The sequence below is a fragment of the Drosophila yakuba genome, chromosome 2L (genome assembly GCF_016746365.2).
Source record: "Drosophila yakuba strain Tai18E2 chromosome 2L, Prin_Dyak_Tai18E2_2.1, whole genome shotgun sequence".
In the NCBI taxonomy this organism is placed as follows: Eukaryota; Metazoa; Arthropoda; class Insecta; order Diptera; family Drosophilidae; genus Drosophila; species Drosophila yakuba.
Window position 1 is genome coordinate 15,065,239 of NC_052527.2, and position 71,115 is coordinate 15,136,353.

The 71,115-nt window shown below is 40.5% G+C and overlaps 5 protein-coding genes across 9 annotated transcripts; 1 reads left to right on the forward strand and 4 right to left on the reverse strand.

Moving 5' to 3' along the window:
* The first annotated feature begins 13,191 nt into the window (after positions 1-13,191).
* Positions 13,192-14,186, forward strand: LOC26536281. Its single transcript, XM_015199232.2, has 2 exons — positions 13,192-13,311; positions 13,557-14,186. Exons 1-2 carry the CDS (start codon positions 13,236-13,238, stop codon positions 14,129-14,131), a joined length of 651 nt encoding a protein of 216 aa, XP_015054718.2. The 5' UTR covers positions 13,192-13,235; the 3' UTR covers positions 14,132-14,186.
* Positions 14,187-15,990: 1,804 nt separating this feature from the next.
* Positions 15,991-22,857, reverse strand: LOC6528270 (sodium-dependent nutrient amino acid transporter 1). 3 transcript variants are annotated; one of them, XM_002089287.3, is made up of 7 exons: positions 22,394-22,857; positions 20,045-20,143; positions 19,680-19,983; positions 17,817-18,084; positions 16,760-17,501; positions 16,424-16,700; positions 15,991-16,357 (listed from the first exon to the last, which is right to left on the reverse strand). In XM_002089287.3, the coding sequence occupies exons 2-7, from the start codon at positions 20,126-20,128 to the stop codon at positions 16,113-16,115; spliced, it is 1,920 nt and encodes a 639-aa protein (XP_002089323.2). In that variant the 5' UTR covers positions 20,129-20,143; positions 22,394-22,857; the 3' UTR covers positions 15,991-16,112. The 3 variants fall into 3 exon arrangements, with proteins under 3 accessions (XP_002089323.2, XP_015054442.1, XP_015054443.1); XM_015198956.3 differs by having other exon boundaries at positions 20,045-20,147; XM_015198957.2 differs by lacking the exon at positions 17,817-18,084 and adding an exon at positions 19,046-19,292 and having other exon boundaries at positions 20,045-20,147.
* Positions 22,858-41,643: 18,786 nt separating this feature from the next.
* On the reverse strand, positions 41,644-43,061 carry LOC6528271 (protein rolling stone). Its single transcript, XM_002089288.4, has 5 exons — positions 42,855-43,061; positions 42,584-42,797; positions 42,216-42,519; positions 41,880-42,163; positions 41,644-41,819 (listed from the first exon to the last, which is right to left on the reverse strand). Exons 1-4 carry the CDS (start codon positions 42,990-42,992, stop codon positions 41,998-42,000), a joined length of 822 nt encoding a protein of 273 aa, XP_002089324.2. The 5' UTR covers positions 42,993-43,061; the 3' UTR covers positions 41,644-41,819; positions 41,880-41,997.
* Positions 43,062-46,834: 3,773 nt separating this feature from the next.
* LOC6528272 lies at positions 46,835-47,928 on the reverse strand. 3 transcript variants are annotated; one of them, XM_039371128.2, is made up of 5 exons: positions 47,730-47,926; positions 47,577-47,673; positions 47,326-47,516; positions 47,075-47,266; positions 46,835-46,993 (listed from the first exon to the last, which is right to left on the reverse strand). In XM_039371128.2, exons 1-5 carry the CDS (start codon positions 47,793-47,795, stop codon positions 46,961-46,963), a joined length of 579 nt encoding a protein of 192 aa, XP_039227062.1. In that variant the 5' UTR covers positions 47,796-47,926; the 3' UTR covers positions 46,835-46,960. The 3 variants fall into 3 exon arrangements, with proteins under 3 accessions (XP_039227062.1, XP_002089325.2, XP_039227063.1); XM_002089289.4 differs by having other exon boundaries at positions 46,835-46,998; positions 47,730-47,924; XM_039371129.1 differs by lacking the exon at positions 46,835-46,993 and having other exon boundaries at positions 47,174-47,266; positions 47,319-47,516; positions 47,730-47,928.
* Positions 47,929-50,717: 2,789 nt separating this feature from the next.
* On the reverse strand, positions 50,718-53,426 carry LOC6528273 (protamine-like protein 99C). The gene is made up of 3 exons (XM_002089290.4): positions 53,292-53,426; positions 50,859-51,511; positions 50,718-50,801 (listed from the first exon to the last, which is right to left on the reverse strand). Exons 2-3 carry the CDS (start codon positions 51,450-51,452, stop codon positions 50,742-50,744), a joined length of 654 nt encoding a protein of 217 aa, XP_002089326.1. The 5' UTR covers positions 51,453-51,511; positions 53,292-53,426; the 3' UTR covers positions 50,718-50,741.
* Positions 53,427-71,115: the final 17,689 nt, after the last annotated feature.

Here is a 71,115-nt window from a genome sequence, read left to right on the forward strand (position 1 = left end):
TTCATTTAATACGCAATATATTCGTTATCCCAGCGCACAACGTATGTACAGCATTACTATCGAATTTTAGTCAGGCTCATTAATCATACTTAAGCATTGACCAATTAATAGATTAAGCTAATAGGATTCCCTTTACGAGTAGGCGACCAACCGTAATATTTACCTGCAGTCACTCGAGGCTGTCACAACTTTGTCAGCACATAATCTAGCCACTTACAAGCGATACTTTCAAAAATAACAGCGAAAAGAGCCTCTAGACAACCGCCCAGCAAATTGCCTGATGAAGTGCACTTTGCGCCAGGAGTCGGAGTTTGCCGACTGCCCGTAAAAGTAGACTACAAAATATGCTTAAATATGCATTATGCTCTTATGGACCAAACGCCAAATACACACGATACGCTTTGCAGGTCAGTGGTGCCATTGCGTTTGGCCTTTTTCAAAGTTGAGTTATTTTTGTTTTAAGTAATCCAGCTTCACAAGTTAAGAAGTTTAATGAAACTAAACACTAGTACAATAGTTCATAATAATTAATAAATCTGTCTGAGTTTTTCCCCCCTTTTTTAATCTATTGAACCAATTTACACAGTAATTTTTAATGAAATCAGCCACCAATAATTGCCATTTACCAAATATTAATTTCTGAACGGCAACGATAAAATCATTTCACATGACATTCTGTAAGCTATAGCTACAGTGGGTATCACTGATTGGACAGAGTGAGCAAAAACGGAGTGAAGTGGAGAAAACTCTACTCAAACTCGACTCGATTGCATGTAATGGCACTTAAGCTTACAAACCGGTTGGCTGTGTGTGTTTCTGGCACAGGTGCAAATGCAAATGCATCAAATCTGAATTGGGTGGGGTCATGGCGGGGTTACAGAGATGGTATGAATTTGGGCTCAGAGTAAAAACCGGTGCTGAACTCGGCTCTGGTCTTACAAGCGGACGCAGTCCTGCGACTTCGTTCTGTTAAAAAGCATTTTCAATTTTCCACAGACACACACAGGCACGCAGTTTTTCCCAACTTGGTTCTTTTACTAATATGCCAGGCCATAGCATTTCCATTTCCCCCACCATTCTCGACTTTGAAAGCATTTTGCATTTGCAAAAATACGAAACAAAAAATTGTGAAAGAAAATTGAGAAGGAGCAAACCGTTGCCAATTGAAGTCCAGGCTGAACTTTCCAGCGTTGTATTTGTGGCGCACTGCACTGAAAGATATCGGTCGTGATTTGAGACGAAGATAAGAAGAGCTATTGTTAAAGTACTTAAAGTATAATAAAGCTAAAGAGGTAAAGAGAACGCTTTCTCACTCACCCATTGGATATGAGACCCATTTTGATATATACCACACTGCTTGTTTCAGTGTACCTAAGCACTGTGCTCGGTTCCCTTCCAAACATTTGAATTTAAATGATATTGATATTGCAACAAAGAGCCGATTGTTGCTGCAGTATGCCCAGCTATGCCCTATGACCTATATTCCTGCTCGAGGACATGACCACGCTATGTGATTAGCAAGGATGTCATGTGGCCAACTGGAAATCCGAGAGTAAAACAGGAATCGCTTAGACTAAAATAAAACGAGGGGTTGTGTGTTTCTAGAACATAGTATGGATTTTAGAATTCGCTAACCCACTTCTAAGTTGAAATTCATAGGTGTTTTCCATAAAGTAAAAATAACCAATTATTGTTAATATTTTGGATGAATTTCCAAACTCATCGACCATCCTGCGGCACTCAATGCCTCTCGAAACCCACTTCCCGTCCTTGTAACCATTGCGGCCTTCGTTGGGCGTAGGTGCTTTGCTATTTTAAGGCATCGTTTTGTTGCATGCAATATTTACACTAACAGTTGTGAAAGTTTGCCAACATGTTGAGCATATTGCGTTCTGTACACAACGGCGCACACATCCACAAACACCGGAACTTTGGGGGTTCTCCATCTAAATGTTTACCCAGGCGCGGATGTGTTTGTTTTTGGAAGCGGCCGCCGCTGCTGGCCAGCGCAATGCAAATTGCTAAATTTTTTTCAGTGCCCATTGGTCGTGCAAACATTTTATTGTGGTATATATCAATACCATAACTAATTGAATGCATGGGCTCAGGTCAAGTGGTAATCTCCCGAAGAATATCTAACTATATAAAATATATAGTAATTTTGTAGACTATTATAGATGCACCAAATATTAAATTCAATAATTGGATTAGGAATCGATAACTATTCATAAAAATGATCTTAAATACTGTGTTTCTGGCTTTTAGTTGGGTAAATCATATGTGAAAAAAATTCAACTATATGCAGACCCATTCGGAAGAAGTAGTGACACTCAATCGTATACATAGTATGTCCAATCACTTTGGTGACCTCTCAAGCGACACTTTCACCCCGAGACAAGAGTAGATCCTGGCCGAGGCACTCGATTATTCCCAGTGAGTACTTCACGCAGGAAACACATAACCTCCGAGGCAGAGAGCAGCCACTAAATCGTTTCGGACACTTTAACCATCCGCTGGGATGACCCCCAAAAAATTCTCCGAAAGAAGGAAGGTGAAGTTGTGCGCTCTGTACGTATTAATACGATGGTGAAGGGGATGTTTAGGTGGGGGTGCTGGTCGCAATTCCACGTATCCGATTCTCCAATTCTATTCCATATGTTTGCACAGACAAGTCGGACGAGTGAGCCTGGCAGAAGAGAGGGGCTGATGTCCTGCAAATTCGATACCCCCGAAATTGAAACCGGGGAGACTAGTTGGAACTTTTTTCTTCAACCAACAATCTAACACTCTCTGCCAAATAAACTACTTGTTTAGAAGCACGTGGATGCAATGCAAGCCTTGCGGTTCGACTGCAAATGTACTTTCGAAATAAAATCGGTAAAATATTATACAATATTATATTTAAAAAACTTAAATTGTGTGACCACAAAAAATATTATTACCATAGAATAAATCCTGAGGGTAATTATGACTTTCTAAAGGCTTTCAAAATATTATACCTATTATACATATTTTGTAATGAAAAGTGTAAAATTTTTATGTATCTAAAGCCCCAAGGCTTATATATTATTTTCCTTACGACACAATAGCTCATATACCCTCGTTGGATACAAAAAACGCTACAAGAACAGGCATACAGATGGCTGCTATTTTCATTTGACCAAAACGTGTTCGGAAAATTAAAACTTTCTCTTAAGGGGATGATAGTGGGGGTATTGAAAATGAAAGTACAGCAACTTTTTGCTGTCTCGGGTTGGGTTACGTTGCCGAAATAAATATTTCGGTTTGGGGTTTCTGTGAATGCAACTCGCATTGTTTGTTTATCATAAGCAATAAAACTTATTTGACAAGTTTGAAAAATGAAACCAGAGCAAGAACAAGACGGCGCTCAAAAGAACGCAACTTGAACTTGTTACTTTCATTAGTTGGTTTGTTTCCGGACCGCTTTCAATAATATCACGCATACGACTAGTTGAACGTGAGTGTGTTTGGGACGGGCATAAAAGTTTCATAATTTGCATGACATGCATGCTGGCGCCATCTGCCGTCGCCCTTTTGTCATAATGCTGCTGTCCAAACAACTCCAAAGTGCCGACCGTGATTAATTTTGCATCGTGAAGCAGCGAAACAGATGGTCCACCGTCAGCAAGACAAAAATAAACCAGGGACAAAACAAAAACTAATATTTAACTTGCTGTTCTTCTACAAGTTCTATTATTTCAAAATCTATTATTTTTCCTTTGGACTCAATTTGATATAGTGACATATAAAGCAGGAAACCCGGTATTTCATAACGTGATAATTTTACAAAATGCATACCATTGTGAATAAGTTCTAGTCAAACCTGCTAACAAGTAGGATTTAATTTCCTTAAACATTACTTTCTCTTAGCACAACCAGTAAAAAATGCAATTCAAAAATAGTTTTTATCACCTTACCCTAAAAGAACAAAAAGTAACATAGAATGCAGAATAATATTTTCATTAACAGGTCCCTTTACTTTTGCATTCATTCCCCCATTCTCCCCTTCGAGCACTGCTCCCTTTGAGGGCAATTTGTGGAGCCCTCCCGGTATTTTTTCGCCATATTTGCGAAGTGGGAAAGGACCTGGCATGGGCACGTTGGCGACTCAACGACCACTCAGTGAGAGAATTATTCACGCAATGCACGCGGGTCCTGCGCCTCGTAAATTTTTTAGGCAAATATTGAATGGATGTCGCGGAGCAAAAAATGAATAAAGAACGACTGTTTTTTGGTGGGCATGTAAGAGAAAGTGTGCAATACAAAAGCTGGTTATATTTAATATTTTACTTTGGGCTGTGAATACCCTAACAGTAGGTGTTTGGTAACTTATTTCTGCGGTTATTAACCCGTTTTAATATTAGTTATCTATCTGTTTCAATTTGTTAACCAGCATGATAAATTTAAAGTTTAACCCTAAATTTAAAAATTTACATTTATCGTAAGAAAGGATAGGCCTCGAAAAAAGGGCATTTTATATGCATTCATCATCGAATTCAAACCTCTTTTATTATTATAAATTCGGTTAAAAAAATGTTTGTTGTGCATTTTTTCGCACATTTTTTTATTACGAAGTTGCAAGTATAATTAATAGCGCCAGCTGGCTACGCAACGAACATATACGAGTAGTAAATAATATAAAAATTGTTCTACTCTTTAAAGGTTCAACAATATTGATCCTCCTGCCCTCAGCTCTCAATGTGCGAACCGTTCATTCATGGCATCTTTTCACGCTCGATAAATGCATTTGTGCATATAAATTGCTTATTTATTGTTTGGCGACAGCGAATTTTCCCAATACCGCCCAACGATCAGGAGGGGCAGCCATTTTTTTTAATTGCCATGGAAAATGGCGCCGAATAGAGCGTCGATTCGAATGAAACCTGGATGGCTTAGGCTCGGAGTCACGCAGTCACAGGAAATTGTATCTAAATTCAATTTGTGACTACCCCACGCACATGTGTGTCAGTGTGCCGTTGGTACTGGATTCTGTGTCCTGGGTCCTGGATGCTCGCTCCTGGGTCCTGGGTCCTCAAACTCAGGTCCTGGCATTAGGCGGCGAGTGCCGAGGGCATAGAGCCCCACATTAAAAGTACGTGTCAAATTAAATTCTCCGGCTGCAAAAACAATTGAATATCGTGCCGGGTTCCGTCATCAGAGGTTTTCCCAGCCCTCGAACACACACAATCCGTAACGTTTAGACGGTTAGTGGGCTGTGTGCTGCTGCATGATTTTATTTTAGCCCGAGCTAAATGCCAGAGATTTATGTTTACGGTTGCGGCACGTCAGTTTCTGCTCCTCCCATGTGCGTGGATGTATTTACTTTCGATGTGGATGACGGAGCAAAACTCCTGGGTCTGTCATATTCAATTCCCATTTGGTCGCAATTTTCCTCGAAAACATGCTGCATAATACCAATTAATTTTATTTGAATGGTTTAAAGCGAACATTTTGAAATATTAAATTATAATGATTAAGATAATTTGTTTATAATATATTGAACCAAGCTTTATGCAAATAAACAAGCCTATACCAGCCGTGCCAGTATCGGAGAATATTTATGGGTATCATTAAAGAGATAATATCTCACAGGATGGTTAAGAATCACACGTGTGTACTTTAATGTCCCAAAACGTTGAATGCTTCTCAAGCTGACCTCCGAACTGTCCTCCGAACGATTTAAAATTTGATTTCCAATTTAAAGGGCAGGCACTTAAGATGTCGCAACCCTTGAGTCTCCCAACATTTTCGAATCTCAGCCGGGTCCTCTCTTTAAGCGGTCTGAAGTGGCCAAAGTGAATGTATTTTTGACAAGTTCTTGCTGCAGAATACGTTGGCCGATTCCCGATTGCATGGAAGAACGGGGTTTTTGCCTGCACCTCCTCGCAGCCTGTCACTCCGTCTGCGGCGTACGTGCCCAACTTTTGTTCGAGAAGTTGTTGATAGATAGTAAACGGGGCCAAGGGTCAGCAGTCGGGAGTCGGGAGTCGGCGGCGCCACACCAGGGGACATGGGTAATTATCGAGACAATGCTCGCGTCCTTTCTCCACCTTCCCAGATCCGCTCCCCGTTCCCTGGGCTCCCAGATGGAGCCTTCTGGCTCTGGTGTACGATGTTTTTTGCTGTTTGCCCGGGCCAGGAAGTGCAGTAAATTGTGCGACACAAAAATAGTACCTCCAGCAGGACAATGGCGTCGCAAAATGCGCCATGCAGTGCAGTGGGAGTGGTGGAGCTGGTGGGTCTAGTGGGTCTGGTGGGAGTTTAATGGTCAGGAGCCGGAGGGAGTGCCAAGGAGATGTCCTGGAAAGGAGGCCAGAGGACATTCAATATGGGGTGTACTGTGCACAACAGACGCTTGTCAACAGCAGACGTGACTAGACGACAACAACAACGGCGACAGGAACAACAGGAACAGCAAGACAAAACCCACATATGTGGACAACGGGACATGGGCGGGAGCTATGAGATGGCATGGTTAGGGGGGCTTTCTTGGGTTAAGCCAGGGCAATTGCGCATTAAAGGGCTCTAATCCAGCTGATTTGAATCAACGAGAGCTCTACACTATACATTATTTCTGATTTAGCTAAGAGCAAACTTCACTGTTAAAACGATTTTTAAGATGCAAAAAAGTTAAGAAGTTATAAGCTCACGATTTAAAATGGTAACTTACTGGGTTTAAGAGAAATGTTGGTGACCTTTTCCTTTCATGAAAAAAGTTCAAGTTATGAGTAGATTTAAGTTCTAATTTAATTAATATATTTATGCTATTACACAAGCGTACTACTTATATTAAATTTTACACAAAACATCTCTTGGTTCTTCAGTAAGAAATTAAACAAATTCCATGCTGTTCTTCATTACGTAAAATTAAATGAAAGTTAATTAATGTGTATGTACTAAATAAATAACTTGACAATTTGGATGTGAACTATAGTTATATTTACAAATTTAATTAAGACTAAAATATCACCGCTTAGGACACAACTATGCCTAATTAATCCGAGGTCAACTCCAATTTGACTTTACTAACCTGCCTTTCTGTCTTACCTAATGCAGCTCAATTTGATAATTTTCTCTGAAAGTGGGAATGTAGGTAGGGATGGCATTGCAATGTAATTGAAGACAAATGCTGAAACTGAAAGAAAATATTTAATTAGCTTGAATGGGGGATGAAAGGATAATACAAATGAAGTAAGAGTTGAACAAAGTAATTACTTTGAAGCGTTCAATTACAAGAAGCCCTAAACTAGTTGTAAACTAAACTGGGCTCAAAATCAGTCATTCATAAGTTAGCAACTCTTAAAGCCAACAAAAGTAATTGAATCCATTAAAGTTCGTTAATGCAGCAATCATAAATCCTTGTAGGAGAATTGGTTATCAATAAATTTCTAATAATCAAATAACTGAAGCATGAATAATGCATTCGGCGCATTAAGGGCGTTTGGGAGACTGAATGGCTGTTGTTTCAATGGGGCGGGATGGGCGATTCCGGCTTTTATGTTAGCGCGTTGATGCAGAAGTTGAAGAAAGACAAATAGTCCGGATTTGGCTAGTTCTTTCGCGAATTTTCTTGATTTTTCATTAAAGTGGAATGTCTCGAATCATGAGCAATTGTCATAATTTAATCTTTATTTTGCATTTCAAAGTACAGCTGGAAAAATTCATTATTGACGCTATAAGTAGTTCGAAATATCTATTCTATAAACCAATATTCTATCACCAATATAACTCGTACTGATTATTAAATAAAGGTCCGTAAAAAACGCCCATATATTTAAAACAAGGCTACGGTATTTCAAGGATGTTTATACTGTATGTACTTAGTACACATATTTTAAATTGATTGCGTAGGAAAACGAATTTAAGCTTGTTCGTGTACTGGTATTTCTCCGATGTGCCCATATCAAAATCGTAAGCCGATTATAAAGGCAATTGCTATATCATACACGTGTCCCTTTGGAGTATGTGCTTATATACATATATGTATGTTTATGCTGTGTGTTGGCTTTCACGTATGAACTCTGGCTGCTGTCAATTTGATTTTATTATTTTTGAATGCGGCATGCGACCAATGGTGAATGCATAGCTTCAAGCTCTTTAGTTGCCTTGTTAACATGCTAAATACTTTTTAATGCCAATTTATGAACCATTGGAAAATAGATTGAAGCAATGTCACTTATTGTTAGAAAGACCTCGAATTATTAAATGCAGAAAAAGGTACTCCATAAGTTCAGGGGCTTATGGAAAACGAAACAAAATTTTTCTTTTACATGATTCATTTCCTGTATTAACTTGCAGCCTTTTTCCTTTAACGAGTAAAATAGATATTTCTTACAAGAACAAGCAATTTGATGGTATAGCTTAAAAACGTATTTAGATTATGAACAATGTATGCACTGTACAATGTATTCATAATTACAGAGATCCCGAAATTTGACAAATAGCTCTCTTTGCGTATAACTCCTCCAGAAAATTTCGCTGTTGGCTATGTCAATGGCACCACAAATTTTGCAGTTTGGACTGATAAGCGGCGAAAATACCGAAAAGACGACTTCTGGACTACAAGCAGTGAGGGAACTAGGACGAGGACCATTTATAACAAAGCAAGCTGACAGAAAGTGTGTGAGGCGGAGGAGCCTTCCTCCTCCCATTCTCATGCTGCTATTGTGATGCAAGAATTAATGCACCAGACGTGTCGCAGCAGGGGAAGAAGGAAGAAGGGCTGAATTGGAGCTCCTGTCACACACAAAGGACACTGGCTGGCGGAGGAGTGGAGCTGCTCACACAAAACAAACGATGTGGTTGCAAATTAGTAGTAAACCACCAACTACATCAAGCGTGAGAGATCCAGGGCTGCAGTGGCTCGGATCCCAGGATTCCAGGATCCCAGGAGGGAAGTGGAATAAGTCAGCCAGCCAGCCAAGCTGCCAGGCAGCCAGGCAGTCAGCCAGTCGGACGGGGGAAACAGTGCAACTGGGATCATCAGCGCCCACGCCCGTTGAAAGCACGCATACCCAGGACCAAAGGATTCCAGGACCAGGACCAGGACCAGGACGTCGGTTAGGGGGCCCGCACACACAAATGGAATTATTCCGTGCGTCCTGCAAACGGATGCATGACAGACAGGAGACGAGGAGCGGCTCCAGCAGCTAACTTCAAGAAGTAAGCCGTAAATATCACATCGCACTTAGAAAGTCTCTTTTTATACACTCTTTTTGTAAGACTTGGAACATGTAAACAGATCTGATATATCCATCCTAATATATGCTTGCCTTCCTGATTCTTATATTTTCATACAGCATGAAAAATAAGAAACATTCATTAGTTACATGCAAAAGTAAAGAATCAGCTGCTTATATATATAAAAATATAATCTATTATTTCGGACAATTAGTTAGTTTTAAATTAGTTAATCCTGCAAGACGTTAGGGCATCCCAAACTGCACTGGCAGCCCAGAGTCTTGGTTCCCAGTAAAGTGAGATGGCTGGTGTTCGACGGCCGCATTCACGAGAGAGTAGTTGGTGGGCAGGATAACGTGTGACAAGGCCGCAGGAACGCTGTGGCCCAGTATCCTTGCACAGTGAGTGCGACGGAGACAGAACACTGCGGAGTGTGCAGAACAGGAAGTACCGGATGTCACCGGATGTGGACCTAGCTGCATGTGTGTGTGAGTTCCATGTCGTGTGACTTTGGTCATGGTTATGACTCCTGACTCCTTCTCAGGTGTGTGCCTCCGGTCTCCTGCCCTTCACCTCTCCCTACTCTTCTCCCATTACATCCTATTCCCACACTCGGCTCACATCGGCCACGCATTGTCCCTTTGTTCAGCCGCGCTGTCAGTTAAACAGTCAGCAGGATGTGCGAAAGTATAATAACTTGTAAACTTAGTTCACTTATTCTGTAGCTGATATTTATTTATTTCGAACGAATTTATTTAAACTACCCGTTAATCCCAGCATTCAAATTTTAAAGAGCTTATAGAGCACCTCTACGGTCACATTTTTTACGTCGCATAAATCGTATGCTGTTTAAAGGCAATCAGCACGACTCAAAGCAATAATTAATTTATTGCAGGAAATGAAATGCCGCAAAGTTTCTCACCTAACGAGCGAATTTCGAAAATTCCAATTTCCCACGCCCCGCAAAAATTTTGGGCAAATTGCCAAGTGCCACCTGTGTGCCATCTCCGACTGCTCCCCAGCTTTCTCTATTCTCTATTATTTTGTCAAACGTATATTTATTACCGGAAATGTAAAACAACATGGTCGGGCGGATGGGGAAGGGTATCGGGAAGTTTCAGTGGCGGAGACACGTGAATTGCGACCAAAATGACAACGGTGGCAACAGATGCCAAATGAGCTGGGCTGCTGGGCTGGTGGCTCTATCTGCAGGATAACCAGTCCTGCCACCCACTGGTGGATGAGGGTCCTGCCCTGCAATGGACAATTTTAATGGGAAATGAATTTAATTGATTTTCGCGTGGCATTTTGTTATTACAACCTAAATGAGATTTCCGTCTCTGAACAAATAAATGTCCTTGTATTCAATGGCTTCAAATATTAAAAAATGTATGCGCTTAAATTGGATTGGGTGAGAAAAAATGTTCTGATTTTTTTGTTCTGATTGAAAAAAAAAAACACACTTAAAGCTAAAATAACTTTGCGTGTTAATTTACCACGATTGAGATGCGACAGGCTTAATAAAGCTTGTTCTTTAATTTAATTCTGTATTTCTAAAAAGTTTTCCAATGCTTTCAAACAGACGAACGCAATTTTTGTATTTCTATTTTTTGTGTGTATTCTAACTACCTAATATTGGTTTGTCCTTTTGAAATGAAAGTGTGCTTTAGGGTCTGTCTCCTGAAATTTGAGAACAGTTTCAAAATGAGCGCGGTGCGGAAAGCGCCGAATTACATTTCCGTGTTCTGCTTATTTGTTCAAACAGATGTTGCAGTAAACCAGTTGCCGATTGTTGCTGGCCCCATTATATGTTTCACTGTGGTCGCCATTGGATTGCTTTAGTTTTGTTGTAAAATGTTTATTTCGGCGAAGTTTCTGATTGTGTAGTCTGGTGCTCAATTTCAAAGCAAACGGGCAACTCATAGAATATTATTTAATATTATTGAACATTAATCCGTGATGGTTTTAATTAACTTTAAATTAAAAGTAGTTCTTGGGAAGGAATTTATGTACATTCTCTGAATATATAATAATGTTGTAGATAGAAATGTATCCCAGTATATCTAAAATTATATGATATTCGAATTTTTAAAATTGCACTCTACATTAATAAGTTGCCATTTTAGTAAAATTTACCTTAATGTGGTATGCGAATAAGAGAACATATGCAAACTATGTGTAACTAAAACCAAACAATTTGGAATAAATGAACACTCAACCACGAGAGCCTCACCACTGCCAAAAGTGGTTTATGCGCCACCGAATGGAGCTGCTATCACTGTTAAATTTCGACGGCTACCGCAGCCTATTTATAAACATTTACCCCAGTTTAACGCACATCCTGCGAGGCAAGGGATATAAATGTGTATGTGTGCGGAGTGAAATGGCTATTGGCATTTTGGCCAAAGGCCGCATATCCGCTTGTGGTGGACCACAAACGCTGCGGCTTCTTGGTAGTGCCGCGAATTTCTACCACACCAGCGGCAATACAGCTAGATGGTCATTGTCGTTGTTCCCTGCTGGGGTCACCAAAAAACAAAGAAAAACGTAAATGTCAATAATCTCGTGAGTGACATTTAAAACCATCATTTTTACAGGCTTCCTGCTGTTTGTTGCGTAATTAAAAGTTGGTTAATCCCGTAGAGAAAAGCGGCTTAAATGTCATTTCAATCAGTTAACCATGCTGAAAGTTAAAACAAAGAAATAAAAAATTACCATTGCGTAATTTTGGTCTTGTACTTTTTCATATATATAATATTACCGTTGATTGTAAAAGCGCTCCCACAATCGAATTTAGTTAACTGGCACAGATTTATCAGGGCCTTTGGTTGTTTCAATAAGACAATCAGCGCATTAAAAGTAGCAAGTGCCGTCCACGTGCAAACAACAACCGAGGCTGCAAGTTTTGTGTGCTCTGAGCACAATGAAAATTCAATTACTTTATTTTTCTGTATCCTCATCCGATTTTCGCCACCCGCCCATATGTTTCATCGCCATGTGCCGGCCACAAAACAAACACACCCCCACGTTTTCCACCTCCGCCCACCGGACAAACACACAAACGCGATGCACCTGTCAGTTACTCTAAACACCAAACATTTTCCACCCTTTTTTACTCGCGAAATTACATAGAAATTTTCACCCGAATCCGGCAAAGAGTGCATTTGAAAAAGCCAGAAAAAAAAGGGGAAAAGGATGCCCCCTCTGGCCCACCTCTCAGTTTGTGCCCACTGCACACATTTGCGGCTCTTCGCATGAGCGAGCAACTTTACTTGCCAAATCTCCAAAGAACACACCGAACTTCTTCCAGTATCCTTTTTTTCGCTCTGCTCCTCTTTTCTCTATTTCTATGCTGGCTTTCTTTTGGCTAGGCTATTTTTTTGGCCACGTTATCTGCGAGCTGGAGTGCGAATGAGTTGGAGATGTGAGCGTGACTGCAAGTATATTAGTTACCGATTTTGCTTGCCAAATTACATTCATATATTTCTTAATCAGGAAAGGGTGTAACAAACTAAGTAACTTGACATTTTATAATATCAAAATATATTCAAAAGAAGCTTTCGGCATTCATCGTTCTATGCCATCGCTAATAGGTGATTACTCGTAGTTTTTGGATCCCGAATCTCCCTTTTCCAGCATGTCTGCGGGTTTTTGGGCAAGACAGATGCATTTGTGAGCGTAGGCAAGAAAATCGGTCTCAGGCGAAGGGGAATTTTAGTTTGCGGACTGGGTTCTGTCGGTGCTTTTTAGCTTTTAGTTAAATAGCACTCCGTTTTGTGTCTGCCATACTGCTACTATGTACCATTCTGCGAATAGTAGTTTTAGCCTGCAGTTTGCCCAAGTTTTTGGCACTCGGTTTGATTGGCAACATGTCAGTCCTCGGATCGCAACTAAACAAGATGCGGCTACTGTGGAAATCGTTTCGACTTGGTGCGGAATTGGCTTAACTAATTGCATTTGAACGGAAAAGACTTTTACAATTTTCACACATTTTTATTTTCATTGGTGGATTGGCACATCTGCATTGCACAGCTATGCTTGATGACATGTTCCTGGTGTTAATAATTCTTCGTCTGATGATTTTTGCAGAAGCGAATAAACTCGATCCAAGTAAGTCGAAGCTATTTTATAAAATACATAGCTCCCGCCCATTAACAACCTTTTAGTTGGAAGTCTTCTGCCAAGCTAATTGAATATAAATATGAAAGGAATATGATATTTTCAAAAAGTACCATTTAAAATAAAAAATGATTTATTGCACATCTTAAACATTCAAATGAATTAATTTTGATACCTGTAAATGAGGCTGATAAATGTAGTAAAATATATTATTAAAGCTTTATCAATTTTTTCAGGTTATTGCAATAGACGTTTTAATATCGATTGCAAACTACGAAAACTGAAATGGTTTCATAACCCAAGGATGGGGGTTTGCCTGCGCAAACTGACGTGTCACAGCGGATTTGAATATCGAGCCGACTGCGCACGCACTTGCACTAACTCTGGAAAAAAGAAGCAAAACGAGTCAGCTAAAATTCTTGATTTGATAAACAGAATGTTGATTAAATACAGGGAAAGTGAATTGAAAAAAAAGCAGAAAGTAACGAAGCCTTCAAAACCAGCCACTACGAAAATACCGCCCTTGCCAACTACATCAATGGTTACATCAGTAACCATTCCAGAAACTACTTCTGCTGGTGGGGATGAGCCAGATCTGGAAACCACTACCCCATATCCGGAGGATCTTACGGCAGACGATACTTTCGAAAGATATTCGAACACTACAGCACTAACAAAGAGAACAACACAAGTGAGGACTACAACAGGCAGTACTACCACTACAAAGAAGAAAGTTGGTAAAATTATCTTGGGGACAGTGAAAGTTGGTTTAATTTCTAAAATAATAGGATGGGGTAAGGGAAAGGGATAAACTATTCATATATTAAAAGTCATCTTGCATGTTCTCTTTATGGATTGCAAACGTATATTTTATTGTATTGCTTTATTTCATCAACTAGAGCATCTTAGGCCTTACGGACTGTTAGTTAATCACTTGTATTTCTAGAAAAACTACTTTGCATACAATACGTACAAAGGTAAAAAGAAATAAGAAAATGACTTATTTTCTCGTTTTGAAGAGCCACAAAAACTTAATTATGAAGCATTTATAGCGGGAAATAAACCTCCTGTTGCCTCTCAGGATAATTACGGAACACGAAACAACAACAACATTATGAACAAAACAACAGAGGGAACAAAAAATGTCACCCAACAACAACAAATAACCGCAACTACTTAGCAACATTATACACTTCCGTGCCAGCATCAGGATCTGCAAGCCCCACCCCAAACGTAATTATTGCTGCGGTAAATGCCACACCCCCACACCCACAACCACGCCCCCCGCCGGAGACCTGCTCGACCACAGAACAGGCTTTTAAATTTTTCTATACACAAAAAGAAAATAGTTTTCCGACTTTTTAATACCCCAAACTTAAAGATACTTATTCCCTGTATAAAGTAATGTAGAATGTAATGTAAAATGTAATGTAGGTAAGATAATGAAATAAGAGGGAACTACTTTCTAAGATAACGCATGGATGTTATGACACTCCAAGTAAAAATAGGTTAAATTACACATGATTGGAAATTACAAGAGGTATGACCGACCAGCTATCGCAGAACGCATATACCCCAACAGTAAGCGGTACGAAAGAAGAGTCGGAAAAACAAACGGACAGAGTGGGTGCTAAAGAGTGAGCGCGAAAGAGAGGTATATATGTCAGCGTGCCGCGAAAATTAATCCATTTGCTGTGACAATGACTTTTATGCGGTTTCCAGAAACGCGACGGTGGCCACCACCATCCGGAATCGCCGACGCTGGCCAGGAAGCCACTGCGCCCAGTCTGTTGGCAAAGTCAAGCCGCGGCCGATGCGGGTGAAGCCAGGGTGAAACTTGGTGGAAATAGGCAAAGGTAGCCTGGGAAAAAATCCGACTGGGCGGCTTCCCAAAGCTGCGACATGTAAATATTTGGCGACATTTATAAAAAATGTTTTTGGACAGCCCCGAGCTCCTTTTTTCGACCGAACGCGAAGCCTTATCAAAGCAATTATCTCTAAGATGCCCGCCCATTCTGGTTAGCAAAAGGGAGCCAGAGCGCACAGTGGAACAAATTCTTATCCTACAGATACGCTCTATCTAAAATCTAACAACAATTCTCACCAAAACACATTAATATAACGTTTTATCTTTAAACCTAAAAAACACTTCTGAGTGTTAACTGAGCCCCCATTTTTTATACCATTTGGTATCTATTTTCTGTAATCAAATGTTACCTTTCTGAAACCACTGTGATTCGCTGACAATGACAGTGACCGTCGTCTGCTTTTGTGAATTGGACCCTCCGGTTGCCTTTGCCGCCTTTGTTTGATTTGGAACAGTAACGGAGACAAAGTACATAACATTTCTCTTGATTTGCTCTATCTCTTTCCCGGACCACCATTTTTGCGGCGGATTTGGCAAATGCCGAAAATTGTCAAATGTTGCGGTCAATTTGTGGGGTCAGAGGGAAGTGGAGCGAGGCGAGTTTATTTAATGGCGTTTAAAGGAGACCAGGAAAACCAATTCCCTTCTCTTCGGGATAGCTCACACTACGCTTGAGCTGGGTTAGAAGTTAATCAAGGTGATAAGATAGGTAACTACCGTTCAATTTATTGGATTACAAAAATTAAAAGACAACTTATAAAAAATAGCATAGCAGAGCATTTGCTTCAAAAGACACCACACAATTTGCTACATACTTATCAAGTTTATTGGCAGACTTAAGATTTATACAAGATCTTTTAAATTCTTTTCTCCTAAAATACGATTATTTACATGAGGAATATTGTTTGTCCTCTCTGATGATGGATCAACCAAAGATGTTTTGCTTGATGGCAGCCCAAATTCCCTGACCACGTTTCGGGGTCAACTCGTTCTCGATTTCCTTGTGATACTGTTCCCGCAGAAGAGGGTCACTGGGTCCCCAATTCTTCTTCGGCGTAAAGGCTCCACGGATTTTGGCACCCAAAGTCTGACCTGGATCTCGAACAATGGCCACAATCATCCATATGGGCAGCTGAAGAATTCCGAAGGCCGTTATCAGCCAGCCAATAACTAAAGAAAAAGTGTATGAATTATTAATTAATATTAGTATGTACTCAATGAACAACCACTACTTACCGTAAGCCCAATTTGGATAGATAATATCGTTGTAAGTTAGAGGTTGGTAGGTCGCATAGAAGTAGATCAGAATAACAGTCATGATCAAGGGAGTAATGATGCTCCAGCAGAGCCTCCAGTACAGGCCCACTTTGCGACCCAGCATGAACTCAATGTCCTTGCACAGGCGGTCTGTGCCATAGATCCATCCAATGGTGTACAGCTCGGCGATTCCCAATACCAGAGCAATCATCGAGGCGCCAAAGAAGTCCACAAGAGTCAGCATATATTGACCGCCCTAAAATACACAGGAAATATTTATACAACTTTTGAAATACTCATGTATTTGGTACTTACCGGTGTTATATACACCAATCCAATTAAGAAGCTGACCACCGCTATGAGCAGAGAGCACTGCCACTGCCCAAAGTTGGGAAACCGATCCCGAATGGCGGTCACCGAGCAGGAGGTCATGGCAATATTCGATCCTATGCCCAAAACGAAGAGCATGAGGAAGAACAGCACTGAGAAGATCTGTGGCAGCTGCTTGAACTTGGCAATGGCATCGGGATATGAGATGAAGGCCAATCCGGCACCGCCCTTCACCACTGAACCAATGTCATCGGTTCCGATTTCGTGGGCCAGATGACCGAGGATACCGAAAATCGTGAATCCAGCCAACAGAGAGGTCATGGTGTCCAGACCCGTCACAATCGCCGCATCCCTATGTACGTTGTGGCCGAACTTGTTGAACGAGGAGTACATGATGATGTTGCCAAAACAAACGGACAGCGAGTAGAAACACTGGGTTACAGCTGCATACCAGACCTTGGGGTCCAAAATCTTTCCCCATTGCGGCTTAATGAAGTAGTATATACCGTCTATTGATCCGGGCAGAGTTACAGCTCGCACCAAAAGGACACCCATGATGACGTACGGGAAGAGGGCCAGGAAGTAGGATGCCTTTCCAGAACTCTTCACTCCGCGACGAATAATGCAGAATACACAGGCCCAGGCGATGAAGAGCCCAATGACCAACTCCCAGTTTGGCAGGCCAATTCCATCCTCGATATTTGGTTTCTCGTGCAGCACTTCCGTACTACAGGGGAAGGATAGTAAGTCAGCGCAAATGTCATTAAATTTGGACCACCACCAAGTATTAAATTTAAAAAAAAAAACTATAACATTAATCCAGTATTTTCATGCGGCTATTATGCTTTACTCGAAGTTCACTAAATGACCATCACTTGTGTGGGTAACTTCAAATTATACCCTTTTTTAAAGAAGTTTTTGAAAGCTGATTAGCCAAAGTAGAATGTTTTAAGCTATAGTAAACTGGGAAGAGGATATTAGTCATAGAAATAGTCACTTTGTGAATTTCTGAACCGTATTGTCCCCGACACTTAGAACTTACACAAAGTACCATTCCGAACTGGTGATGACCCGATCGTTCAGTGATTTCATTGTGTAATTTTGTGGGCTCTGATCATCGCCTTCCACTCGAGACCAATTACTCGCATCGGGGGCTGAGTTAATGCAGTGGACACCCCATTCCGCACGGCATGTGGACCAGGGCAATGGGTTGCGAAATGATTCAATGAAATATCGGCCAATTATCGCTACCAGGGCGGCATAGTAAGTGCTGAGCATGAACACCTGGAAAGCCTGGCCAGCTCCGACACCTTTATCCATTAGATTACAAACGAGTTACGAAACGAAAAGAAAGAGTTTAAACACAAGTCAAATGGGATAGAAGAGAGTTTTGGGTGTATTTGGACTCGGGTGTGATGGTTAAATGATTAGGAAAGGAAGCTTAAAACTAATGGGTTAGTGAGGAGCAGCCATTGTTTTCTTCCATGGCAAGGGTTCTCTGTCATAGTTAAGAGTCAGTTTTCGTTATTTCCTTAGTACAATATTAATTACAATACTAACAATAGGGATTATATACTCAAATGTCCTAATGATCAGCTTAGTAAGTTAAGAAATTGTCTTGAGAATTAGAAAATTTAAATGTTAAAGATTTTATTTTTTAATTAATATCGTAGTTAATGTAAAAATATCGTTTTGTCGTTCCAATTATGTGCCTATTACACTTTAAAATATAGTTCAAGTTTTTATGTTAGGATCGCGACTTTTGAGAGAGTTTAAGGAGCGAGGAATTGTAGCCTATCGCGTGTTTATAATATTTCAAGTTTGGGTCAAGGCCATACATTGTTGTGATTGAGTTATTCAATCTGAAATTGGAAGCAGATATTGACGATAGTGATGGCCGTCAATTGAACTGCCAGTGGATGGTATCACAGTCCGTTTGGCTGTTGCAATCGCATCGGTCTATTGCAGAGCCAGTGCAGCACAATTGATGGCAATGGGTGCCATAATTGTCGCCAGAGGGATGCGGGTACTCATTCAATTAGTCGCGTAATAAAGCGGACATTCCGCGCCTTTGTCGGCCGGACCATAAACTTGAGTATGCCGTTGTGATTGCGAGTTCCGAGCCGCGATAAGATTACCCACAGTGCACAGTCACCCACACATACCCGTAACACCATCGAGAAACATGCCACTGCAACACCACCAACCAATCCACAATGACACAGGCAATCGGAGGGCAACAACCACAGGGAGAGAGAACAAACCACTTACAGAAAATACAGCTCCGCGGATGCCACGGGCTGCTGCTGGGGCAACCTATCCATGTCCATGGGGCTGGCCAGCTGGGAGGTGTTACCCAGACTGGACGCCACGCAGAAGGATTCCCATTCCGGTCGGCACTCAGACCAGGGCAACGGCGACCGGAACGATTCGTACAGATAGCGCAGGGTTATGCCCATTATGGCCACATAGTAGGTGGTCACCATGGATATAGATATCACCTGGCCGATTCCGACACCTATAGATGTGGTCGCGTATTTGGGACACGAGCGGGCGAGTTGATGAACAGAATGACGATGTTGTTTCTGCAGTTCTCTATTGTCATGCTCTTGCTTATGAGGGGTAGTTTTAAATTCACACATTTATGTTTTAATTGAATGGTTCATATAGAGCTTTTCATATTTTTAAGAAAATTTGTGATATTAAGATAACGAGTTATTGAGAAAAAATATATATGGAAACATATTACAATTTTATATTAGACTTTTCAAAACATACATTTAACCGATTCTTAAAGAGCTTGCATTGACTTTAAACAGGTTTTCAATTGAATTTTTTCGGAATTGTGTATCCCCCAAGAGTATGACATCTTCGAACTGACTGCACTGAAATCTGGTACGCTTACCTTTCATCGCCGGGCACAAATCGAACACTTTAACCGAACCGCGACTGGAAAACTGGCCAATTACCATTTCCAGATAGTAAATCGGTTTGCCAATCAGGAACAGGACAATGAGATATGGTATGAGGAAGGCGCCACCGCCATTATCGAGGGCAGTGAATGGGAATCGCCACACATTTCCCAGACCCACGGACATGGCGATGCAGGACATCAGGAACTCCACGCCTTTGCCCCAGGTGGCACGCTCCTCTGGCACTTTGGCTGCCTCCTGGTCACCGGAATTAATACGCAGGGCTGGACTGTTGGTCTATAGAACGATGATTAGTTGGCTCGTGGATTATGTTCCAACCGTTTCACGGGAAGCCTACCGAAATCTCCACTGTGCTGGCCGTACTGCGTCCGTCGTCGCCCACGAAGCCTTGATTTTGGTGGTTCCTTTGCGACGTATCCATATTGCAAGTGGAAATCTAACTGAAATTATTCGCTCCGTTAGCAACGAGATGTGGACTAGAACTAAGGTAGATCGTTTTCGGAATGTTCTTTGTTGAAGCTGTATAACTGACAATCAGACTAACCCACTGATCTTGTAGATTAGATATGATGTCACTGTCACGAGCCAGATAAACTTAGATGGTTAATAGGATACAAAGAAAGACCCGCTGCATTGCCCTTTAGATACTGAGTTATGGCACTTGTCTGGCCATGATAAGACATTTAAGAAGTTAATCTTATGAAAAGTTTACAAATTCTAAACGAGATTTTAAAGAATGTCGATTGGATATCGGCCTCTTCAGTTATAAATGTTTTCCCTTAAGGTCACATAAATTACTTAGCTATATTTATCATTTCATTACAACTCGTATAAGTTATGGGCATCAATAGAATTATATGGCATTTTAGGCAATTGAAGTATTCTAAATGTGTAGTAAATTTGCTATTTTTCGGAGGTAATCAATCAGTTTGGACATTTGCTAAATATTGCGTTTGTTTAATAAATAAATATTTATAATGCCTAGTGCCAGAGCTTGAGCAACTAAAGATAACGTCTTTTATTTACCGAATCACTTAAGCAATTTACACCTTGTTGGATTTACGACAGGAATCTGTTAATTGGTGTGGGAGATAAAACTGCTAAACCGTGAGTGATATAATGATATATGTATACAAATTTATATGCATTTGTATGCATACAAAATATAGGTATGGTTGACTTGATGAACCGGTTGACTGTTGCAAAAATATTGACACGTATTGTTTGCATTCATTTACAATTATTAATTTGCCGTAAAGGAGCACGTTTTTTAATTGAAATTTCGCATGATAATTAAAGTTTATTTTATTGTGCTCAATATTGTGTTTGAATTGTTCAATTCTCTAGGGATTTTGTAAAGAATGTTAATGTAAACTTTTGTTCTGCGTAAGTAAACGAAAAATAAGAAATTTCAAATTATTTATTATATAGTTCCAATGCATTGAGAACATGAAAAATTTTTTTAGATATTGCGCAAAGGCTGGAATGACATTATGGTGCGCAAATGTATATATATACATATATGTATATTAGTCTAATATAACAGGTTGTTACCATCACGATCAATTACAAGCGTTTGCAAATGAAATGAAGCCAAAATTACTAAAACAATTTTTGTATAAATTATACATTGAAAGAATATCAATTAAACCTTAAAAGCAGACAATTTGGTAAGGGGTCAGAAACCCTTACACATCTATTTTCAATACTTATTTGCACTCATTGAGAACCTGGACCAATTATTTATGATTGACGTCTAAATCCGCAATAAAACATTTGCATTTTTTATTTGTGTTGGTCTCATTATAAAACTAGTTTTGAATTCTGCTAAAAAATGTTTACTTCTGAATGGTCGACGTCGCGACAAAAGTGATTTCCCCGCGTCGTGAGTCAGAGCCATCAGAAGTATATTTTTTCTGTTATTTTTGTTCTTTGTATAAAATTTAGAGAATGGGTAAAGTGACGTCATTAATTTCAGCGAATCGTGATCGGTGGTAAGAAGCAGTTATTTCTGGTTTTATCTTAAATCAAGAGTTTTAAGACAAACTACAGAGCTTTAAGGAAATGAAATGCTTACATAAATGCCAAAATGTATCGGTTATTTTCCTCTAAACAAGCTACCATTTCATTTTATTTATTTCTTTGTATTTTCCTGCATTGCAAACTGTTTTACACCTACATATATTCAAATGAATGGTTCAATAAAACGCATTCAAATTTGCTCAGTTTGGATTCCAAACACTTCAATCGGCTACCGTCTGGGCATTAGCATGCAAAAACGTGTTTTTGTATGGGCAACTTGTTGCGCTCAGTTCCAAAACAAACGGATGATAACGATTTATAGACGAACCACTATTTATTACGAATGCATTCAGTGTTATGATTTTGTTACCCACGTTGCGTATACGTCACTCTCGTCATTATTGCCTTAGTGGTAACGGTGGAAAAGGTCAAATCATACTGAACGATTCGAAATACGCAAGAAAGTAGACGGTGCAAAACCCTATTTGAAAATACAGATGTCTTACAATTCACGTTTAACTGTCCGAGGGCTTCTTAATTTTGAACTATGTATAAAACTTGTAATTTGTAGGAAGTATTTACTCCTAAGTCCCGAGCCTCAAGGACACGCCTGGTGCAGCTTAATTCGATCTGTGCTTTCTTGAGCTGATTTATGGGGTCTTACCCGGTTTGTTTTAGCCACTTCTTACACTCGATATTCTTTGTGCACTATAGGTAATTACACCTTCACTTCGGCTCAATTCACAGTGCGACAATTGGGCATATGCTGATTTCCAGGTGTTGTTGCCTGTAGTAGTTGTTAATGTAGGTAAGGTACCAGTACCAGTTGGCTGAAACAGCTTTGAACCGGCTGAAGTTTTGTTCACTTAAAGCTCTTTGCCCAAGCCAAGGCTACAAGATTTAAAAATGTTTAAAGTTATATTGTTTTAATGTTATTGTTTTGATGATTGCAGGGTTTAAGTGATTGGCACACACGATATTGGCTATTTGAGAAAAGCTTCCGAATCGAGAGTGTCGCATCCGAGAAACCCGTTATTATTGCAAGAGCCTTTGCCGCGAAACGCGTTTTCCGATCACGTGAATCGAAAAGTTAAAAAGCCAAAAAGCCAAGCCGAGCGCCAGCAGCCAACTGAATGAGCCAGGGCAAGGTTTCCGTGGTTTTATTGTGAACTTGACTCTAGAGCCGTCGTTCGAGCCATCGTTACTGCCAGTAATATAGGTGAAAGCTCAACCTACAGTTTGATGGTTACTGGGTTGGTGTCCATGACGACTGATCTTCCTCACATTGGTGGATAACTTGGCTAACTACCGTATAAGATACTTGATCTATGCTAGAATGTGTAACTATAAATATACTTAGCTATATTTAAACAGTTTATAAATATTATTATTAAATATATATTATAAATAAATATATATTTATTATAATATTGAGATTTAATTTTTGAGCCATCATTTATGTTAAATTATTACTTACCTGAAGAGAGATAAATTCTTGGTTTCAAATCGTTTTGATTAAATGTACCAAATTGGTTTATTTTTGGGGGACTTTATGCTAGACCTAAAGTTGAATGCTTAAAGTGACGGGCTGTAGCTTGCCTAGAGCTCTGGGCTATGCACTTACACTTTTCTCATTACGCACACCAAATACACACATAGACCCATTGTTCTCGTTTGGGCAGCCGGAGCACGAGGAGCAGTAGCTAAGCAAAACAACACAAATTGTTATGATAAAAGTTTTTATCAAGTTTCGCTTCGTTTTTGTGTGTCGTCATCATCTTGAAATTGGTCTAGCTCCGCCGTAGATTTCCCCCATAAGATAGCAAAAACGCCGGAGAGCGAGCAAGTTCTTCGTGGGCTAGCTGGAAAATGCATAAAACAAAGACCTCAGGGCATTTGGTCCGAGAAAGTGGTGTGTGTTGGTGGTGGGGTGGTTTGTCTCATAAAATGTTAACTACTTGCAAAAATACTGCTAACTGGTAAAACTTTAAGCCAAAAATCATTAAGTCTGCACAGAGCATTTTGCCGATGTTCTCGAGACCGAGACTATGGACAAGGACAACGTGTTGGGGGTAAGGACATGGCTTGTTTTATGCCAGAGAATCGGTTGCATGGCCATTTTGCGGTCCACTCCAAGCCACCGGGGATTTTCTAGACGCCCTTCTCAAATGCAACATTCAGGGTTCATCCTATATTGCCATTTCAGTGGGTCTCGGCTTTTGTCATTATGACTGGGACCTTGGGGGTGACAAAACTGGACCAACCGGCCACTCTGTGCACTTCTCAGAGCGCAGCCCTATGTGTGAGCTCCCTCCATCGCTCCCTGGTACACAACTTTTTGATTGCAATTAAAAACTAAGCAAAACTCTTGGCCAAGAAATTTTTAACTCCTCGGCTTAGTTGCTGGTGCGCTTACTGTTGTTGCTCTCAAATTAAATGACGCTTGCTGAGACCGAAGAAGTTACAGATTGCAATTTTTCCCCAACTTTACTTTAAATATTCCAGAGCCGATAAAGGTTGGTTTCAAGATGAGGTAAGGTTGTACATAGCCAAGCTGGTGAGATTAGCAGATAGCTCAAAAATGCCTCCATCTGTATGTGCGTTTTAAATGAATAAAACAAATTCAAAGGCGTACATTTGTCAAACAATATTACTAACTGAAAATAGACAAAATGAGTTGTCGATCGAGCAAGTCACGGCGAGGCTACGAACTATAATACAGCTTTATATCATTTCATTCAAGCATGCTCGAGTAGATCCTTTTAGACCCCATTGTGGTTAAGGTGTAGTAGAAAAAAGGGGAATATAAGAAAATGTAGTTCAAAATTTTTGCGCATATATAAATGCCTATTCTATGAATGTGCCGCTTCAACTGTTCAACTTTCTTTTGCCGGGAGAAGCTGCAGAGTCCAGTATATCCATGTCCTGACCGCCTCAAAGGATCCCTTGGCTTTTGTGGCCAGGCCAGAAATCATTTCAGACCTTGCCCAATCCCTCTCCATCTCCGAATCCCCGAATCTCCGACTCGACTCCGGCTACTCACATGTTATGTGCACGGTAATCTCCTTTATTACTGCGGCAACTTTTGCGAGGAGCTGGGGAAGAGGCGTCGGGCATAAAACAGGATATCCAGGAGCTATGCCGGAGGACTCTTCGCCGTCCTTGTCGTTTACAACTTTTGCATAAAAGGCAATGGGACAAACTGTGAGCATTACGCAAATGTTTATTTGCGGGTTCAAAAAGCCACGGAACCATAAAACAAAGTTTTCCTCAAATTATATATTTGACAAATCCCATAAATGTTCCAAGCTGAGCGCTAATTGAAAATGATTCTGGGCCACTTATTTGTGTTTTTTTCTCTTGCCTAGTAAACGTAGAAAACCGCACGGGATATGATGCTTTCGTATATTGTTATAAATATTTCGGTATAAAAATCATCTGATCAAGAGGAAGAAAAGCACAATTCTGTCTGCCAAACAGGGAATCTATTTAGAGCAACATTCTTTATTGACTCGTTTCTGGGGTTTCCCCATGCCTTCTTTTAAATTTGTTTTTTTTTTACTTTTACCTGCATATCCTTTTTCCACCTCTTTGTGGGCAAATTCCAAATGGGTACTAGTAGTAATTCAATTTTTTGTATTTGTATTTTGTCAGAGGTATTAAACAATTATTAAATTAATATGTAGTCACCGAATTCGCCGGAAACAATGTCATAATTCAGACAGCCCTGGCCAGTTTAGTACAAAGAAAATATTACAGAATAATAAGAGCTGCATTAAAAGCGCCCTCGGCATCCGGAGGAGCAGTAAAATTTGCAGGAGGAGATGCAGCAGAAAGCCGCCATTTTTCTGGCTTGTTTGACAATTGTTGTGGTTGGTGCATGGAGCATGGAACTTGGAAAATGGCCGCTATTCATCGTCCGTTCGTGCGGAGCGCCGGCCGGAAGCACCACCAGATGCTGAACGTGACCATGACAACGATTCCTCTCGTACACTGATAAAAAATAATTTTCAAGTTTAAATTTTTACCAGTTTAGTGATACTCTCATGATAAAGAACTCTCAACAGTAAATACTAGCACCTAATTTAATGACCTAATTCATTTTTCCCCCTTAATCATGTTTTAGTTCATGTCATGTCACCAGGAACTTAAGCATAAACGTTTTAAGCTTTTGATTCATATGCTATTAATCATACGAACTGTTGTCCTTACGTTACCTGGTTTTATACATTATATAGCTTAGCTTATCGAGTTGCTTGTTTTTTTAAAAATGTTTGGCCAACATGATTATGCAAAATATGATAATACTAAACGAGAAAGACGGTAACTTTCTCCAATAATAATGGAAAGTCCCTCAGTGCAACGGTGAATGGATACAAGACCCGCCGAACCACTAATGCTGTGCTAGTTGTGTTGGCTGTTGTTCGACTCAAAGAGCCATGCAATGCAAGTTGTTATAGTTAGCTGACTCTTGTGGTGCGTGCAGTTCGCAAGTTTTCCGCTGCAAGTTGGGTGTTCTTCAAAGTCACGGACAGTGGCTCTATTAAACGAATTGGCGCGACTTCTAGGCGATTTCTAGACAAAAGTCAAAACTTGGATATCGAGAAATTTCGGGGTATACACACCAATAACTTGCTGCGTCGTTAGAGCCCTTACCTTTCGTCGATCCCTCCGCACTGAAAGGGAAAAGTATTCTCAAGACAAAGCCATCGTTTTTTTGTTGTATTCTTTTGACTGCTTCCTTTTTAAGGCTGCTTTGCGCTTAATTGTTTTCGGCACGTTGAGTGTGAAAATGGAAATGTGTCTGAAAGGCGTTCAAGTTGTCAAGGGTTAAGGCGCTGGGCGAAATCCGAGCTCGCTTCGATGCATCGCCAGACTTTTGTCTTCTGCTGTCTTTGATGGGGCGCGCCTAATTAGCAACGGGCCGAAACAAATTGCTTGTTAATTAAATAACGCCAAAACATGAAAAGGATTTCGCCTTTTTGTCGTTTCTTTCATGCAAACTGCTTCAAGTGGCATCGAACCCATTGACAGGCACTTTAGAGTCCGTTGGAGAGGGAATGAAATCAGGTTGAAGCAGTCGAAATGATTGGAATCCGTCTTAAGAATGTCGTAATGAAAAGGAGAAAAAAGTTAAATAGGTTACCTTAAGTTATTTTTAGGATTCTTTGAATTCTGAAAGAGAAAAAGACAACGGATGAAATCAACCATTAATGTCATACCCTTGCAATATTAGCCATACAAAAATCAAGTATACGTCTTGTGAACTTAAAAGACTGTCCTGTTTCACGATACTTATCCTCGTGCAGAACTAAAAATAGCTATGAAAACATAAACTGAGGAATAAAGAGACTTGACTTAAGAGGTTCTAATTATATTTTCACCAAGTTGAGCTCAAAACTTTTGCCACTCGACTGAAAAAGACACCGACGTCTGCGTTTGAGTGACCAACTTCCGCTGCCCCCATAGAAAATTAGAACTGCGAACCGATAAACTGCAATGACCGTCTGTATACTGGCTTTTGAATGCGCCATCGAGTGGCTTGGTGTTTTGCCCGTACTGCGATGGCAATTTTATGTCAGCTGCAGTGCAATATGCAAAAGGAGGCGGTGGTCCGAAATTTCGCAAGCGTCCATTGTCGCGGGTCATTAGAGACACGCGATGCCTGCAACTAGTGCGAGAAAATCGTAGAATCGGAACCAAAAAGGGACTGGCTGGCGGGAACGAGAACAAGGGCCAAATTGGAGCACAATGCGAAAAGCAGACCGCAATTGATGGTCAGGAAAGTGCGTAGGAAAAGCTGAAGTGAGGGCAAACCGAAAATCGTTGTTCAAGTGCCACGAACTGAAGCCAAACATTAAAGGCGGTGAATACTTCATACGGTATTTCCCTACTATTAATGCGCAATTTTCATCAAATCGCAATTTATGTTATTAAATTCTGCCTTCCGTGGCTTATTGTTATTATAAACATTCGATCTCATTTCTTTGACCCGGGAAAACTGCATTTCTTGAGCCCCAATATAAGATTCCACCTTTGTAGTCCTATACCATTGTTATGCCCACATCTGTCGTCGTCGCTGTCGCTGTTGCTGTCGTTGCCAAGAGGTCCTTTCTGTTATTGCCATTTGTGATGTTGTGGCTGTGAAGCAGCAGGTGCACGGATCTAAACGGTTTCCTATTCGCTTTGGCCTAATGCGTGCATGAATGTGTGTGGCGGGTGAACTCAATTCAAAAATACTTAACAAACATTTATTTGAATTTTTCCCTCCCCATCTTCTTTTATTATTTGCAGCTCCAACTGCGCTCGCAGTTGTTGTAATAAAAATGCAAATAACTCGAGCTCGAATGGGTTTTGGCTAGTCGTATGCAAAGTGCCAAAAGCTTCGCCCGAAAATATCTCCCTTATTTTTCTGTATATTTTCTGTTTCCTTCATAGCATGCATACGAGCATGCACATAATTTTAATGCCAATTCAATTTAATGGTTCATTTCATATGAAAATTGTAAAAAGTCATTGCTGCTGCGGCCGAAAAAAGGGGAGAATCCGGCTCAAAATTTCTTCGAATATTTGGTTGCTGCTGCTGTAAATATCGTTGTTGGTGGCTCTTTGGCATTTTGTCATGCGTGATTTTAGGTAAGGGGTTCTTTTGGGGCGTATTTTCTCTATTGTGTTGGTGCAACCTACGGCAGCAACGGGTCCTTGCTTTCAAATATATTTTTCCTATTTATTTTTATTTAACTTATATTTTTGTTCGCTTGCTAGGGTGCAGTTGGGAATAAAGGTCGAAAGGATTTAAATATTAAAGACAGATTAAGTAAAAATAAGTTGTGTTCAATACAACTGGGAATACTGCGTATTACCAAATAACCAAAGCTAAATATTTTATATAAAATTTAAACATTCAGTGTAGGTAATATCTCGAATCAGAAAATCAGTTTCCCTACTTTTTTATCGGTCACGTAATAAATATGCGGAAATGCATTTGCATTCTGATTTTCCCACAGCATACATATACACAGATGGTCTTTACATTGTGTAAATATAGCCCTGTTTATATAGATGTGAAATCACTTATACGTGCATTTCTAAATACATGGATGAATGAAAATTTCCCACCCATCTACATTTTTCTGCTGCTTTTTGACATAGTTGATTTATTTTTTGCATTTATTTGATTTCCATACCAAATTATGTTCAATTATTGTTGCCATGGCAGCATTCTTGCCTCTGACATGTCAAACAGTTCTTGCTGCCGATGGGGAGCAACATGAGTAGCTAGGGGCATATATGTTTCTAGCCCTTTATGCAAATAATTATATGTCAATTATATGCCAAATAACATAATACAAATATATACAAAATGTATAACGTTCAATTAAAAAGAAAACTTTATACTTTGTAATTATTTTTTACGTAAAAGGTTTGGATTGTCATTACTAAATAATATTCATAACTTCTTTTTTGTCTTAAAACTTTTCATCTTACCGCAAATCTACTTATAAGAAACTGTTCTCCCTTGGTTTGTCGGCACTTAATTTCCCCTGAAAAAATAATTTTTAAAATAATTTCTTTACATGAAACCATGTTGGGTTGAATTTTCCAATTTGTTGCAGCCAAACAAGCGTTACTTACTTTTACTCGCATTCAACCACCCAACGCATGTTTTCACAACGTTCTATTTTTTGTAAAGTCCCGGAATAATCCTGTTTCTGGAAGTCAGCACCGTAACTGCCGTTGCTGAGGTTTCTCGGCAATTTGTTCGTTGCATTCTTTTCGCTTTTTCTACTTGTGGGTCATGGGGAGCCCAGATCAAAGCCGCTGGCAACTACATTTCGCTAGTTTGATTGGAGCATCACGTCTCGATTTCGTCCCCGATATGTCATATTCGTCCAATCAAAATGACAAGTGAAGCCCGTTCGAGATGTTGTTTGATCTTCCTACTTCTGACATAATGTCCTATAGGGACCTACATTTTTCAATTATTCAAATTCAAGTTTCTTGGGCTTCTGCAAACTACGAACTACTTTAATGATCATAATTTTATTTCATGAACATGAAAGGAAAACTCTGCCTTTCAGAACAGGTACTGAAGTATTCAAGAGTTTCCCTCGATTAATTGATACTCTACCCCAAGGGCTTTAATCGCCAACATTTCAAATCCTTTTCATTTTCAGTCCGCTACACGAAATCCGATGCTCTGTTGCGGCCTTAAAACTTTAAATGGCCTAAGTAGGGAATGGCTGGGAAATATGCGCTTGGCTAATGGATTCTTTTTTTATTTTCTTTTTTTTTGGGCTGGCGGTATTGGGAGCTCGTTGTTGCTGTGGACTAATGGAAGCGCCGACGACGACCTTAAAAATGTAAATAAATGTTTCTCTCGTTTTGTTGTTCACGAGTTGGCTACCTTGTGCTTAACCCCTTGAAGCCCTCCAACACATACACACACACTTCTATTCGTTTTACCCCAGGGGGCGCTGGTAGTGGGTTTCGTTTGGCCGCTTTTAATGCCGCGTAAATTTTGCAGGATAATCCAATAAAGAGATTTTCGTTGTGGCTCTTGCCGTGGGGTACACACACCCGAAACTCACTCAATAAATGGGAAAACATTTTCGCTGGGACACCACCAAAAAAAATCGCGTTTGTGTTTGTGGGAACAATTGATGTGACCTCCCACGAAGGAATTTAGAAATGGTGGAGAAAGGTGATTCATACAGCAAATAGTGCTAAAACCTAATGAAACACTTTTCGCTAATATATTCAAAACTAATTACATTTAATTTATATTCATTTCATTTAACGAACGTTGACTTGATATGCTTTTAAGTTAAATAACTCATCAATGTGCTTAAAAGCAGATATTTTTTCCATAAAAATAAATGTATTAAAATAAACACCGTAAAAAGCAACCACTTACGCTTTAAGGTTTCAATTTTTAAATTGTCCTGAAAAGGCCCGTAAGTGTACTTCACGTCCACTCGAAACCCATCTACTGCTAAAAACTGCTTTTAAAGTCCATATGTATAGCTAACCATGCATAAAACCATGGAACAACGAAAAATCGTATATAAAAAACGAATAAATATCACACAAATTAATTACAACTGAAATGCATTAATGTGTAAGGATGCCAATATACATGTTACTCAGTTAAGAATAGACAAACTACTCAGCTTAGTTGTAAGCTTAGCTGAAAATAATGAAATCAGAAACCTCTGTTTTGCTGTTAGTTTTAATATTTAAAGATACTTCACTGACCCCGGTTTCTTTAATTAACGAAAATGGCCCTTAAATTAAACTTATTATTACATCTAATTTATATTTTTCCGGTCAAGTGTGTGCATTGGCTTCAAGGTAACTGACAGTCAGAAATTGCACCAAGGCTGCTGCTCAGTCACACCTAAACTAAAGTCAAACGCCAAAAGCAAAACTCACTCGCTTTTTCCATTACATTTCAAATTTCCTCTGGCTGAAGGAATCGTACAGTTGCCGATTTCCAAGACAAAACAAATAGCAAACGAAGCGTGTTGAGCGAAAATTCCTAGCGTTCTCCAAGGGTAGAGCGAAAAAAATCAATAAATTTCAAAGGAAATAATTAAGCAAGTAATTGACTTGGATTTCTTTTAGGAATTCCTCCATAAATCTCCTCCAGCTAAGCTAGCTCAGAGCGTATAGAACCTAAAATACGAGAAGGGAGGCATCCTCGCCGACGTCTCCTCCTTGTTAGTTATATGGTGTTTGTGTGAGCAGGCCAAAAAGGATTTCCAGATTAAGTATGTGGGAGAGTGGTACACTATGTTTCAGCAGCATAAGAATCTTTCAAATCTTTTTCAAATGAAATCAAGAACAAAGGATAATTAATTTGCTAGCACTACAACTTATGTATATGTGTAACTTGTTTTACCAAACTAACGTTCTCTTGCTTTACAAAATTTTATGAAAAAGGAGAAACTTAAGCCAATTATACTCTGACACAATTAAATATGTATTTACACAGTTGAAGAGGTTGAAATTATTTTATTGCTGAACTTCAGTTAACCAGACTTCGTACTTGGTATTATGAAACGCACTGTAATTATCTGACGCCGTTCGTATATAACCAGCTGCAATTGCATCTTGGGTGGGCGGCGGAAACGGGGATGGCAGCATCTATTTTACAGTTTCAACACGCCCGGAATGCGCCACACTTACACTTGCCACTAGCTGCTGGCATTCCTCGTGTATCTGTGTGTGGGATCTGTGTTTGGGATGCGGGAAATAGGATACATATGGGCGGGAACTTGGGATATAAATAGACAGAATAAGACCAGCGCCTCCAATGCCAAAGACGTCGCCCGAAATTAAAGCCAAAGGCATTTCGGATTTCGGCAAATATGTTTGTTTGGTCAAAGCCGAAAGCCATGGCATATTTGCACACACTTGCCTTCGAACGGGCGAGTGTAACAGTTCCTGACAAGTGTTGATTGTTTGGTCAGAAAGAATTTCGGTAGCAGTCACCGAAAGCGTTTGACTTTCTTGATCGTGCTTTAATTGCCACAATTAAGTTTTCCAGGAAAAACCACACGGCAGTTTAATCCATTTTACAATTCGAATTGCACACTTGAAAATTGCAAGCTTGGGATGTCTATCTTTTTAACCTTGTTAATATAAAATTACTTTATTAAATATGAATCAAATCACGTTAATTAATGAAAACGTTTAATGCAATAACCGAACTCCTGGCCGTAATTAACCTATTGCAATTAACTTTAACACTTTTTATTCCAAAACGCTTCAAAAATGAAAATGTTCCGGTGTTTGTTTGAGTTTTTTCTCCCCTTATTGCCGACACAAGTGCACTATAAATATTTCAAGTCTGACAAAGGCTAAGTGGCATATATGCACATGCTTTATTTATATTTTTTAGTTTTAATGCCTTTTAAAGGTGCGCAAGCTTTTGCAATATAATTATACTGCGTTTAATTGCGCTCATAAAAGCTTATGAATGCGATGGGCAACCCGCATGAATACAGCCCTGCGCGACTCGTTCCCATATCTTGGCTTCTCTGTCAAATTGTAATTTATACTGGAACACAGCACATGCCCCGCCGTCTGGAGCTTAACTTTTACAGTACATCAATAAATTACATTATCCTTAATTTCCCGCGTTTTTCCTGGTCAACACAGCACAAGCGACAGCCACGACATTCAACCCGCCCGCAGCCTTCTGGTCAATGGCTCCTCCTGCTGAGCCAGCGGATTGCAGCTACCTCGGGTGTGGGAGAAAAGGGTCCTTGGGGGAGTTGAAAAATCAACGAAAATAGGTTTTATTTAACAGAAATTTAAGGAATATAATTGCGAATGAAGAAAATTCAATTGAAGAAAGAAAATAAATTGGGCTTGAACTGAAGAATTCGCGGCAAGAAGAAAACACTTAAATTTTTGTTAAATATAAATATACGAGTATGTAACTTGTGTATTTCGGCCTGAATTTGGATTGTTGATCTCATTTGGCTGGTGGTGAACATGTCTGCGAACACGAGGATGTGTGCATAAGTCCGTTCAATTGAATTGGGGATTGCGGACGAATAGTGCGGATTGAGGTGCATGAAGGGAGGATAGACTAACAAACCTTAATTAAGCAACGATGAATTGCGATTATCTGATATTGAGCTGGCCACTCACTCAGTGGAGCAATATTGAATACTCAAGCAGTTGAGTAATTCCTTGAACACCACGACTTCACCCGCTTTAATAAGGTCTGATTTGTGTAATTCAGCTCATGTTTGCTAACCTGTATTCACGATTGCAACAAAATTTAAGCTCATCTGCAGTGTGGTTCACGAAATATATACCTGCAACCAGGTGTAAAGCTAAACTTGGAAACAGTGTAATACGTAGAGTTATAGCTCTTACAAATAGTTATAGCTTAGACGAATTATACTATTTAAATGTTGCCTTTATTCAAGCTGTTCATTATATTTTTTTCGTGTATTGTATTTACCGACACGCCCTTCTAATAGTTGGTTTTCCTGCAAATTGTTTAGTGTCACGCAAAAATAAAATTAATACCCCCGCTTTGTATTGGTAGCTTGTTATTGAAAATTCCTTTTCTAAATATAGAGAGCCAAGACAAAGTTAACTATTTTGTTTAAAGTTTTTGCGTACAGCAGTGTAGTTGAGAGGTATTATTTCGGCGAAACGTACAGTAAAGTTATATTGCTTTCTTGAATGCTTTCTGGGTAAAGGAAAAGGCTTGATTGTGTCCTTTGTCCCCGTGAATTTGATTTTTTTTCTTTATGTCGACAGCGAAATCAAATTCAACTTGTTTTCGATGTCCGCTGTTGGGGCTCATTTCTTGAGGGTGGGCTGGATGGAATTGTTTGTGAGTTTGTCGTCCTTTCTGTCGTTGTCATTCGTCAACATTTCGCGTGGTTGAGTTTTCGGGTTAAATTAATTAAGCGTGTGCGTTTTTATTGTTGATTGAATACACCGACGTGGGCGAGGTCATTTAAACCGGCCTGAACGATAAGCTGTTTGTATTTTTATGTACCAAATGTATTGACTTTTTCACTAAGTTGCCTACAATTTGGCCGGATTTTGGGCGATGCTTCATTCTTTCAATGCTTATTATAAATTGGGTAAATGATTATTATTTTGTGTATAAAAAATTGTGAAATATATATCGCATTATTTAGTATTAAATATGTTATTCAATCTTCGTTACATAGGATACTAGTAACTTTTTCATTCAAAGTGCCATGCCATCTATATATGTTAGTTTAGAATTAATAAAATAACCCTAAACAGAACAGTATCGGCTCACAGCCGAAAATGGGAAATACAACAAAACCACACCGAACTGCAAATTGCGAAATTAAAACTACCGCATCGCAGGCGGAAAGGACAGCCGAACTGCGTTGGCGTTTGTTTTTCAGTACGAATATTTTGACTGCAGCAGAAGTTTGGCATAAAATTTACTAATTTTATAATGTGGCAGGCAGACATTTATTTCGACGCTAATTACAAACATTTAAACTTTTAATTAGTTTTCAAACAAGCAGCGCAAAAATGCAAAACGAACGCAGCGAAGGGGCTTGGCTAAAGAAAATTCACCATCGAAAGCGGAAAGAGGTATTATATACATACTCGTACATATACATATGCAAGCGAAGTTCTGCAGATCTCTGAACTTATTATGGTTGTTGCTTGTGATTGGGGAACGTGGGGTATGCAAATTGCAATGTATTTCTATGGCAAATGGAGAGCCAGTTCACTGCTCATTTATGGTAGCACGAGCAAAACAAACAAATAAAGGGAAGATAATGGAAATAAAAATAAGCATGAAAATACCATAAACAAATCCCAGCTCAAATTGCCACTCAAACTAAAATGGAAATTGGCTACAAGCAAATGGCCATAAGCAGCTTCCAAAATGTTGAAGAGATCCCAGGCAAATGGAGCAATGAAATATAGGGGGGAGTGCGATAGCAAAACTTTTGAATTTTTTAGCCGTCAAAAGTCAAAGTATCTGATTCCCCATTTGCTGCTGGCTCAGCTCCCCTATTTCCCACTGCCCATCAAACTAATTGAACATGTAAATTGATACAGATGTCAAACTAGTTTCTAAAATAAAGCCCGTATTGGGGAAACGGACTCTTTCCTGTGAATGCAGGAAGGATTTACTATTGACCAAATTCTTTAAAAATGTTCTAAACAGACGATCCATGTATTGCCATAAAACAGTTGTGAATAGACGTACAGTTTTGCACCAGTTAATCTGAGTAAAGGATAATTGAACAAAAGTTACATTTGTAATGTACTTCATTAAATTACCAAAATTAATTTTCACGCAACCCATTTCTAATTTAATATCCCCTCAGTTCATTACACATGCTGGCCAATTACACGAATAAATTCAAGTGAACCTGCGCAAAATCTCGAATGAAATGGATATGAATATTTCATGGGCATATTTGGTGGCACCACCTGACCGCAGATTCCCTGGGCCACAAGTCATAAAAGTATTAATGCCGTTTTAAGTACTTCCGTACCGAGCACTAAATACACCACGCCACATACAGAATGTACATAGTACATACATATGCATATGGATGTGAACAAGTAAGCGAGATAGCGAAAAATGCAAAGCGCACTAATTCTAACTGCAGCATAAATTAAAGCTCTCATGAATAATAATTCAAGGCAGTCGGGCAAGGGAAATACCCAGCAACAACAACAGCAGTAGCAACAGCAGCAGCACCAAAAACAACTGGAAAAGCAGACGCACAGTATCAAAGAGCCACTTGAGTAAATGCGTTAGTTGTGCGTTCTCGATTCTGTAATTGGACCCCAAAACTCATCAATTCGCAGCAGAAAGGGGTCTTACAAATTAGATTACTTTCCAATCAATGCAATATTAAAAACGCTCAACTCAAAACTATTTCCAAATGTATACATGGATAGATTTTATTATCTGGAATACATGATTGTGAAAAATTACATTCTTTTGATATTCGAAAATGTAATTTAAAAGATATTAGATTCGATTTCTCTCTAACTTCGAAGTGTACTTGATGGTCATGTGCTAAATTTTGTATATGCATTTCCAGTTTCAGGAACATTGCTCACTTTTGCCACTCTGCTTGTGTCGCAAAAAGCCAACAAAATTTTATAGCTGTTGTCATTATTTCATGTGCAGAGCCACATAGTCACGCCCCGCCACAACCCTTACCGCCCACTTTTCGTACTGCCAGAAGCACCCACACAGCCACACACACCCACACACACGCAGCGTTGTGCTTAAAAATTTCAAATGCATGGCACTTTGCTTCAGAGACAGCCGCATCGCATCTCGTGCTCCCTCAGACAGCAAGTGGAAAAACATTAACAACACCAACAAGGACAATTTTTCGTGTCTGCAGCTATTGTTGGTGTTGGTGTTGGTGCCGCTGTTGGTTTTCCTATGCGATTTTCATTTTCATATTTATTTATATGTTTTTACGCTGGCTAAACTATGAGTACAAGTGCACACTTGTCTGGCGCCAAAAACGGGTCCTGTGTCCCCAACCTTTTTGTGGGGGTTGAGGTGGAATTGGGTTTAACGCTCCGCTTGCAACTGGCTTCGGGCACTAGTGCCAGTAACCCCAATCTCCGCCAGCTCTCTGGCTAAAAACGCTCTGCGATTGTCTGTGCATTAATTTAAATGCACTGTTTGGCTAGCCAATTTAATGGCAAGTCATTAGTTCTTGTCTGCAGCCAGTTGGGCTCTGGATAAAATGTTTTAAAACCAAACTAATGTCCTTTTAAGAGGTGCTTTATTCATGCAGCATGACTGAGGGAATTATTTAAAGTGTCACAAAAATGTATATTTTACTTCAAAATTCGTTATTCTTTTGGTAAGTGACATTTCTTAAAATTTATATAAAAATTTCAATGTATTCCTTAAAATACTTTCATTAAACAATTAGCGTTGCTGAGAAGCACAATTCGAACTGAATGCAGTGGACGTGAAAGCTTTTATCTGCCATTGTTCCCTCTTCCAGCCGTAAACTTAATCATACGGCTCTTAAAATTACAAATCACCGCCATCAGCGAGGAGCCTAGGACACTGCGAGGCTGGGCGGCTGGGCGGCTGCAAGGATAATAACAGACAACCTGCTGCACAAGATTGAATTCCCTCTTTTGCCGCGCAAGTGTCCTTAACAGTGACCATTTAACGGTAATTATTGCAACACTGTGGCACATTTTAAGTGCTCTCGCAGCGAACTTTTCGTTCGGCCCTTCCAATTTGATGGTCAACACCTGGCCAACAGTCAATTGGCCCACCTGGGCTGCATAAATTTCCGGCTCAGCATTTTACTTAATCCCGTCTATTTTGCGAAAGGATTATCAAGCAACTTTTTAATTCGCCGGCCAAGTGGCCGGGCAACATCGCCGCCGTGATCGCATCAGCCGTGATGTCAGCAGTATTGTGCGGTGGCCTTTTAATGGGCCTTCCACTCCCATACCCTTCCATCCATCACCAGCAGGATTTGCAGGTAGATGGCAGAATAGCCAGGGCTCCTTTTAATGCCCATTGAGGGGCCCATTTGATGCGTGGCCAACTGAGCGTGCTCGGGAAGTTGCCAACTTGGCCACCAGGCGAGAAGATAATAATTTGAAATGATGGATTAAAGTAGCCGTTAAATTGAAGGAGGTGAGCTAAACAGAAGGGGACTTTTGCGGTGCTTTGCAATTGAAAAGCGTGAATAACGGCGGAAATGGCGTATTTATAATATTTATATTTATTTAAAATATTCAAGCAAATATTCAAGCGCCAGCTGACGAGGTGCTAAAGTATTTGTCAGCAACCTTCAGTTGCGAAATTCTTTCAGGAGAATTTAATGAATGCTCTAACAATCCATCTTTGGTATGCCATTTACAGGACATACCGACATCCTCGAGCACTTGCCAAGGTAACAAATAAAAAAATGGCAAATATTTGCACACATATCTGCATCGCAATTGACTACAGCCCGAATTCCTTTCGGTATACAGCATTATTCAAAATGAAGGACTTAAGTAGCCGTTAAATTGAAGTGGGTAAGAGAAAATAACAAAAATAACAAAGCCAAAAGGGGGAAAGATAAATGTTTGCTTATGCCAGCGCGTGTGTTTGTGTGGCTTAAGTTTAATACGCCATTCAATCAATTTCTGCACCGCAACCCCGATCCACTGAAGCCTGTGTGCCGAGTAGCCGGGCAGCCGGGCAGCCTTATCCTGTCGATGTCCTTCCTTTTCAATATTGTCGTTTGCATTTGCAGGGGAAGAGAATCCAGCGGAAAACGAACGCGTCATTATCCTTTCAAGCAAACAAAAGCGTGGCTGCTGCCCAGGACCTCACTCTCGCACTTCTTCAGTCGTCGTGATTCACATTCTGCATCTTGGATGGCCGTATCCTGGCCAGCCACTCCTCCTTTTAAGTCTTTTGTCTGGCCATTTATTTATTTATTTATTTATTGTCATGCTTGTTTATTGTTTCGCCTGTGATTGCCTTTGGCTTCGCTCCTTGATTTCTAGCCGCACACTCCAGTTTCCTTATTTCAGACCGTTCATATGCATACGCTGCGACTTGATGAAGTTTATTAGCTTTGTGGCAAATGAGTGTCATTTCGAGATAAGGACGAACTCATTTCTTTGACTGCAAAAGCAAAAACAAAAACCTGATATTTACCAATAATTTGGCCTGAAACAAGTCCCAGTTAACTGCATTACAGCGTAATTTGTGTAAATTTTCGAATTTTAACCTTGTGCTTTCCTTAAAGGATTCTGATTTTTGCCTTGTCCAAACTTATTCTTAAACAATTGTTAATTGCATTTTCAACTAAGCCCCTCTAGCGCTGATATATGACTAAAATAATGAATCCATAATGAAAATTAAGCAATAGATGAATGTTTTATAACATAAACTCTTCAAAAGAACTAATTTGATTAGATAATTTCCTTAGTTAATTATTTGTAAATTTTTCAGACTGCACAAAATTCTTTTGAATTTAAAACAAATTTGTATACAACTCCGGAAATCACATATTTCCGGTGAGCTCTCGGCCATTCGACGTGCTTTTAATGAGCAGCACAATTAAATTTCACTCTCAAAATTACTCAAAAGGATGAACAACAATAGTACATTTGGAAAGTTGACTAGTCAATGCTCTTTTTGTAGTTTTAAATAATACAAATAAGTATAGCAATTTGTTACCAATTTTCAGGTTAGTTTTGATGGATATTTTCAATTTATACCTCTCTAAATTTACAAATTAATCTTTTTGAATTTACGAATTGCCCCTGCAATACCACTCATTGTGTATACATTAAATGAAAGTTATGCAAAATTGGGAATGTACCTATGTGAGCGGATGTTTGTCTGAGTGTGTGTGAGTGTGTGTGTTGTCCTTTATTTTCCCATGGCATAATATATAACATCCTGTTGTTGGCCCTCACATGCCTATTGTCATAAATAACCCGTCCTGAAGGTATGTTTATGTTTGCGTTTGACAGTGTGTGAGCTTGTCTGAGTGGGTTTTGTACATTTTTGTGACTGGCTTAAATTTGTTGCGTTATTTGCGTCATTTCCGAAGCAAATCAAAAAAGGGGTGAAATGCGAAGGCCAGACAATGTGCGGCAGAAAATAAATAATGGCAGGATAAAAAATACCTACTATGTGTGGGAGGTTTGTGTAAAGTGTGTGCTTAATCAGCCAATCAATTTCATATACATATTTTAACACTCCAATGCGTTGGTAAAGAATAAAATTCCGATGCCGCTTGAGTTGAGCCTCGGGCCACAACAAAATGCCTACTGAAACATTCCAGAGAATTCAATACGCACAATGCAAAATAGTTCAGCATTATATTGCTATTTGGCCAGGCAATTGTGTTGAATATTTACGTTTTAATTTTTAATTATCGGCAAGAAAAATAGTGCTTTCATCGGAAAAAGGGGACTGCACACTTGGTAGCTTTTTCCAAACTAATTGGTATTCAACAATAATTGTAACGCAAAAACTACAGTTTTATATTCTGAAACACATTTGAACAGCTGGAGTGGGATTGCCATTCGATATTTTGAAGTTTCTCATAGACTTTGATGGAGGCATTACTTCATTTAAACTGTCGGGCAACAAATCACCAAGGATCACCAATTGCTAAATCTTCCGTGACATCATCGAGTCACTTAAATAATTTCACGTCCTGGAAGTTCACAGTGTTTCGCAGCAATCTAATGCACCTATAGAGTTATTGGTACCCACACAAGTGAGCAGTAAAAAAGCACATCCCCATAAAGTCTCCTTGCTTAGTGGCATGTCGAAAGGACCCTGTGGGAACTGCTAAAGTGCAGCCACTTAGCAGGGCTCTGTAGTTGCAGCTGGCATCGCCTAACACATCGAACGTTAACGTATTTATGGCTGCACTCAGCCTGACATCCACCAACTGCATTGGCATACAAAGTGGGTGGCGATGGCAGTTTGGGGCAACATAACTTAAACGGACGACCGACTTAAATTTCACGTCACCATAGCATCCATTTGGGGCAATTATAACGTTTCCTGACTTTGCAGCCAACAAGGCGAAAATACATTTGTATTCAATGTTTGTTTCTTTCGCCCGCTCTTTTTTCTCCATCTTTTTTTTTCACAATTTTCGTAACATTTCCGCCTTTTTGCATTCAATTTAATTTAACATAAACATGTATATGCTTATGTTATTATCCAACGCACACGCTGGCAGCGCAGCTGCTGTTGTGCACTGTGCAGAAGGGTTTCATGCTTCAAGTGAGCATACGTAGCGTATACGTAATGTGCAATTTTGTAACGGACTGAAGGGGTTAATGCAGTTAAAGGGGTGGCCCCAGTTTATGAGGGGAAAAGTATTCACTATAAATTTTGTGTGCGCACCGCTTGCAACAACAACGGGCGACGGCAACGAGGACGGGAACAACTGCAACAACAACTTAAATCTTAAGTAGCTCAACTTGTTTATTTATCGAAGCAGAAGTTAATGCGATGGTGGTGCGAGCGGGTGGCACGTTGGTCGGTTGGTCGCTTGGTTGGATGAAAAATGCAGCAATGAGTCAACTCATTGTTGCTGTCGTGCCCACATTATTTACAACTGTAATTGCAGGTGCAGTTCGTAGGTAGGCATGGGTTGGCTGTACACTTAAACGGTACAGGGTATTTGTTTCTTATTTAAAGGCAACTTTGCCGCACTTGGTTAAAATACCAAATTAATTTAAAGAAAAATTTAGCGACTACCAAAAACATAAAACCATAAGCTGCAGACAAATGCCGTACCACATTCGAGATAGATACAAGCAGATACAGACACAGATGCAAACACAGATACAGATACAGATACGGGGACATGATGTGGCCAACTCATGGGAATAAAGGATAGATGCAGCAGCAGAAGCAGAGCTTTTAATTTTCCAGACACGTGCAAGCGGCGTAAACAACAAAACAAGTCCGACATATCAGAGGACAAATAAGCAAAATTTGTTTTGATATCTCCGCTTGTTCTGTGGTCCTCATAGTACCCAGTGCCAGTGGGCAAGCGAAGTATATTGTCTTTAGGCTAGAATAGTTGCATATAAAGATTATTTTTTAGAAATACAATACTTCTTAAAGGGGGTACCTCGTTGTCGGAACTCTTAATATTCTCTGCATACCAGCTATTTGTCTGTCTGCATGCTTATTTCTAAAGATTCGGCACGCATCACTTTAATGCAGTTATGAGAAGAGCAGCATAACCATCACAAAAGTTTCCCCAGCTTGCGTGCTATGAAATTGCGTAGTCGATAGACTCCATACTGCAGACTGGACAGGGACACCAACATTATACTGAGCCATGATACGGTTCTCAAAACTATCTTTGGCTTAGCAAAATTTAAAAAAGGATATATATAGTGTTTTCCGTCTCTGAAACAACAGTAATAAATAAAAGAAGGTGAATGCCTAATACGTTCCTTACAAATTACGACCGCCCCGGGCATAGAATATTATTGCAAAAATTCCGTACAAATGGAGGAATGCCAGTGGATAGACAAAGTGAAGAAGACGGGCTGGTTGCGCCACCACAAAGTTATCGATGGTGAAGAAAATAGGCGGCAGCAAGTGAGTCCATATGTTAAACAAATCTGAAACCCGAGTCGGATTAGTTATCACACGATCCTTGGGATATATGGCTGTCCAATAGACAACTGCGATCAAGCACGCCAATGAGATGTTGATCCAATAGCAGGCCCAATAGATCTTTATCCAGCAAGACGGGAGAACTAAGAACAATTATGTATTAATAATTAGCAATTATTTAATAAATTAATTCATGTAATTTCTTACCCCAGGTTTCCGGCTTGTAGTGATAGATAGTCACAAGTATGGCTCCGGCAATACTGGTAATGCCGCACAACACAAATCCCCAGTTGGTCAAAAAAATAAAAAAGTTTCCGTGTTGGTAGTACTGATAGATACAACTGACCACGCCCGTGCCAAAGAATCCGCCTAAAAGCCATCTATAAACCAAGAAAATAGAAGATTTTGGCCCACGCTGCCACTAGAAGTACAACATAGAACTTGTAGATGTCGATGGAAAAATTTAAGGAGAACCAACTTGCGATCGCAGGAAGTCCGTAGGCGTATGATGGTGTAAGCCCAGTCCACTGAAGCGGAGCTCATCCCGTAAACTTAAGGGCTCTTGAAGATGGCCGGATGATGATTCTGGCTCAGTTCCGGACAGCAAACGCAACATTTACCTACACTAATAATTTGTTTATATGTTTCGAATCGTCTGTAAATCAGCAGAGAAGTGACTTTAAGCTCAAGGCCCGCATGGCATCGACTTCCCGGCGCCAATTATCCCATCGCATATTCCCAGGACTCCTTATCTCATGGAGCACGCGGCCTGTCCTGCATAATTAACAGATACATGCGATTCAGTTGGGGTCTCCAGTGCGTGCGATTCGGCCGGGGTTCCGTGGTTCGTGGAATCCCGCACCTCTCGTTCCACGCGAATTACGACATGTGGCTGACATCATTTTCCTTCCTCAGCCATTCAAAGATTACGGTGGGCGGAAGTGGGTGGAAGTGGGCGGAAGTGGGCTCCGAGAAGAATGGGACAGGATGTCGTTTTGAGCCAGGCAGACACTTTTAATTGAGAGACACTTGGCTGAGCTGTAGCGTGCAATTAAAATGCCATTACATGTCAAAATAAAGCATCACCTGCACAGTGGTTCATACTGCTCTAAAGCACATCATTTAATTAAAAAAAATATCATAGCCACTTACTGAATTTAAATTTAAACAAAAAATATATACATCTGTTTTTATAGTAATTAAAATAAGCATCTTAAGTTTTGTGTCACATCTGTACCACAGTGCCACTTTGCCCAGTAAGTTCCGATAGGAATGTTTTACAATTCTTTCCAGCTTCTGGCGTTGTTGGTCCTCGGGTAATTCTCGTGTGTGAAAAAACTTGGTTTGCCAGAAAGTCTAAGTACTTAACACCCCTGGAGATTCCTGAAGGCGAAATCCCCTGCTGTCCTTCAGACTCTTTGCTCAACTCTTTTATTCTCTACATTGCTTTCTCGTACACTAGTCTGCATATTCCAAACAAATCACGTCGAGTTACATAGTTGAAGGCATTGGAATAAACATCTAACGTCCTTGTCCACCTTGGGATCATTTAATATGCAAATTTGTTCCCAACATTCACTCGGTTGATTTTGCCGGAAAATTACATTGTTTACGTCCTTAGCTGCGCTGTGAATTTATTTTCCTAGTTTTCGTTTTTCCAATTGATTGGCTGATTTTTACATCAATCAAAAAATATATTTTTTTATGTGGCAGGAAGTTTTCCCGGTACTCGAGTGTTGTTGGATCAAAGACAAGTTTAAATTCGACAATTGCTGCGGAAATTATTGAGTGGTCTGGAATTTTGCAGACGCTTTGATAGTTGAAATGGTATTGATACTGCACAAAAAGTATGCAAAGTGCAATCAAATTTAATTAAGTACCCACGGTTATTTTATAACTATGTCGACACTGCAAGCTATTGGGGTGGAAAAAGTACTGAGATTTCGATCGAAGAACTTATTCAGTTCAAACTGGGGAAGTGAGGGTTCAACTGAGCCCCGTGAGCCTGGGGAAAAATTAAATTTGCCAGCGGCAAGCCCATTGGCGTGCCCTACTTTCTCCCGCCCAAGGAAGTCAACTCTTTGGCAGTTTGCCATCGAGTTGCGCTTTAAAAGTGCGTGCTGCCATTAGGGTGCTTTCATGTAGCAGGGCGAAGTCAAGGGTTAAGTGTTTTAAAGTGAGACGCCATTCAGGCCATTTCTATGTTATCGCAATTTACCAACCACTCCTGGCGCCCCATGAGGCGATACCTCACGTGTCATTATCTTAATATAAGGCAGTCCTTGCCCCGATCGTCCTTTCCACTTGCCTCCCGGCTGATAGAGCTTCTTTCAGCTCCCATATCTCTTACTTGAACACACAATTAAGTGGCAGGGCGTTTGCCAGAGTGGGGTTCGCATGTGGGGTGGCTTAAAATTAAATTTCTCATGCTTTGAGTGCGAGGACCTGTGCCGTTGCTCATTATTATATAGTCACGTGGCTGGGGTTCTCAAGAAGATACGGATACGGATACGGACACGGTATGTGGATCGTTACTGCGCGGCTATATCACAACTTGAGATTCGTCGAGAGCTCTTGCAGTTCTAGTACATCACTCGAGCTGGGTAAACTAACTATGCGATAAAGAGCAAAAAACCAAAGGGGCGCAAAAAATTCTTAGGAAGAAATAAACTTGCGAAAATGTAGCACACAGCAATTAAAGAGTACAAATACCCTAACTACAATGAAATTAAATGAACTTTAACCTGTATATTTCAGTAAAAGCAGGAAGTTATATATAAAAAATGTTCATTATATCAGTTACCTCAAAATAATGAATACCTAAAAATATAATTTAACAGCGCTGAAATGAACCACATTTCATAGGGTATATCGATTTCCCTCCGGCAGATTTCTACACCTTTTTTGCTTTGTTTTGATGTTATTAGTCTCCTGGGAATTTCACATGCAATTTGCAATCTTTGGTTTTTGCCACTACAGTTTGTATATATTTAGTGTATAAATCAAATGGGCACATAAGAACACGTATATATACTTGCTAGCTTGTGTGTGTGGTGGCATAATTAGATAGGTTTCTTGTGCTTAAATGGCAGCTCTTGTGAATAATATCAAAGACATTAGAATAATATTCTAATGTCTTTGATAATATCAACTTGTTATTGCATTCGAATTTAAAACGTTGTGAGTTCTGCAAGAGAAATCAACAAAGTGTCACAACTTATTTGTCACGCTCATGTCAACTCATATAAAGTGCTTTATAAATATATTAATAATCTGTTTGTTTTTGATTTAATATTTGTCATTTTTTATTTGAAGGATACACTTTAGTTTTCCACAGTTAAATTCAACATGGAGAGGCATTATTATATTACAATAATTTTGAATCGTTAAGGGCTCAACCATATTCCAACAATAAATCGTTAAAAAATTTTAATATTTTAAATCTCTGAAAAAAGGATTTTATTCAAGTAGCATCATCTCAAATAAATAACGAATAAAGGAATAATATCAACAAAACTTGTTGATTTTCTCAGAAATGCATTTAAAAGTTCCGTAATTTAATTATTACCAAAGAAAGCGCAAACACAACACGCCAACTTGTCAATGCCCTCCTCTGGCCCTCTGCGGAAATCAATGCATGCCCTGCTGCATCTGGATCTGAATGCATATTGAAAATGTGCATAAAGGCTGGATGGCTGACTGGCTGGGGCGGAATGAAGGGGGTGGTGACAATGCCGTCTGCTCGGTATTTATGCAACTCGCACACCCACAATCAATTATGCAATATGAAAAGCCAAGGCTTGTCCGAGGAAAACGAAAAATCGAAAAGCATTTGCGGCAATTTCTCAATTCGGGGTGAAGGCAGTTGGCATGGCATGCAGTTGGGGGGACAGGGGCTGAATTGTGACCCAGAGGCGCCGAAAAGGGGTGGTGCCTTCCATGGGGTAAGAGATAGGGGCAGGGGGTAGTGCTGTCGGGACAGACGGCATCGTAACCGGACCCCCGGGCTACGTCGACGTCTGCATTGCGCCATGCAAACTGGAGCTGCGGCAGCAACAACTCATTTTTTCCCATTTCGTATTATTGAGAAAGAGGGGGAATGTCGACTGTCGACTGCCGATTTTCATTGAATATTTTTCGGCCAAACCGAGGCCCTCTTCAGGCCTGGAACGTGTGGAGCTCAGAGCGCCCAGTCAGAGTCATGGCTCCCAGACTGTGTGTCGGGAGTTTGTGCCAAAGGCTAGCAAACAGTTTGAACCACCACCAACAGCAACAGCAACAGCAACAATAAGGCTCGAGACTCCTCTACTCGACATTCTGCTGACCTCAATATTTGTTCAACTTTTCAGCAACAATTTTGTTATGCGATTTTGACCCCCGTCTCACCACCGCCCCCGTCGCATGGCTGTCATAAATGCCTGCAGTTTGGCAGTTTGTGCAGTGAAAGTGATTTTCGGATGGGTTCAGTTGGTTTATTGCTTTGATTTGCCGCTGCTCCTGCTCCTGCTGCTGTTGCTAAACTTCTGTGGCGCTGATTACGATGGATGGGGGTGTGGCTTTTGGCCAGCAATCAGTGCCGGCAAATCAAATTTCATGCCTCAAACAAGAATCCACTGACTGAGCTAAAGGAAGACGGCCGCATTAAAGAAAGGAAGAAAGGGGTTGCACTTCCAAAACATTTAACTCGAAGGCACTCACCCACATGCGCCCGAGCAGGCGGCACACCAGGACCACTTGGCAAACGGGGCCCAAACACAGGACTGTGAGGAGGCGCAGGCTGTGGGCGTGGCCATGGACCAACAGGAGCTGACAAATGGCTGAGGCGAAACAGACGAACAGCACGAAGTTGGACAACAGAACCAGTGTGCTAATGAAGGCCAACTTGCAGCGCTGCAATGAAATCGAAGAAGTGCGCCGACCACAAAGACAAAGGGGTAATCACTTCTTACGGGCACCAGGAGAGCCAAATTAAATGGCAACAGCAGGGCCAGATGATGCCTAAAAAGGACCTCAAAGAAGTGCCATGTGGATGTCCTAAGGACCTCATGCCAACTCTGATGGCGTCCCGAAGCAATGCTTTCTTCATACACCAGTGGTACGTAGTAGAATGTGTTCACCGGTCCGTCCGAGTTAATCGATGCTGTCCAACAAGAAGTTTAAGAAGACTCTAGGTGAATCAAAAGTGTATGGAACGACGTACCCTGGGCCAAGTGCTTGAACATATTGATCACGTAGTAGAGCAAAAAGTTGTGCAAAATAAGCAACATAGCGTCCTTCTTTAAGGGGTGGATTGATCGCTAATCAGCAAAAGCAATTAATTATTATATAAATATACAAGTATCGCTTAGCTTACGATAATCAAAGTAATTTGGTAGAGGAAAATAATGCACGTCACAATAAGCTCATGGAAATCGGCCATTATACCTGACTTTATAACTGAGCCCTACAATTGTAACAATTTTGAACCGGGTTTCCAAAACAAAATTTAGTCAGCTAGACACTGAAATCAAATGATTTCAATGCTCTAGCAGCCAAAGCCCGAACTTGTGATTATCCAACAAAATAATAAGTTTGAAAAAGAAAACAGCAAATGTCTTTAGTAAACTTAGTTAAATACATTGCCCACAGAAAAAGGTAAATTACACTAGTACTGCTTGAATTAAACCAAAATACCTTAGCCTTGAGATATCTTGGCCAGCCTCTCAATTCTATCTCTTCTGCTCTCGGGATCTCTGGCCACGCAATTCATCAAGATGCATCAACATCTCTTTCTCGAAGTCGCCTCAAATATTATGCCTACAATTAAGAGTGTTCGGCCGCAGGTATTCTGCAGGCCTAATGGTTTACAATTACCAATTAACAGATTATTCCATACCAAGGGCCAGATGAAGATGAAACATCAGAGCCAAGACTGTGCAAAGCAAAATAATGCAATTTAAATTTCCAGCCTGGGCAAATATTGTAAAACATTCCTGCACATTTGAAGTGCTGCTGCAAATTGACTGTCAGTCAGGCAAAGCGGCCACAAACATCAGATAGTGCAGCGACAACTGCAACAACTTTTGAACAACTACAGCAACAGCAATGAGAGTTACGAAAACAATAGCCACACAATGGCAATGCAGGGCAATATTCGCATATTAAACAAACAATAAACATTGTTAATTAATTTACTTCAACTCGAGCGGCAACTGCACTTCGGCCCACTCCAGCGAATGGATGATTTTAAGCGTGTAATGTGATCAACTTCAAAGACTTTTAATACACATCTTGAAACCACAACTTTAAATAAAATATTAACATTGAGAGTAACACATATCCACGATTTATTCTTTAAAGCGCCAAATCTCCATTGCCATGTCCACGAAATTACTTTCCAGAACAGTCATCGGAGCTCTCGTGGAATTCACTTATTAACGCTTATATGATATGGCGCTTACCTCGGGCTTTTGATAACTTGTGGCATATTTCGAGAGCACTGACTATAATGCCTCATGCAAGCGGTATCATTATAAATAATGACTCTGATTAAATATGATGTAATCCTTTGCCAGGGCTACCGATTCGGGCATTTTTTAAATGCTGCAAACTTAATTAAGCATTAATCATAGGCGGCAGGCGGGAGGGGAGCAGTGCAGGATGAGATAAGGCGATTGGAGGATGGAACAGACAAGTGCATTAATTAACGCTCTGCTGTGCCTGGTAACTGACCATAAAGGATTTGCGTTATTAATTGAACGATTTTCGGATCAATATTCTATAATTCGCAACGGGAGCTACGCACTCTCGGGCCACACCTTTTACATTGCACATACCTTTATACCTTTTATTTTTAGTAATTTGTTCGTTTGGGCCTTTTAAGAATAACTGTCACGTACGTCTGGCAAGACCCGCACACACTTACCATTTCATCAAAGTAAATCGAGCTTGAATTGATTTCGCACACATAAGCCGCATCAGCCTCCTTTCCACAAAAACTACCTTGGCTTGGCCCTAATGTGTGTCATTTGGCCGGCAGTTATCTTGGGGCCAAATGCACAAAGGGGCGGTAATTTCCGAACATTTCCTTTTTGGCCAAAAACAAAGGACCACACTGTGTTTGTTTTTTATTTGATTTTCTTTTCTTGTTAGCTAAGTGAATTTTTATTTGCCATAGCTTTTCGAAATTGTCCATTATATTTATTCGATTGGGGACTGTACTTTGTGGCACGTATTTAATATAATTTCAAATTTCATAAGAAATAAAAGTTTATGATTTTAATTTAAATAAGAATGCGGCCAGCGTTGAAATTCATTTATCAGCCGCATTTTCAATCAGCAGGCGCAACAAGTTATAACCGAAAAAGCCAAGCTCTTTTAACTCCATTTCTGCATTCATTTCAATTTCATTTGCATCAGAACTGAAAAACAGAACGGCGAAAACTGAGACTCATTTACACATTTATGCGGGAAAATGTCAGCTCCTGAGTAATTTATGCACACAACGGCATTTAAATGCCTTTTATTTCCTTTTTTCGAAACAAGGCCGCCTCAGCTCGTCACTGTTGCGGGTTCACTTTCATTTTTCACCGCGCAATGTCCCTCTGAGTAAGAGAAATGAGCTGTAATGGGTGCCAAAAGCCAACGACAGGGAAAAGGAGACCGGAGACGGGAGACGGGAGACAGGAGGCCACCAGACAATTTATGCGAGCTTGGGGAATTGTTTCGAAAATTGACAAATTATGGTCGTAAGTGCTGCGATTAGTCCGTTCCATTCGCCTTTTGGTTTCTTACTTTCTCCAACTGTCCCAAGGTTGTCTCCTCATAACCACAATGTGCATTACATATACGGCGAGAACAGCTGCAGAAACGGGTTTATGGCATCCATAACATTGCGGGCACTGCGTGTTATTAATAATTCAATTTAGCTGTCTCACAACAGGCGCCGGTTCAGAGAACTCTGGAAAAGCTTAGGACACGCAACTGCAAACTGCGAACAGCGATACCTTCGAATCCCCCATTACCGTGCCCATTTGCCGCTCACAGTTTTCCCGTTCCATTTCCATTTTCACGGCGCACAGCTCATTATCTATTCATGCAAGTTAAGTGCGAAAGCTCATATAGTGGAATAATAAATGGAATTGCGCCGGGCAGCTGGAACAACGGCAAATAGCTACACGTGCTATGTCAAGCGGCAGGAATCGAAAACTCAAAAGGGTTTCCCCGACATCAAAAAGCAAACGTTTTTTAATTTGTTTATATTCCCAAAATAAATTTTATTCCTACAAAATGGACGTACTAGAATTTGTAACAAAACCCACAATTTGCAGACAAAATATGGCAAGAAACCGAAAAAAGGATGTTTGAATCTTGACGATTCAGGATCTTAGCAGGGGTTGCAGATACGACGGCGCTTGTGGCGCTCGCTAGTGGTGACCTTGCAAGCCTAAAAAGATACAAGTTTATTATCACCATAGTAGGAATGTTTAAATAAAATTCATACCATGCGGCGGTATCGATCCTTTTTTTCCTCGGGTAGCTTGGACCAGGCTTTAGCGGCCTGCGCGATCAATTCTTGGGGCTTGAGGTCACAGTGCTTCTTGCGGAATGCTCGCACAAAATTCAAATAGCCATTATTGGTGACTGGACCCGGCCTGCTGCACTTCGACCTGGAACACTTGTCCTTCTCCTTGGTGGGACAAGCGGATCGCCTGGGCTTCGCACACGCTGCCCGCGGCTTGGCACACGCGGCCTTTCGACGCGGTTTGGTACAGGACTTCTTTGGCTTCGCACAGGATTTCATGGACTTGCGCATGGAACGGCCCATTGGATGGTTGCACATTTCGCTGAGAGCTTTGGGCTTTTCATCTTCTATGCTCATGGAAATGACGCCCATTTGAGCATCGGGCATGTGGCGATAGTGGTTCTTTTCCTCCTCGCTCATATTCTTCCAGGACTTGGCGCCCTGCTCAGCGAACTCAATCCAACCCATATCGCCGTTTCGCTGAAGGAACTCGCGCATGTAGTTTAAGAATCCGCTCTTTGCCCACGATCCATTACACATGCTCTGGCTTTCGTTTACTTTGTCTGAACTCATTGTATTACAAGTCTGTTAGTAAAAGGCCTTCGAAATGATATAGAAAAATTCCATAAATCCTGAAAAGAAATGGGGAGTTGTATGGATTTATTACGATGTCAGCTATTAAATTTGCATGCCCTGCATGTGAGGGTCGGCTCAGAAGCCGCCGAGTTGCGTCCTGGAGAAGTCACTTAATCAGTGAGGAACCCGAGTCCGAAACCAGAAGCAAAGCCCAAGCCCTGCTGACCATGATGAAGACCTGAACTGCAGGCAACATGCGGTTGCCACTGCAACAAAGCCCATAATTAATATCAGTTGCAAACTGCCTCTCCCGACAACCGACGTTTAGTCACCAAGTGTGGGAGCCTAAGTGGCGGTTCTTAGCCAAGACCAATGGGTATTAGGACTGGTTATTTAATTGTCAGGGAAATTCGCAGCGGTTCTGTATATCTGTATATTTATTTACAGAGATAATTCAAGATTAGCCAAGTTTGCTGGTAAATCTGAGTAATTTGCCAACCAGCTGATATTTTGGGCTTGACAAATATTAATTCGAAATATTAATTAGAAATCGTTATGGATGTGCACAAATTACAATTTGTGACCAGCTGTGCCAACGCACCGCACTGCCTGCATATTGTCTGTTCAACTGTTCAAACAGTTGGAATACAAAATTCCCAGTTACTGGAGCGCTCTATTTAGGGCTTTGCGTTCGAACTTAAAATTAATCATACGGATCAATACGAAAAACAGCAGGAGGTGACTGGGATATTACATATTATTCTCCGGGTTTAAACGAGAAGAGGTTCTTTAAACTTCGAATTAGTTTCCTTTAATAATGGCATACCCTGATTGATTAAGTGCTAAAATGGCCATAAAAGCCAACGCGGGCAGGTAAAACTAAGTAGGAACCGACAGCAGCCGAGGGCGTCGAGTGATTATCATTAGCCGCCAGAGTAGTTGCCATTTAGCACGCACAACGAGATGAACGCCAGCAACATCAGCAGCAGATGCAACAATGTTTGAGTAATTGTTTGCCGTTGCTGCAGCGTCAACAGCAGCAGCACAAGCAGCAGCAGCAACTGCAGATGCAACAAAATTTGCATGCAAACACACAAGTCCCTACACCACCCAATCGCCACCCCCTGGCCCTCAACCCCACTCGTTGCCCCATTTGGCTGCACACGTAACTGAACGGTGGCAACAACTGCAGCAGTAATTGCAACAAACAATTAGCGTCACTTGGATTTATGTTTACGAGCGGCTGCCTGGACATTTTCGGCCACAATGACAGTGTGCCCCCTGTCCACTGCCCTTTTATGGTTGTCAACGAGCAAAAAGTTGATCAATCAGGACGTGTAATTTATTTACAATTCCACTCTGGCAACGAAAGAAAGAAGCAGAGTTGTACTTCAGATTAACTCGATCTTTCTTTCGGCCGTTCCGCGTGCACTATGATTTATTTAATTGCCCGCCCTTGTTGCCCTTGTTGTAGCAGCATGTAAATGACGTCATTACAAGGCGTGGGGCGTGGCAAGGTGGTTGGCTGTCGACGGACTGCCCCCGGCATTAGTTTAAAGCCAGATAGGAGGGCCACATCCATCCGACATCTAGACAAACACGCGGGCCGCCAGAAAGGCGTGGCCGCCGAGTTTCCGCTTCGACTTGCAACACTTCAGTGCAACACGCCCCACAACCTTGCAGTCGACATTAATTTAAACAAATTTTGGGGAACTGAATTTCCCACAAGAGACTTTTACAGGGAAATTTTAACTGATTAGCAGGTCAAGGCATGCTTTCTGGACTAATACACGTTATTTTGTAAAATTAAATCGAAATCCGTTTCATTTCACTTACCCACTGAAGTTACTATTTATATAAACCGAACTCACAACTAATTTTAAAAAAAGGTTTGAAAAATATGATACAAATTTTTGGGAGAATTTTGTATGCGAACTGATTGTGTGCCACTCCAAGTAAGAACTGGTGTTCAAACGAGCAAACTGCCAGGTTGAGACGTTATACGGCAAAACCCACGCCAACTAGATGGAATAAAGTTAGATTTGATCGAAGCGACGCCGGCGGATACGCATCCTGGGAAACATCCTGCTGTTAGTTGGGTACGACCCCATGTTTCCCCTTTGCCGCTGGCGGTGTGTTAAGTTTTCCTCATAGGTGGCATAAATTATGTGAAACAATTTTTATACCCACTATTGCTCGTGCCAAACTCTGCGGCTTATTAAAATTTCTGGCCGGCGGGCTAACAAACTCGGTGTGGCTAAGAAATTTTGGGCGAAACGTCTTGGGGATTGCGATTGTTTGGACATGTGTGAGGTTTTCTATTATCTGTAAAATGTTATGATTTATTATGTGCGGGCTCAAGTTGATGGTGCGGCCATAAATTGCGACCCTTTGGAGTTTTGCCTTTGCTGTTGCCTTTGCCTCTGCCGTTGGCTTTACCGCTTTCTTTTCCGGCGGTTCATCTTTGGTCTCTGCCTTTGCCAGCAGCAGTTAAGTCAATTAATTGGCCTTAGATTTATTAGTTTTCACCCCGCCGTACCCCCGCGCCTTTAGCATAGGTGCCGTGATTTATTGTTGCAGGAATGCCAAAACAACAAAGGAAAATTCCTCGGCTTTGGCTTCGGCTTTGGCATTGGCACGCACACCGAGAGAGTATTCAAAGTCCAGGTGGCTGAAGAGGTGTGGCATTTGCATATAAATAGATATGTCAGCTAAAATATGAACCACATGAGTCGGGTCCTGTGTTTCATATTTTGTTATTTCCGCCTCGCGGCGAAAACGCTTCCATTGCGTGCCGCGATAAACACAAATTTCAAGTTCTCCACTCGGACATTTTCCATTAAATTAGCCTCAGTGTCAAATACTGGCACCCAAACTGATGTGCCCAGGGGCGGGCAGTATACTCATTGTAGACTAATGCTACGCTACTAAATTATTAACTGGGTCAAAGCAGGGGCACACATAAAAAGTATCATTGTTCGCATCTTTGAAACAAACTGTCAGGAGGCCGACATTTAGCTTACAAGGACGGGCACATTTGGGTGGGGAAATAAACAATTCCTATTATGTATTAATATATTTTATCCTTAAAATAAAAGTAATTTTAAATTACATCAAATCCGTTTAGGATTTTACTGTAAACAGTTGTCTGATGATCTTTATTTCTTCAGCTTCCATCAGAGCGCAACTTTAAAAGTTTAAGAATCCAATCAATCAATCCGGCACAAATAGCAGAGAAAAAAGGAAGCTGCAAAACGTTAGGAACGGAAGACGAAATGATTTTCATCCAAATCATGCCGACAAATTCGGCTGTAGGCCAAAAGGCATCATGTCATCGCGTCATCACACGGGCCAAGTCCTGGATTCAAGTGCAAGGAGTCGCATATGTGAGTGCTTGCAGTGGCGCCCGATTATCATCGCTGCTGGATTCTGTTTTCCCGCTCACCGAATGCCCCCGTTTTCCGTGGGGTTGCCGGTGTAATAACTTAAAATCCCATAATAAAGCTACTTACTGCCTTCGTCGTTGGCGATGTCCTCGTGGCTCTAACAATAACTATTTTTCTTTGGATTTGGCTTGCGATGTGGCTCGAATTGAGTTCCAGAGGCTTTCTGCCACCGCAAATGTGCAAGTCAAGTGCATACGTCACTGGTTCCATTCAGCAAAGCCATACCTAAGGTCTAAGTGCACAGTTTCCATTTGGTCCTGTTTTTTTGTCGTTGCTCTACTCTTGTTAGTTACTTTTCTGTCTATAAAAAATGTCCTGCCGAGCGACTGGATTAAGATTGAATTTTTCTTGGTTTTGCTGCTATTTTTTTTTTTATTTTATTTTTTATCAGTTTTCCTTGCCGAAGCAGAAATTTTTATCTGGTCGTTGTCAGGTGAAGAGTCGTTTAGATATCCCACACAAAAGGCTGCTAAAAATATTTTCATGTTGAAATAGAAATATTTTTCCATTGAAAATGGAAACGATTTTGCCATTGTGTTCGGAATTATATGTGTGTGTATATATGTGTATGCAACCGGATGTTGTACAGTTATTGGAATGTCTCTTCATTTCCACTACCCATTCTCGAGAATCCCTGGAAACAGCATCGACAATGGACTATTAGTTGGCATTTTTCTAGTATTTTTGTCGTCCTCAAACTTCTTGTTGTAGTCGTCGACAGGAAATGGTAAACTGATTTCTCTTATTAATTTCAGTTGGCAATTTGTGCAGATAAATCAGCGCAGTTGTTAGTGCCACATTGGCATTTCGCTCCATCCCTGTTTCTTTTGTACCCAAAGCCAATTCAATTCCCCTGAAAAGTAAGCTAAGCAACTGCTTGCATATTTGTTAAGAATAAGCATGCCGGAATTTTTCAAGTAAATTAACCTTTGCCTGGCACTCGTCCAACTGGAGAAATGAATGGGGGTTTCACAGGAGAGGAATATTTGTCAGGATGCAATTGAAGTTTTAAGTGGAATTTTCAAGTAGTTGCATTTAACTGGCCAAGAAATTACTTGTAGGAATATTTTATGTAATAGGCAGCTTATTATCTCATGCTTTATGGGGCTTATGTATCGTATGTATGCATTTTTGTCTTAATGAAACTCGTTTCTGATCACGTGGCCCTCAGAAGTATGCAACGTTCTGCCGATTGCAACGGTATTTTTAATGGTTTCAATTAAGCCGAATGGTCGATTCGAGGCATTATAACAACATTAACAATAATAACAGCAACGACGTGACTTTTGTGCAAATTGTTAACGTCGGCGCCCCCGCGACATTGTTGTTGTTACTCCTGCTGTTGCGCTAAATATTTTAATTAAAGAAATAATTACATTAAATGCATTTCCTGCATAACACGCGGATCGCGCTGACATCGCCCACAAGCAGTTGGTATTTTTTAAAACTTCATTAAGCGAATTTATTGCAAGCAGGCACTGGCCATCGGACAGTTTCGAACAGAATGCAATTTAATCCAACTCTCTCACACACACACGCGAAAAAAAACGAAAAAAAAATCGAATAAAAGTGCTACAAATGAATGTGCAAGTGTCACTTTTGGGTCATCAATGAATTGCGCACCTTCGGCATTTTCCGCGCTTAATTATTTCAATAAAATCAGCATACGAAAATAATCATCAGAGAAACAGGCATCGGACAAATTATAAGATTGAACTCGAAATGCGGTTAACACAATTATAATTTCAATTTGGTATCGTATGTAGTGGTATAATCGTAGCAAAGACTGTTTAAACTGTTTGCGTAATGTGGCTTTATGTCTTTTGTTTATTTCCGTAATGGATACCCAGATCGTAGCAAAAACTAAAAGGCTGTCTTATTAAAATATGTATCTTTGTATATACAATATCTCCAATCACATTTTTACAGCCATGCTCAAAAATGAAAAAGGAGCCTAGACTTTCGCTTAGATTCAAGATTGTACAAATTTTACCTCGCTTCCTTGTTGCTGTTGCTGGTGTATTCCTGTTTCCATTTGCTGTGGCATATTTAATAACAGCGCATTAAGATGCGACACATTTGCAGTCAAGTCAACAAATTGCCGGCAGCAATGCCACCCCAGCTCGCACCACCCGCTCCACTCAACCACCCGCACCACTCAACCACCGCCCCCGTTTTCGCAACACCCATTTGGCTCACACTCTAAATCTTGACGACGTGCGCGCTTTAATCTTGTTTAAAAATGCGCAGCTGTAACAACAACGACAGCAACGCGAAATGCGTGCTTGTGTGCTAAGGTGAGGCAACTGAGTCACATGCCGAAAAGGATATATGGGGAAGTCGAATCCGAAGTACTCTTAAAAATGTAGAGAATACTATGTACTCATATTTGAGTATTGTTAAAAAAGAACATGACTCCTGAAAAGTATCAGTTTATTATTTATAAGTCATAAGTTCCAGACACAAATCTAAAATATTGTGTTAATATAATCGTATATCACAGAATAAATTAGTATTATCTATGAGCCATAGCAAACTTATTGTTACATTTTCAGGACCTTCAGAAAGGGTAAACTTGAAAATGAGGAAGGTGCGGTGTGGTTTTCGGTCGGGAAAATGCTAGCTGTATTTAGGCGGACGTCTTGTCAAATCTGCGCTGTGAAGCATTCTAATGAGAAGTGCTCTGCTCCAAGTTTTTCTGGCTCGTCTTCGCTACAAGGCCAAAACGAGGAAAGGAAAACAACAAAGCTGGGCTATCACAGCCACATAATCAAAGGGCAGCCACTTTGCCTGCCTTTTTATGCTCGCCGTGGAATTTCATGTTTCCTTTTCTTTCTGCACGCGGTTTTTTCAGTCTTCGTTTTACGTGAGATATATAATTTCATATTTTTTAAGATAATTACGTCGATAAGTTGGAAAAAGGTAATGCATGCCGGTAAATAAACCAAAATGAGGATGCCTGGCCCAAGGGTGAAAGTTAAATCATAAAGAATTGGTAACGGAGCTAAAAAAATACGAAAAGGGACGAAAAAATCACGATTACATTATAATGCAGATTTTCTTTTGAATGAACAATTACCACTCTAGATATGAGAAATTTACAACTAATTTGTAAATATATATATTCCTTTCTTAATCTTATTTTTCAGCTAAAAGAGAAACTATGGAAACTCATCGGCAGATATTCATTTAAATGACAGTCCATTATGAAAGTTGTTGCTAAAATTACGGCTACTGCTTGTAAAAATATGTAATTTAAAGCAACTGCACTGGGGCCTGTCCTTTGGTTATTTTAGGAAAATGTGTGTTCCTGTATGTTTCACAGAAAAGCCCTGTCATCATCCATCCAACTTAATTAGTCTGCCCGATGTCATTGGTAGCACGCACGCCCTCTGGTCGATTTAATCAATAGCTCCAATTATGCGTGCATCGAATATGGCAATTTAGAATGCGGAATAGTTGCCACTGGTCGCAGGATCAACGGGGAAAACCTCAGCAGCATTTAGCAGCGATGCATAAATCATAGCATACTTAACAGAGCAAACACGCACGGATGCACGGATGCACGGATGCATCCGGATGGAGGCTGTGCGTGTATAGTATGGCATGTATTCGCTTGGCAAAGCATCCAAATTTTCCAGCTGGCTCGCGGTTGTTTTGATATTGTTTGCAACCTTTAATTAGAAATATTGCCACATACTAAATGAGTCGAAAAGTGCGGCCGCGCAGCATCTGCAACAGGGGTAATCAATGGGGGGCGGCCGGAGCAACAAATTAAATATTGAAAAACGGAATAATAATTATGAGAATTGCATTGAGTGCTGAGAGGAAGAGAGAGAGTGATGGTGCATTAATACCAGGAAATGCAGTTAACCGCAGTCGTACATTTATCTATGTGTTTATGCGCAAAATTAACTAGTTTAAGTGACATGAAATATTTTGGTTATCACTCGGTTTCCATTGACGAGCAGGCAAACAAAGCTTTATTATCACATTTATGATGCTGGCACTGCATTGAATTAGCCACCAATCGAGTTATAATTGAGTTGGTCAGCAGTTCTAAATGGCATTGACAGGAAATTAGACGATTAAACTGATAAGGCAATTCAGGCAGATTGCAAAAATAATTAATCTAGCTGAGATATAATAATCGGGTTTGCTCTAAATAAAAGTTAGTTAATTGAATTGGGAAAGCGCAATACAGTTCAAACTTTACTACTTTTTCTACTCGGATTGTCTTCTGTCGTGGAGCTCAGCACTTCACGCAAATTAAGATGGCATTCCTTCATGAACCAAAATCTGCCGCAGGGATTCTAGGGTAAATCTCTTGAGTCTGGCAGTAAATCAAATACAAAATACTGGCACGTGCCGAACGTCTGCGCGATATCTAGTCAACTATAGGAAAATAGGAATAGAAATTCAGTCTCAATAAACCTGAGACCCAAGTTGGCAAAGTTGCGAGTGCCAAAGGTTGGAGAACTTATGACAAAGCAGTTCGCAAATCCAATTGATAAATTTTTAAACTTAAATATTGTGCAGGTCCTGGGTGCGGTCACCAACTTCTTGGCCTAGTCCTCGCCACTCTCGCCCTCATCGAATGTCTTGTGGGTCAGCATCGATTATGGGTACGTGTATATCGGGCCATAAATCACAGGACAAGGCCAAGATCTCTCTACTCTTGGTCTTCCGTTGCTGTTGTCTGCCACTGTAATCGCATTAAAACCTAAACGGCAAAATCCTTACTACGTGTTCTTGTTAACTTTTCCTGGGGCTGGCACGGGCATCAAGCCATAAGACAACTGCTTGGATTGAATTGGAGCTGGGTGAATTATTCTCTGGGTGCTGACATTTGGCTAAGCTATAAATACTTGAGAAACCGGTTACCGCTATTGTTATTTTACCTTCGGTAACATCATAATGTGTCGGGAGGGGCATCTTAAGACACTCTGAGCTTAAAAGCATCAATTATTATTATCACAATAATATCGATTGCTTCTAGCATACTTTAATATATTTACGACAGACCTTAGAGGTTCATTTTTCAACAATTAAAAAAAACATGGAATTAAAGAGACTTAACAAACTTTGAAGGTCCACTCTGCAATTAACTTCCATAATATGTGAAAATAAAGTTTAAAAAGGGGAGAACTATAAACCAACTGGTGAACCGTATAAAGTTTTTTGCTGCCGAATAGGGCGAAAATTTAATTTAAATTTGTTTCGTTCTCATCGCATTTGTCACAGTTTTGTCAGACAGTTGATGCGGATGTTGAATGGATTTCTTTTTCATTGCCGGCCATTTTGAGTCCTTGTTGCTGCTGTTGTTGTTTGGCCCGGGTTTTGTTACCAAACTCTCTGTTCCTTTTTTCGATTTTGGGACAGAGCAGGGTGCCTTGTGGGTTAAGAACTTTGAACTTGTGCTGTAACTTTTTCGACGCTGGGGCTGGATGTGACAACATTTGATTGCTCATGAAATCGATCGATTGTGGAAACGTGTTGATTGTATTGTTGTGAGCTCAAACCCAAAGGTCAAAAGTTTTCAATTCTCTCGTAAAAGTTGCTCGGTCTCCTTTACTGTGGCATATAAAATGAAGTGTCCTCGTTACTGTTGGCTTTTCTGGAAATCATTTAAATACATCTCCGTTTCCGCAACACATTAAAATTGCATGCCGATGTCCCAAAAGTCGAAAGATGAACATCGGAAGGCAATGGCAATCTCTCTTCCGTCTGAATAGGTATCAGCTTAAAATTCGGACACTTTGATTAATATGTCAATATGGATGCAGAAAGAGAGTTGACTCTGCCATCCAAATCATATTGATATTCGACCCGACACATGATGGATTTGAGTGACCAATCATGTGGCCAGCACCGCACTTCCATTCCCCATAATTAGACTGATACGCAAACGGGTATTGGGATAGCTTTTGTCACATTTTAGATAAAGCTGATTGATCGCCTGATCGATTATTTAATTCCTAACTTATGATATTGCCTTTTTCGCGCAGCTCATCGCTCATAGGGTTCAGATTTGTTATTTCGACTAGACGATATAATACAAATGTCTTTTATAGTTTTATGCTCTTGTTAATACCATACTTAAGTCAAATAATAGGGTCTTTCTAAAACAACAATATAAAACAACTTTCTAACATTTTAGAAACTAGAGCTTATTCAGGATAAAAACACTGTGGCACACACACATTTTCCAACTTAATTAACTGTTGTGTTGCAATTCTTTCTGGAAATAACTTTTATTTTAAATTGGCTGCCAAGCCATAAATCGTAAATGAGGAAAACAATTTTTGCAACTGTCGTAGTCGTAATATGCAAATAATTCGGTTAACATGTTATTCTATTTGATTGCACATATTTTAATTTGCATAAACATGGGCAATTGGCGGGGCACCATCCACTGGTTTATCGGTTCACGTTGAGGTGCCCATACTGCTATCTTATTACTGCCTCACTGCTCCGCTGCCCGATGCTGCGTGACACGCAAATCCGACACGTAAAATAATAAGCGGAAATGTTGAAAAATTCAAAGCGTTTCCGTTCTTCCGCCAGCTGTCCTGGTTCCTGGTCGTGGCCGAAATGAGCACCTGAAGTCTGGGTGCCATTATCGCATTGATGTTTTCCACGGGAAGTCAAGATTTGTGCGCATTAATGGCAAACGATTGAATTTTCAATATCTCAGGAACGTGACTGTCGCGGTCGCATCGTTTTCATTGAAACCTGACGTGCCCAACATGTTTAATTGCATCTGGGGAACGAATGCTGATGGGTGATAGGTGATGGCTAAATGGCATATGGATGGGTATGAAAAGAGAAGCTAATATTGAAGCTACGCGGAAAACGCGAATATTTCGATCCTGAATAGAGGTTGTGTAGACAGCCAATCGGTGGGCCATAAATTCGCAGAGCAATAACAGACAAAGCCGAGATACCATAAGTGTTTTTAACAGGCTTATATGTGACGCAAAAATACGCTTCTTTTCAAATTTAAGGGGAAAAGATTTAGATCTACAAAACACTTAAAATTCTAGTTCAAAATCACAACAATTTTTAAGCTATTGGCCACAACTAAAACATTCATATTACCTTTTTTCTTTATAGCGCATAAGTTGGGTTGGCTGCCTGAGTGTATTCAATATGTTTTGCTAAATATTTTAGGGATATAGAGCTTTTGTCCTGCGTCCACTTTGTAGTAATTCCCCAAACGTCCGGATCTCTTTTCAGTGCCAAGCTGGGCCTTTGCACATCATACATTTGGCGGAGATTAATAGCCGCACTGAGTGCTTGGCACCTATCAAATTCAATCAGGGGTATTCATCAATTTTCAATTTGGCATTTGCTGCTGGAACGACGCAGGACACAGGACAACGGACGGCGGAGTGAACTGAGGAAAAACTACGGAAACAGAAAGTTGGCTCTGGCGGCTTGGGTTCGATTCTCTGTTCATGTTGGCGGTATCGAGGCCAGACATCAAAGCAAGTCCGAAGGAGCGCAAAAAAAGTGCTGGAAAATATGAAAAATCGTCGCTGACCGCAGAGCAAACACACTCAGGCACAGACCTACAAGCACACACACACACACTCACGCACACTCACACCCAGAGTGGGAAAATTGATTCAATGTCATAAATTAGATTTGAAATACTGAAAAGCTTCGCCGGCGACGGGGACCATAAAAATGTTTGCGAAATTCACTTTTGCCGTTTGGCATTTCTGCTCGTTCATTCGCACTGAACATCGAGAAGCCGCCAAGATGGCGGGGTAAACGCAATGAAGCACCACAAAATAAAGTAAATTATATTTACGTATATTTTGCATAGCAATTGCGCTGTGATTTCAAGCTCCCTCCCAATCGAGGGCTTTTGTTTGTGTGTCTAGGCTTCTCTCTGGGCCACGCGTCGTATGCGCAATATTTCCGTTCACACGACATTTCCAAAACAGTTCGATGGGTACGACGCCCGCCTAATAAATGATGTACAATCAATTAATTTGCGGCCTGTGTTTACATAGCAACTTAAAACGCTGTGGCGAAAGCCCTAGCAAACACAAAAGTAGCCTTCAAAAAATTATGCCCAATTTGGCACGAAATGTTGGCGTCACTTGCTCTCGGCATTTATCACACTTGATAGGCAAAGTGTTTTTGCTAATGATGCCCTGCCGCTTGTCACTGCGAGCAGAGCGATTTATTTCCTTTTCGGATTGGAAATTTTGTGGGAATCCAAAGTAGATAAATTACCATATAATTTATTAAATAAATTTACCTAGAAAATGTGAGATTTAATCAACCACATAAAAGATTTCTATATAGTGTCACCAGTTTTCTTTGAGCACCGTATTCTTGAAGGGCTATGCAAACATATTTCTTATCAATAAAGGACATATGATTTACATTCCTTCTACACCAGCACGCATCAATCTAAGTACTTGGTCAACAAACAAAGCGATGAAGATGTCAAAGTGAAACGAGTTGAAGGATCTGCAGCCCCGTTTTCCGGCAGATATGTACCTCTCACTCCATATCTCACGAGGCCCTCGCATAACCCAACGTTTTTATGACTGCAGTAACTTTGCGCCATAAAATAGGATTTCCTACTGAGCCTATTCACAACTTTTCGCATTAGACTTAAGCGCAAAGCCCGCTGCCAGTTCGCCACATCTCCTTCTGCCCTCAGATCTCCCCTTTCGACCCCCTTTTTTTTGGCTTGAAAGCGCGAAGCGTTTGCCTCTTGGCCAACACAGCATTCATGGCAATAAAAAACCTATACACATGTGAAATGTGAAATTCTGGCGGGATTTATGGATGCGGCGCCTTCGCTTGGCTGTTTGTATTTTTTGTAATTTTCTGTTGCGCTTTTTCCCCATTTTTAATAACCAGTCAGACAAACCAACAAAGCCAAAAAACCAACACCACGCTCCTGGCGTTCAGCTTCGCGGTTTTAAATAAAAGAGATTAAAACATTTAAGAAATACCATTTTAAGGATTTAATTTGTTGATACTCTCGACAAATATCGATTCTAAGTGTTTTTTAGCTAAGCAGCTCAGTTTCAATATTAAAATTATTGTTCTGCACTTGCTTTTAAAAAGGATTATCTAAATGATTGCGCTTATTGCATTTGAAGAAAAAAATATCGTTTAGGAATTCAAATATTTGGTAAAAAAAACTGCAGTCCGGAAATGATATTTTGCAAGCCCTCAAGCTAATGAACATCCAGAAAAATAAAAAAGTCGTTTTTTTAGTGTGAAATAAGAATAACTGGCGCATACTCACCTTTATGGACGTCCGAAAACAACGCGGCATTTTAATTAAATAAAATTCGTGCGAAAACAATTCGAAGAAATAAATATTTTATGCTTCGAGGCGAGGAAAATAAAAACTCCAAACAGTTGAAACGTGTTGTGACCAGCAAATTGAGCGAAAGCCCGGTTAGGAAATCAAAGGCTTTAGCCCCAGATATCCTTTTAAACATTACCAGCAGCAGAGATGGGCCAACAACAGCAACAATAACAGCGAACTGAAGAGGCAGGCAGGCAAATAAATCAATTCTGATAATATCGTGCGTGTGGCCCCCACCCGTTTTATAATAAAAATGCTTTATATGTTTTGATGCGAGGCCCTGGCGCTTGGCAACTTCCCCGCTTCCGCTTTCCCCTTTGCTGCTGATGGTCTTCAGGAAAATCCCAATAAATTGAAAAACAAAATCATTCAATTCAATGGCAGCAAATCAGGCGAGTAGGCTTGGCATCTAAAAAAAAAGGGTTTCAGTTGGGGAATCGGGCGTGGAGCAAATAAGACATCAGCATTTTAGGGTTTCTGGTTTGGTAATGCCAAGTGAAAAATGCGAGCATGTATGCAAAATTTTATTTTGATATTAATAGAGCCATTATTAGTAAGTAGGTATTTGGTTTATAGCCCATAAGTTTTGGGTATTGAGAAGAATAATTGATTACTATTTCTTTTTTGATTCTGGAACAATATTTGTATACTGTACATATTTATTTTTGTGCACATGTTGTTAATGGTGATCCATTTTTATCCCATCGTCGAAGTTCGGCAGAACATAACGTTTTAATTTAAAATCTTCAACAGGTGCCTGAAAACTTTTCCCCTTTTTTTTGCGGATTTTCCATCATCGGGCCGCTGCTTAATGGGAGGTGTAGTCATAAATTAACGGCAAGCTCGAGAGGCTGTCACAACTTTGACCTTGGCAGGCTCCCCAGTTTTAATTTAGTTTTAAGCCCCAACAGGAGATGCTTCAGATGCAAAGGTCATTGTTGTTGCTATGCTTGTTGTTGGCATTGTGAAAGTTTTCAACTTTGCCATAAAGTTAAGTGGCGAACATTTTAGGCGCTGTCGAAAACAACAAAGAAACTAATTGACTTGGATTAACGCTTTGTGTGTGTGTTGCTATTTGGTGGTGTGAGTGTTGCTGCCACTTCTCCCATAAATCTTTCAACGGAAACTTTGGACACTAGACAATTTCGTCTCAAGGTTGTCGCGTGGTCGTTATCCTGGGAAATTCTCGATTCGCTGGCCTTGCTTGATAGTTTCCAGTATTGCGCATACGCCATGTGAGCAGAGCTTGAATTCCCCATGTAGATTCACTGACTACGAGCTTTAACTTGATCCAAAGGCCGAAAATCAATAAGCAAACCAGCACACTGACCACGCCCCAAATTGGCAACGCCTTCCGGAAAGCGTCTTCCGCTGATTCCTGCTGGCGTTGGCAAAAATTTATTGTGTGTGAAAATGTGTTGACTTCACTCAAAAGTTGCTAGCCCAATGCCAAGTTGGATTTATGTATATACAACACCCTCTTTTCCCGTTTCCCACCCCCCATCTCCTCCATTTCCCCATGTGTCTGTGATGTTTGGTCAAGTTATCGTGTGCGGCTCTTTCGCTTCTCGAATACCCCAATCCGCCCCCCATATACATTGCAATCGCACTTTCCTTGGATTTATTGCCTTTGATGTTCCAACTCCTTTGGTTGGCTGTCTCCTTTCGCTGACTGGGCTTTACCAGAAACATCTCATAGAGATGATTTTCTATCAAACAAATGATGTAAATGGGAAACTTGAGCTGGGAAAATGTCGCCCGTCGGCTATTAAAAATCACTTTGAGCAGTCGGGCGCAAGGCAACAATTCACTCATGAAAAAATTATGATAAATTGTAGTTTAATCTGCGGAAAATTATGCAAATGTAGGAAATAAAACAAAAGGGCCATATAGAAGAGAAAAACTAAACTGTGAATGCTCTTTAGCAAAACTTTATATGGAAACAAATATGAAACTCTCCGGCATCTAGCATTTATGTAGAATATAATTTGTTCTAGAGTTCATAACATTATATTGAGCAGCTTTACGACAAAATGTTATAGGAAACTTTGCGTGCTAAGAATGGTTTTTTATACCCAGTATTTAGAAGAGTATTAATTCCGCCAAAATGGGTTTGGGTCAAACCTAAAAAAAAAGAAAATTGCATAAAATGTCAGCGGCCCCCGAAAAGGGTTACCCAAAACCCGGGCTTACTCTCATTATTTGAATTTTTCATTTATCATCCTGGATTGATGTAAATGAAATGAAAGTGGGATTATGCCGTAATCATTAGGCTAGACCCGCTGCCATCAACTGGTATATTTTTTTCTAACAGAAAAAATAGGACATAAAATTAAAGACCCCTAGTTAAAGATGAATTTGCTGTAAAATATAGCGACATATCACATTTCGCAAATTTATGCGCTGCGCACAAGATGCTCACAAGGAGTTTTTCTCGCGACTGGTCGCTCTGTCAATAAATCAAGCCCCCAAATGAGGACCCAAAACAGCCGACCAACTGTGAGGCGGGGTGAAAATCTAATTGTAAAGTTTTCGAAAGCTGGCAAAGAATTAGTAAACTCCAACATGCCGCTCTGTCATTATAAGCGCAACGGGGTTTCCAGAACAAACTCACAACAAAACCGCCAGACATCGCCAGAGCCACAGAATTGCCAGGACCTTCTGCTCACGCTAATCCTGTCCACCGCACTGAAGTCCTTGCCCCATGTTTCCGCCTTGGACCCCTTGTTTGCTCGTCCGTTTCCCTGGCTGCCTTTGGTCTAATTTTAAAGCCATAAATTTGATGGCCTTTTGAGCGCTTAAAGTGTTCTCAGCAATGTCGAATATTTGATATAACAATTATATAAATGCCGGCTGCTTATATGCATCAATGGGCAAGCCAAAGTCCAAGTCAAGACCCAAAACGGAGGAGAAGTCAAGGCTCAGGGGGCAGTCTCAAGAAGAGATAATAGCTGCAGGCAAAGGAAAACATGGCCAATTCCTTCAGAAAATTTTTATTATATTTTATAAGTCTATCAAGGGGGCGGGTAGAAGGAACGCATTTCAGGGCTGAGGAAAAACTCAGATAAAAGTACTTTTTGTAGATATTTAAGATTTTTTAAGCGTAATTGGGGTTACGAAATGATACTAATATGAATGAGTAGTATTTCGATGAAGTAATAATAATAACATGCAAAATCTATTATGGGATTATTTAAATCCAACATCTACAACATGGAAACTTAAGTCAACAAAGTATGGCTGTTCGTATTTTTCAAAATTCATCCATTCTAATTTGTGGGTGCACAGATTTCGTAGATGACTTTTATGTGATACCGATACGATTCTGCAGCCCTGAAATTGGGAGCGGGAATGCGTTAGTCGTGTCCTTGGTAACCGCCTGCTAAAAATGCGCAGCACAACAAATCCCCAAATCCCCGCCAGCAAATTTATTTTAATTCACTTTTGGACGCTGCCTGTCGCTCTGTTCTGTTCCGTTTCGGTTAGAATTCCCCTCTGTTTTTTGGATCTTGTTATTTTTTTTCTTTGGTTTTGGCATTGCCAATTTCCTGAGCCCCAACTTTCCACGGCCTGTGGTCCAATGCGAATGCTGCCCACATCTTGGCATGACACTGGGCGACATTGAAATGAGCACTTTAGGCAAATAAGCCGAGGGGAGATAGGGGAGGGGGAGTGTCTCCAGTATCGGGGATTAGGGAATTGCGGGGACTGGGTACTGGGTACTGTGGGGACTCGAAAGCCCACACAACGAACTAAACACCGAAAACAGAAGTCGCCACTGTGTTATCAAATGTATTTTTATGCTCTTTTGATTTTTATGACCGCAGCGGAGCCGAAGCTCTCCGGGCACTTGATAAGTGAGCTGGGGAATTGGTTGTGCCCCCGGGCGATTATTTTGCCGGCCGCTTATGACCCAGTGGCAGTGGGAATAGTTTGTGCCAGGGGCTACTTAAAATTAAACAAATTACTGCGTCTGACGGTATTGTTTATCCAAGTGCTGTCGTCGATTTGTCCCCGCCATCGTCATCGTTGTCAACGTTGTTTTTTTGGGATATTCCATTGCCATTTCCCGTTGGCAGGCGCGTGCTGAAATTAAATGTGCCGTGAAATAAATCCAGCAACGACAGAGTCAGGCTCTCTCGGCCAAAAGCACTGCCAAATGTCCTTCACAGCCACTGAGTCTGAGTGCCATGCTATGTGTGTGTTTTAGGTCTGTGTGTATGTGTGGCTGTGTGTCATTAATAGAAACAAAAAGTGAATTGAATCCGAAACCAAACAAACCGGAGTCGGAGAATTGCTAACAAGCCGACGCTCCCGAGGGTAGAAAACAAAGATAGAAAACAAAGGCGATGTTCGTACAAGGAGATTTACAATTATGGCCGGCTTGAACATAACCGTTCTTTAATGGGGATTAAGTCCATCCAAATTATTCAACAGATGCTCCAGGATGTGCAGAAATACAAAACATTTTAATGACAAATAACCATTGTGCACTATAGCATTATTATCCCGCGAGGGCATCGGCTTCAATGAGAAATTGTTTTCAATACAACATTAAATATTTACTCTAAGGAAAGAACTTTATTTTCAATTAACACGGCTTCCGAAACATAGATATTCGTGCAAATTTTTTACTTATCCCATACATATTTGTAATATAAGATATGCAAGTCCATTTCTCGCAATTAAAACATGAATGGTCTCATTAAATGGGAGCCTTTGTCAATCGAAAAGTAAATTAATTGAATGGAGAACTACAACAACTACAGCCAGAGCGGTAAGTTGTCTTGCCAACCACCGACCTACCGAACCTCAATCTGCAATCGCCCCATCCGCCCACCATCCACTTAACCCTGAGTCCTGGCCAACCGCACTGAGAGCAGCTGGATACCTTGGCAACAAATGCCAAGGAACTCGCCCAGCCACAAGGACAACAACATTTATGCGGGGGAAGAGTGTGCGTCTGTGTGTGTGTGTGTGTTTCCTGTGGGCCTCCTTCGCCTTATTTATCTCAACACAAAGATGACATTTGTGTTGAAACAGGCAAATTAGTATTTATTGCTTTTTGCTGCTGCTGACATATTATTTTATTTGTTTAATTAATTTACCAAAAAATGACCACAAAGCAAAACCCTCGGCATCCATGTGTGCTTAAGTGTATGTGTATCTGAGTGTCCTGCCCGCTTCGTTGTCTTCCTCCAACGCTGTTATGTCATATGGCATATGGCACATGGCATTCGTAATAAATAAGCAACAGATAACCGAAAAGAACAATTAAAAGAGAGCCAAAAACTTTGGGGCTCGTAAATTCTGTTGCCTTAGTTTGAGTTGATTTAATGGTTTTGCCCCCCTTCCTTCTTTCTCTCACTTCATCACCGTCACAGTCCCCCCTCACACACAAACACACATAACACACACAGAGTGAGTCCACATAATTAAATCAATTAAATATTTAACGGGACATTTGTTTGGCACCCCTCGTTCATCGTCCTTTATCCATCGACTTTGGTTTTTATTAAATTCCAGGAACATTAAGTGGGCTAGGGCGGCGGAATTCCAGCAGTTCCTGCCCATAAATTAACAATCGCAAGGACAAAATTATATTAAGTAAATCATGTGAGGACAAGGCTGCTTGGGCATTCAAGCTTTGTTTAAGAATTCAGTTTTTCTTTGTTTTTGTTTGTCTTGCACAGACCAAAATAATTAAGTGTGGACTTGGGACTCTTAAACGTTGTTTACTCCATTAAATTTAATGATAAGATTCCGAGAACTTGAAAAGAAGAATCAAGCTGTTAGATTTTTTGTGCATCCCCTAATTCGTAAGTGGATGGAAGTCCCAACTTTTTTCTAGACCCATTAAACATATTCCCAACCAATTACCTTCACATAATTGCATACTTTCTTCCAATTGACCAATTACTTTATTAAAATCGGTTTTGATTTTTTCAAAAAGCATACATTTGGATTCTGAGAGAAGTGACCTTTTCTCTGGGTACTCGTGTTTCTGGGACTCCCCTGGCAATTACTAATCGCATCTAAGTGAAAACGAGCATTTTATATAAGGCCGTAACTTTGGCTGGATTTCTGGGCGTGGTAGCAATGTCAATTCTCGGAAGCCACTTGCAACTTTGTCATTTTATGGGTCACAACCGTTTTGTTGCATTCGCTGGCGGGAATGAGCGGTAGTTGGTGGCTTGTTGCCTTCTGTTATTGTTATGGCTAGTGTTGCTTACAGCTTCGTGTTGTCCATAATAAAGCAAACATATGACAAGCAAGCAACGAGGGAATTCTTGGTGGAATCGCCAGTGTTTTGCCCGGCAGGCAAAAGTTGGATGAGCAGCCAATAAAGTCCAAGGAAGCCGAACAAAGTCATGAAAAATGTTGCCAAAAACACAAAAAAGAAAAGTAAATATCCGAAGAGTGGCAGCCAGAGAAAGGCAAGGATTTTGGTGGAAATGCCACAACGAGGCGGGAATGTATATCGGTGTTATTATTATTTTTACTGCAAGGCATTCGCATAAAGGACATAATCATATTTTTCATCAAAGTCAGCAGCAGCGATAAAAGCTACAAACATACTCAAATTCGCAGACATGCACACATACTCGTACATATGTACATACATTCTGCTTATCCTTTTTCCTCCACCTCACACTCTCACTCACCCGGAGCATATCTATTCTGCAGTTGCTGTCAACATTTTTCATATCATAAACACTTTTAGTGTTGATATTACCAACAATAACTTTCACGCTCCTCACACACACACACACACACACACACACAAGCTTCGCAGCAAGGATATTTGGCATGAGCGACACGCCCACCCGTCGTGTATTTGTGAAGGTTCATCCTTTCCCGGCTC

Bases quoted from the DNA above. Each gene is read 5' to 3' on its own strand.
- LOC26536281 (XM_015199232.2), top strand. From the start codon at position 13,236: ATGCTTGATGACATGTTCCTGGTGTTAATAATTCTTCGTCTGATGATT. The intron at 13,312-13,556 runs GTAAGTCGAAGC...CAATTTTTTCAG, and splicing joins AGCGAATAAACTCGATCCAA to GTTATTGCAATAGACGTTTT.
- LOC6528270 (XM_002089287.3), bottom strand. From the start codon at position 20,128: ATGGATACGTCGCAAAGGAACCACCAAAATCAAGGCTTCGTGGGCGAC. The intron at 18,085-19,679 runs GTAAGCGTACCA...TAATGGATAAAG, and splicing joins TTTGTGCCCGGCGATGAAAG to GTGTCGGAGCTGGCCAGGCT. The intron at 16,358-16,423 runs GTAAGTAGTGGT...CTTTTTCTTTAG, and splicing joins CTATCCAAATTGGGCTTACG to TTATTGGCTGGCTGATAACG.
- LOC6528271 (XM_002089288.4), bottom strand. From the start codon at position 42,992: ATGTTGCGTTTGCTGTCCGGAACTGAGCCAGAATCATCATCCGGCCAT. The intron at 42,798-42,854 runs GTTGGTTCTCCT...TTGTACTTCTAG, and splicing joins CGGACTTCCTGCGATCGCAA to TGGCAGCGTGGGCCAAAATC. The intron at 42,520-42,583 runs GTAAGAAATTAC...AATTGTTCTTAG, and splicing joins CTACAAGCCGGAAACCTGGG to TTCTCCCGTCTTGCTGGATA.
- LOC6528272 (XM_039371128.2), bottom strand. From the start codon at position 47,795: ATGGCCGATTTCCATGAGCTTATTGTGACGTGCATTATTTTCCTCTAC. The intron at 47,267-47,325 runs GTAAGAAGTGAT...ATTTCATTGCAG, and splicing joins ATTTGGCTCTCCTGGTGCCC to CGCTGCAAGTTGGCCTTCAT. The intron at 46,994-47,074 runs GTGAGTGCCTTC...CCTTTAGCTCAG, and splicing joins GCCTGCTCGGGCGCATGTGG to TCAGTGGATTCTTGTTTGAG.
- LOC6528273 (XM_002089290.4), bottom strand. From the start codon at position 51,452: ATGAGTTCAGACAAAGTAAACGAAAGCCAGAGCATGTGTAATGGATCG. The intron at 50,802-50,858 runs GTATGAATTTTA...GTATCTTTTTAG, and splicing joins AGGATCGATACCGCCGCATG to GCTTGCAAGGTCACCACTAG.